The sequence below is a fragment of the Corvus kubaryi genome, unplaced genomic scaffold (genome assembly GCF_017639235.1).
Source record: "Corvus kubaryi isolate FWS band 111438036 unplaced genomic scaffold, C.kubaryi_AGA036_p1.0 137, whole genome shotgun sequence".
NCBI lineage: Eukaryota > Metazoa > Chordata > Aves > Passeriformes > Corvidae > Corvus > Corvus kubaryi.
The window spans coordinates 6500028-6571399 of NW_024580671.1; the positions used below are offsets into that span (position 1 = coordinate 6500028).

A 71372-nucleotide genomic window follows, 5' to 3' on the forward strand; every position below is an offset into this window, starting at 1 on the left:
TGTCGTCTGCTCAGCCCCTCTTGGGATTTTAACATCTGCTGGTAGGTCCTACATTAATCAGGCAGGAGATAGTGCCTGATAATGTTAATTGCAGTCATTAAATAAAACTTGAGAGAAGAGGTAAGGCCTAAGGCTGTGAGCTGCTGAAGGTAGTTTTTGACAAAAATGTTAATAGTTTTTTAGCAGCCTTCCTGCTGTGCCCGTTTTACAATGTACTCTTTAAAGAATGAGAGAAGCACTGTACTTTGAAGCAGGCTGAGTGGCTTCCAGTCTCTTGTAAGTCCAGAAGTTATATTAATCCTTAGTGGAAGATAGAATTTAAAATCTACATACATGGAAATTTACATGACTTGGATGCTTCTGTACCAGACAAAAGTTGAGGCCTCTCAGGCTTTGGATACCTGAACCATTTATATAAGTGCTTAGAACAGGCCGTGATACCTAAGCTTGTGTTTGTGTGTCCCACTTAGTCCTGTGAGGGTGATACATGTTAGCAGTCTTACTGCCCTCCACTTTTTCTGTGTTTTGTCACAAGTCTTGGATATCACGGACTCTTGGTTTCGTAGGACAGAGTTGTAGAATGTTGGTTGTGTGCACAGGTGGTAGATTGGTGTTTTTCAGAGCTCCTAGTCTTTCTCTGACTTTGACAAGACTAGGAAGTGAGTGTTGGAAATACGTAGAAGTACTGTGCTGCATCTGTGCTGCCAGCCCAGTGTTGCCAGAAGTGCCAGATCTGCTGCAGTGCTGTCTGTTTATGAACAGCACAGTAATGCTCCTGCCATCCTTGTGCATCGTCTAGCGCCTGCCTCACTCAGAAACTATTCTTGGAAGCAGGTGGGGGTCTTGTTATGGTGACCTGCTTACTGAGCACCCTGGAAATGGGTGGTGTGGTTTTTTCTTAGCTTTGAGCATGTGTGCACAAGCAAAACTGAAACCAAGGCGCTGTGGACATGGTGTTATGAACCTTTGTTAACAGAGTTTTCACAACCCTGAGTGAGACCTGGATCTTCTAGGCTGAAGCTGTGTTCCCTAATACAGAACTCCGCATCTACGAGAAACCTTTGGCTTACCCTGTACACTTGATAAAAAATTGTTTATTCACTTGGCTCCTAAAAGTTGAAGCAACTGTAACACGAAGAGCTTGACTCATCGTGGCAGAAATTGTGTTCCTTCAGGGAGTAAAATAGCTTGAGGATATTTATTTCAATAGTGAAAAGTCTTGGGAGGGGAAGAGGACAAGAATCTTGTATTTTGAATTTTGGTTCAATCCTTTGGTGAAAGCCAGCTTATTCCAGTAGAGCAACGGGTATAATGAACATGTCTCTGGTATCTTCACCTTTTTGCTAATGTAGTTATAACCCAGTTCATCTTAGGGTTCTTGTAAAACAGCTGCAAACATGGCATATCTCAAACTAAGGATCTGATTCTAAAGGAAACTGCAGGAATTGGACAGGTTACAGAAAATGGAGATGCAGGTGTTCTTTCAATGCCTGTTTGTTTTTCTGCATTTGTATATGCATTCAGGGGAACTTCAGCTCTGTGACTTTCCATGAACTGGGAGTGCTTTGGTATTTGTGAGGTACTAATAGCCATTTACGCAGAAGACAGTGCTTTGCAGACCGAAATGAGACTTTTTAATGCTGGTTTTATTTTAGTACAGCTGAGGAGTCTTCTCAACTGGTCTGGGAAACTGCATTCCATCGAGCTTCTCCTTAGGGAAGTGGCTAGTAAATAATAGAGTGGAACTTCATAGTACAAATTGTGTCTAATCTGAAGAAGGGTTGTGATGATAGGTTTAATGCTTATATGTCAGTTTTCATTTGGAAATTTCTTAGCGTTCAAAAGTGCTTATAATTAAAGCTAATTCAATCTATCTGAGTCTCACTCAGCTCAGAGGTTAGTGCATTTCCTCATCACCCAACATTGTTAATTTGGAGAGTAGGTCTGGTGTCATAATGTATTTGTCTAGAAAACCAGACATGCCCAGAAGGCATCACAGAAGTTGCTTGGGGATTTATTTGATGACCTTCTGAGAAATTAAGCTATTTAGAAGCTTTGTATGAGGGCTTTGAGGGCTTCCTACACTAAATGATTCTATGATTTTCTGAATCAGCAAAGTTAATGCAGAAAGAAAAAAATCTTAATTACTGATGTGGCCTTGTGTATTTAGTCGTAACTTTTGATCTTAAGTTCTCAGGAAGACTTCACATACTACAGATTAAAACTTCAGTTGCATTCAAAAGAAGAAAAAAAGAGTTCACTAATTTACCTTTGATACTCTAGGGTTACTTATAAATAACTTAAGATATGAAGTAACTTATATTTTCCTGAAAGATGAATATTTTAAATGAATTTGCATAATCTGCTTAAAGGAAGACATCATCTGCATCTTAACTATTTGTCAGAGGTTAAACTGCAGGTCTTTCCTAGATGGAAAGCTGTTTAGATTTTAGTACTGGAAAATACAGATGCATTTGGGGGCTGTGTGCTTAAATGTGCATCTGCACAGACATGACTTGCAGTGGTGATGTCTCAGTTTAAATCTTAACTTGCCATAATGAATAGACAGTTTGCACATCAACTGTTTCACCTGGTCTTTGAGGACTTTAGAACAAAGTACTACCAGTTTATCTGTAGTAGGTTTTTATTTCAAAAGGTGAAAGCAAATTTCAGATATAAAAACTGTGGGGTTTGGATATACCTGTAGCTTTGAAGTATTCAATCGATGATTTTACATTTATTCTTAAAAAAACTACCACTACCACCCCCCAAATAACAAACAAATAATGAAGAAACCTTTGCCCAAAACATCAGAGATACTAGAATTAGCCAAGTATTGAAAATTCGTAAGGTATTTGACAAAGTGGATGCCTGGAAATCTGGAATGGACAAACCCCTAGACTTCTAAGACCCAGGTTAGAATCATAAATGCTTGTTATCTTTTCTGACCATTTGCACTGTGATTAGTTCAGTCCACTACTTTATTTAGGTATTGTTTAATATGCAGTGTTTCAAAGGAAGGAGAAGCAGTTCTTTCAGATTTCTTGCCCATGAGGGAAAGTTTTGGTTTAGTTCAGGCCCGAGTGAAAAACCTGACAGGCATTGAAAGGTCAAGTTGAGAAACACAGGGTGGGCACATAAAAGAAAGTTTGTTCATACTGAAACCAAGTTTGAATCAGTTCCTTTTGAACTTCTTGTTAACATAGGTATTTTTGTGTCATTTCTTGTTGCTCTCCTCTCAAATACTGTTAATTTAAAATGTGAACCTCTTCTGTTGCTCAGGTATTCACGTTGCTAGGCCCTTAACTGAGCTGGTTCCTCTCTTCAGTGTTGAGCAGTGAATACAGTATTTTCATTCAGGGTACATGACTGAAATGCACGATGATCATATTTTGTGTTGTGTGTTTTAGTCACCATGCTTTCATTTCAGACCTTCCCACTTACGCATGTTGAGTAGAAGTCTTCAGTGGGCTGCATGCCATCGTGTGTGTTTTTACATAGCAGGTTTTTGACCTTTTGAATTCTAAATTAGTAGGAATTGCATCTTTTTATTTGTTGCTTTAGATTTTAATACTATTTATTTTGCCTCACTTGGGTCACCCTTTTAAGCAGTTGCTAATTTGTGATACCACAGTTTTGGAAATTACTAATCTTCAAATGTTTAAGTGTGAGCTGGTATACTGCTTTATGCTGTTTCTTGTATGTGCAGGGTGGCACCATCAGAAATGTGCTTGCTATGTTTGAACAGGTGAGATCTTCATGACGCAGCCTCTTGATTCTTTTGCCACCTTCAGTGTTTTGGAGGCATCACGTACTTCTATAGTGGCACCAGAAGCGCGATGGAGTGAAATTCACAAGAGAATTATTCTGAAGATAACTTTGCAAACAGTGCTCAAGTTCCACGGTTCAAGTTCTCTGTAGCCCTAGTACATGTTTACAGTTGCTTTTTAAACTGCACCTGTATTTATTAGAAAGTGACTTGCTGGAACCATAACTGTGGGCATTCTTCTGTTGGGTCTTAACTGCCAGTTGTTACATCTCATCCCAACAGCCTCCAAAATGTGTTAAACTTGTGGTTGTGTTCTTTTTTTGGTGCACACTAATTTGTTAGTTGAAAACTGGGTATTTTAAAGTTGATAGTTTAGTTAGAAGCTTGGCTTCCACGGAAAAAACACTGAATGGAAGCTAACAAAGAAGTTGCGAAATACATTTTAGGAATTTCACACATTTTCCACGTTTCAACTTTATAGTGCTCTTTAAAGTTTGTTGGTTAGTGAATGAATTTAAAATTGCATTCATCACATATTCTAGCAAAAAGCACACTTCTGAAACCTGTACATATTTTTCAGTGGTTTTTAACTTTCCTTTCACATAAGGATGCTTAGATGTTTTTGAAGTCAAATTGGATAAAAACTTTAATGCTGCAGCGTGTGAGTTTTGCAGATAGCAATGTAATTGCCAATATGGTTGTGTTTGATTATGTGGCGATATAGGTAGCCAACTAATGCTCTCCTTCCCATTGTTTGATGTTGTGGCATGGACAAGTTGTTTTTCTTTTTAAACTGTTAGAGTGCACTTTGCTACGTGAAGAACTTTGTTAAAACACAATTATTTTTTTATTACTTTGCCACTTTTTAACGAACTGAATACCTATACCAACATGGACCGTATCAAGAAGTACTCTTTTAGGAAATTTCAAATATTTCTTTATACATAAAGACTTTGATTTCAACCCTCTAGGATGGCTGCTGTTCTTCCCATTATCCATGAGGGAAAGTAAAACCTGTAGAAAGCTATACTGAGGAGTTTGTTTTAAAAGAAAATAAATAAAGATCTTGTTAATTTTTTCCAGGTTTAAATCTAAAACTTGTTACATTTCTAGTAATGAAAGATTGTTCTAAATAAAAATTGTTAGGTTTTCTGCTACAGAATCTTGGCATTCAGAACAAAGGCAACATTGTGTGTTAATTACCCTATTTTTAGAACATGATCAGGGAGCTCAGGTCAGTAGCATAGACAAGCATGCAGATATAATTTAGTCCTGTTTTTAAATTGTAATTTTGTAGTCCATCTACTTCTCAGTGTGTGGAGGTTCTTTCTGGTGAGAAACAGGCACTATCTACAATGCAGTAAAAATGCTACAAAGATAGGAGTTCAGTATTTGTTGATTGAATCCTCATTTCCTGATTGAAAAATTGTTTCAAGGAAAGCTTAGAATGGGTTTCCACATGAATGAAAACAAATCCTGCAGTTACTGATACCAGGTACTTATATGTATTATCCCTCTGTTTTGTTTTGCAGATTTTGACTTTTTCCCATCAAGTAACTGGTATTCTCATGCAGCTGTAGAGCACTTTAAAGTTGAAATGTGGAGAATGAGTTTTCATGCTGTAACATGTATACATGTATTGTGCAGAGGCCTGTAAGCACTAGTGAAATAGTTGCATTGGCAAATGGCTGAAGTTGATGCCTCTACCTCAGGAGTTATTAGAGAGTGCAAAAGAAAAAACACTTGAAGGGGAGAGAGCAGACAGTTTCAGTTAATTGTGTTGTGTTACTTGGTTCAGCATTATCATGTTTTAGTGATTTTTTTTTTTTTGTTCTCTACAGCCAGATTCTGAATTTTGCCATATTACCGTAAGCTGAGATGTAGCAGTACGGTTTCACAGTAACTTCAAACTTGCTTAACCCTTTTCGTGAGTTGTTATAAAAGGTACGTGCTTGTGGCAGCCTCTGTCTCTTGACCTGCTGTTACTTGTGCGACTGAAGGTCTAACACTGTACAAAGAAATGCTTAAAACGTTTTTTAAATTAACAGTCATTCAGACTGGAAGATCGTTTAGAAGAGAAACTGGGTGTTCCCTTTATGAAAGGAATGTATCTAGCCCTTGGTGGTATGAGTGCTTCCCATCTTGGATATTGTCCTGGGTTGCAGTGTATTCTATTACCATCCCCATCAGCTGTTGAAATCAGGTGGGGCAGTGTTTCCTTGCCTCCTCCCCCCAGACTATCTTACTGTTAATTGCCCATCATTGTCCTGCCGCCTGACTCAGAGATAACTCCCTCCGAACTATCTTCTGTTAATGAGCCTAATCAACACTTTGCCTCATGACTCGTTACCCCATTGTGAGATGCTCCACCCAGAGGGAGGAACCAAGCATCCTATCGTGGATATAATCTGAGGCTGAACACCAGAGACACCGGCTTCCCACTGGATTTCCAGAGGACAGGAGCTACACAGCCACCATTGGACTTCCTGAGGAAGAGCAGACTGTTTTACTACAGGATCACCGCTTCAGAGGACTGCAGCCACCATTCTACCAGACTGCTACCACCACCCTGCCTAACAGGGTGTCAGGTTGTACCTTGACTCTGTCAGTTTGACAGTGTTTTCTTTTACCTTTTTTTTTCCCTTTTCTTTAATTTCCATTAAATTGTTATTCTGACTTGGTGCCTCCCACTGGTTTGTTTTCAAACTAGTACATAATTTGGCGCCCAATGTGTGGGGCTTGCTCTGAGAAAAAGTCAGAATTACAATTTTGTATAAACAGAAATCTATTCACCGTGGTGCTCAGCTGGTCTGCATGGGTACTGTATCTTGCTCTTTATATTTTTCCTCACATGGGGAACTGCCTGCCTGTTGTATTACTCCTGCTAAAACCAGGGAATGGTATGAGAATTGCTTTATTGGTTTATTATGTCTATAGCATAATAACCTGCGAGGCGATGAATACCATTCGGAATATATACTCAGTTTTGTTTGGCTGTCCTATCTGGGCTCCTATGTCTGGGACCTCTTCAACAATCACAGCCAGCCCCTGGTGGGAGGAGTAGAGAGTGGTTTCTTCCAGCCTTTCAGGCCAGGCACAGCAGTTTTTGAAAAAATTGAGTTCCCTCTGGATGTTAAGGATGGTATAATCTTCTTGTCAGTTCTCTTCTCTTTTTTCTCTATGGCCTGCATTGTGTACACCATGCTTAGAAACAAAACACTACTTAGTGTGGTGCAACGTCTGCTTGAGGAGGAGGTAAAAAGGAGCAAAGCAGCAAATACCATGTCTACACAGACTGTCACACAGAAAGGTACCAAAAGCAAAGCAACTGCATCCATTTCTACGCAGACCGTCACAGAGGAGAAAGGAACCAAGAGCAAAGCAACCGCATCCATCTCTACACAGACTGTCACAGAGGAGAAAGGAACCAAATGTAAAACAACAGCGTCCATGTCTACACAGACTGACTCAGAGGAGAAAGGAACCAAAAGCACTGTCAGCATCCCCATGCAAACCATCACTGAACCAGAACAGCCTAAACCAATTGCAGTTGCCCCCATGCAGAAGAAGAAATCAAAAAGCAAATCAGTCCGCATAGTGACTGACGAGGATGCAGCAGGACCTTCGCACCCAGCAGAAGAGGCAGAGCCAGAGATCATCACTCGGTCGCTATCCCTGGGTGAGCTGCGTGACCTGCGGAGGGAATTCACCCGCCAGACGAACGAGTCTATCCTGACCTGGCTGCTCCGCATCTGGGACGCTGCAGCCAATGACACCATTCTGGACGGAAGTGAGGCCAGGCAACTGGGATCTCTGTCCCGGGATGTGGTCATTGACCAGGGGATCGGGAGAACCCAAGAAACCCTCAGCCTCTGGCGGCGACTGCTTACAAGTGTAAGGGACAGGTATCTCTGTAAAGAAGACCTCCAGGTGCACCAAGGAAAATGGAACACAATGGAACAAGGTATCCGGTGCCTGAGGGAATTGGCTGTGCTGGAGATCATTTTCTCAGAAGATGAGAGATTTCCTAAGAGCCCAGATGGCGTCCAGTGCACGTCACAGATGTGGTTGAGGTTCGCACGCCTTGGACCAGAGATATACTCCCGTTACCTGGCAACGCTGCAATGGAGGGAAGGCGAGGACAGGGTGGGCGTCTTGGTGAACAAACTGAGGATTTACGAGGACACCGTCACAGCCCCGTTTCGCACCCATGTCTCATCCGTGGAAACAAGTCTTTTGGCTGGGCAAGTCCGGAGCTTGATTGAAGAAGGCCATCAGAAATTGAAAAAGGAACTTAAGGAAGAGATTTACCAGATCTCACCAGAACCAACAAGAGTCTCTGCCATTAGGAGCTGGCGACCCCCAACCAGGGAGAGAGGATACACCCCACGAGGTAACCTCCGGTTTTTCCTTCAGGAACATGGAGAAGACATGAGTAAGTGGGATGGAAAACCCACCTCCTCCTTAGCAGCTCGGGTACGTGAACTAAAAAGAGGGACAACTACCACAAGAAGCGCATCTAGAGTCAACCTTGCTCCGGTCTCCCGCACACAGAACTCCAGACGATACCGGAATGATAATATGACCGATCCTCTTGAAGGGACCTCAGGAACGTATTCACCGGAAGGGAGCAACATGCAACATGACCAGGAATAGAGGGGCCCTGCCTCTAGCCAGGTAGAGGAAAGGGAGAATCGGGTCTTTTGGACTGTGTGGGTCCGATGGCCTGGCACATCTGACCCACAAAGATACACGGCTTTGGTTGACACCGGTGCTCAATGTACTCTGATGCCATCAAGGTATGTGGGAGCAGAACCCATTTCTATTTCTGGGGTGACAGGAGGATCCCAGCAGCTGACTATACTGGAAGCTGAAGTGAGTTTAACTGGGAACGAGTGGCAGAAACACCCCATCGTGACTGGCCCGGAGGCCCCGTGCATTCTCGGCATAGACTATCTCAGAAATGGGTATTTCAAGGACCCAAAAGGACATCGTTGGGCTTTTGGGATAGCTGCTGTGGAGACAGAAGATATCAGACAACTGAGTACATTGCCTGGCCTCTCAGATGACCCCTCTGCCGTGGGACTGCTAAGAGTTGCAGAACAACAGGTGCCAATCGCCACAGCAACAGTGCACCGCCGGCAATACTGCACCGACAGAGACTCTGTGGTTCCCATCCATGAGATGATTCGCAAACTGGAGAGCCAAGGGGTGGTCAGCAAGGCCCATTTACCTTTCAACAGCCCTATATGGCCAGTGTGTAAGTCCAGTGGAGAATGGAGGCTGACGGTGGACTACCGTGGCCTGAATGAGGTCACGCCACCATTGAGTGCCACTGTGCCGGACATGTTGGAACTTCAGTACGAGCTGGAGTCCAAAGCAGCGAAGTGGTACGCCACTATTGACATTGCCAATGCCGCCTTCTCCATTCCTTTGGCAGCAGAATGCAGGCCCCAGTTTGCTTTTACCTGGAAGGGTGTGCAATACACCTGGAACCGACTGCCCCAGGGGTGGAAGCACAGTCCCACCATTTGCCACGGACTGATCCAGACTGCATTGGAAAAGGGTGAGGCTCCAGAACATCTGCAATACATCGATGACATCATCGTGTGGGGAAACACAGCAAAGGAAGTGTTTGAGAAAGGAGAGAAAATCATCCAGATTCTCCTGGAAGCTGGCTTTGCCATCAAAAGGAGCAAAGTCAAGGGACCTGCCCAAGAGATCCAGTTCCTGGGAGTGAAATGGCAAGATGGACGACGTCAGATTCCCACCGAGGTCATCAATAAGATCACTGCGATGTCTCCACCGACCAGCAAGAAGGAAACACAAGCTTTCCTAGGCGCCATAGGTTTCTGGAGGATGCACATTCCCGAGTACAGCCAGATCGTGAGCCCTCTCTACCTGGTTACCCGCAAGAAGAATGATTTCCACTGGGGCCCCGAACAGCAGCAAGCCTTTGCCCAGATCAAGCAGCAAATCGCTCATGCAGTAGCCCTTGGCCCAGTCAGGACAGGACCAGAGGTGAAGAATGTGCTCTACTCTGCAGCCGGGAACAATGGTCTGTCCTGGAGCCTCTGGCAGAAGGTGCCTGGTGAGACTCGTGGCCGACCACTGGGATTCTGGAGCCGAAGCTACAGAGGGTCTGAAGCCAACTACACTCCCACAGAGAAGGAAATCTTGGCAGCCTATGAAGGAGTCCAAGCTGCCTCAGAGGTAATTGGCACTGAAGCACAGTTGCTTCTGGCACCCCGACTACCGGTGCTGGATTGGATGTTCAAGGGAAAGGTTCCTTCCACGCATCATGCCACCGACACCATATGGAGTAAGTGGATCGCCCTCATCACACAGCGTGCCCGTATTGGAAACCCGAATCGCCCTGGGATTCTAGAAATTATAACAAACTGGCCTGAAGGTGAGACTTTTGGATTATCCTCTGAAGAAGAGGAAGAGCAAGTGACTCGTGCTGAGGAAGCCCCACCATATAATGAGCTACCGGAGACTGAAAGACGTTTTGCCCTCTTCACTGATGGTTCCTGCCAAATTGTAGGCGCTAATCGAAAGTGGAAAGCTGCAGTATGGAGCCCCACACGATGAGTTGCACAAGCTGCTGAGGGACAAGGTGGATCGAGTCAGATTGCAGAGCTTAAAGCCGTCCAGCTGGCTTTGGATATTGCTGAACGAGAGAAGTGGCCGAGGCTCTATCTCTACACCGACTCATGGATGGTAGCTAATGCTCTGTGGGGATGGCTGGATCGCTGGAGAAAGGCCAGCTGGCAGCACAGAGGGAAACCCATCTGGGCTGCTGAGATTTGGCAGGACATCGCTGCCCGAGTAGAGAAGCTGACCGTGAAGGTTCGACACGTGGATGCGCACGTACCCAAGAGTCGGGCTAATGAAGAGCATCGCAACAATGAGTAGGTGGACCGAGCTGCCAAGGTGAAAGTATCACAGGTGGATCTGGACTGGCAGCACAAGGGAGAATTATTCCTAGCTCGTTGGGCCCATGATGCCTCTGGTCATCAGGGGAGAGATGCAACATACCGATGGGCCCGTGACCGAGGGGTGGACCTTTCCATGGACAGCATCTCACAGGTCATCCACAGTTGTGAGACCTGTGCTGCAATCAAACAGGCCAAGCGGGTGAAGCCTCTGTGGTACGGTGGACGATGGTCAAAGTACAGGTATGGTGAAGCCTGGCAAGTTGACTACATCACCCTTCCCCAAACCCGCCAAGGCAAGCACTATGTGTTGACCATGGTTGAAGCAACCACTGGATGGCTGGAGACCTACCCTGTGCCTCATGCTACAGCCCGGAACACCATCCTGGGCCTGGAAAAGCAAGTCCTGTGGAGACATGGCACCCCTGATAGGATCGAGTCAGACAACGGGACTCATTTTAAGAACAGCCTCATCAACACCTGGGCCAGAGAACACGGTATTGAATGGATATATCATATTCCTTATCATGCACCAGCTGCTGGAAAAGTTGAACGCTGCAATGGACTACTTAAAACTACCCTAAAGGCACTTGGTGGGGGGACCTTCAAAAATTGGGAAGTGAACTTAGCAAAGGCCACCTGGATAGTCAATACCCGAGGGTCCATCAATCGAGCTGGTCCTGCCGAGTCTGAACCCTTGCACACAGTGGATGGAGATAGAGTCCCTGCGGTACACCTGAGAGGTATTTTAGGAAAGACTGTTTGGATTAATCCCACCTCAGGCAAAGACAAACCCATCCGTGGGATTGTCTTTGCTCAAGGACCTGGTTGCACTTGGTGGGTAATGCAGAAAGATGGGGAAACCCGTTGTGTACCACAAGGAGACCTAATCTTAGGTGAGAGCGGTGTGTAGGTTTCACTGTGTATATATATATATCTATATGTATGTGTGTTTTAGAGTTTAAGAAGGTATTGATTTGGGATAATGTAGATGGTAATAGAATAAGGGGTGGATAATGTCCTGGGTTGCAGTGTATTCTATTACCATCCCCATCAGCTGTTGAAATCAGGTGGGGCAGTGTTTCCTTGCCTCCTCCCCCCAGACTATCTTTCTGTTAATTGCCCATCATTGTCCTGCCGCCTGACTCAGAGATAACTCCCTCCGGACTATCTTCTGTTAATGAGCCTAATCAACACTTTGCCTCATGACTCGTTACCCCATTGTGAGATGCTCCACCCAGAGGGAGGAACCAAGCATCCCATCGTGGATATAATCTGAGGCTGAACACTAGAGACACCGGCTTCCCACTGGATTTCCAGAGGACAGGAGCTACACAGCCACCATTGGACTTCCTGAGGAAGAGCAGACTGTTTTACTACAGGATCACTGCTTCAGAGGACTGCAGCCACCATTCTACCAGACTGCTACCACCACCCTGCCTAACAGGGTGTCAGGTTGTACCTTGACTCTGTCAGTTTGACAGTGTTTTCTTTTACCTTTTTTTTTCCCTTTTCTTTAATTTCCATTAAATTGTTATTCTGACTTGGTGCCTCCCACTGGTTTGTTTTCAAACTAGTACAGATATTTAAGCACATGCACATAGCTAGAAGTTCGGAGTGTGTTTTGTGAAATGCCGCTTCTCTTCTGAATTTCTTACCCTTTTCTGCTTGGTCAGGAGACCTTACTTCAGCTTCTGCTAAGGATTCCCATATGTTGCCATGCCAGTTAGCATTTCTGTTGTTAACTGTGCATGTCTTTTGCACATAGTGGATGAGTTGGTGCTAGCACAGTAAGTTGTGTCAAAATGAAGGGATTTGAATTACTGCAAGGGTCCGGTGTCACCTTCTTGTTACTGTATTGAGGCACCTGATGCTTCCACTGACCATTAGCTCCTTAGTCTCTCTATCCAGAACTTAGTAGCTTCTATATTAGTACTGTCGTCTTTATTGTATCACACTCCTGTTTTCTGTGCTTGTATTTGGGCAGACAGTTTTAATTATCTACTCTAGATTTGAAAATTTAAATAAATTTTGTCAAATTTGCTCCTACATTAACAGTTAGAAATCTTTTGTTAACATAATAATTTTGATGCACTAATAAAGGAATTGTCTCTGGGGAGTTTGGTGGTTGATAATGTCTTTCATCACATAGATATGGTATCTTGATGTTGTAGCACTTCACTGCTCTGCTCATTTAATTGACATTGATTTTTTTTTTTTTTTTTGGGACCTTCAGCTTTCCTGAGAAGGCATATTTTTTCCCCAAGATGAATGATATAATCTGTTTAACATGTTTATCTGCCATGTTAAATCATAGAAACATAGAATTGTTTAGGTTGAAAAAGGCCTCTCCTCTAAGATTGAGTCCAGCTGTTAACCCAGCACTGCTGTGTTCACTGCTTAACTGTATCCTCGAGTGCCACATTACATATCTTTTGAATGCTTCCAGGGATGGTGATTGCAGCACTTCCCTAGGCTGCTTGTTTCAATGCCTGACAACCTTTTCAGTGAAGAAAGTTTTCCTAATATACAATCTAAACATGCCCTGGCATAACTTGCGGGCATTTCCTCTCATCCTGTTACTTGTTAACCTGGGAGAGGAGACCACTTCCCACTCAGCTACAGCCTCCTTTCTGGTAGTAGTAGAGAGTGATGAGATCTCCCCTCAGGATAATAATAGATACACTCTCCCCTTGTTTTATGACCAGTTTTCATGCTAATGGTAATAGATGCATGAATTTGATCTCACACGTATAAAGGAAACACTCGGTCTTCTACTTTATTCCCTTTTTAAAATGGCATTTTCAGCCTGATGTATTATTCGATTGGCTCTTTTTGAAGAAGAGCTAAATGTTCTCCTGGTTTCTTCTTTTCTCTCGTAACGATTTCCCTACCCAGTGATATAGTAGAAGTGGGATAGCTTCTACTAACAGTTTTGGAATGATAGGTGCATTTTTTGGGTTGTAGTACCAAGACATTTGAAGTGTGAAGCTCTATACCGTGTACTGTGCACTTTTTAAGCAGTTCACTCAGTTCTCACAGAATTGTTTAGGTTGGAAAAGACCTTTAAGATCACTATGCAGAGCATCTGAGGTCTTCAAAGTTACAAACCTCTGTTAGAGGTTTTGAGGAAACTACTCCAGACAATTATTTTGAACATTTCCAGTCAAAGAGTGCTTTCTAATGGATCTCTACACTGTTTTAATTTTTGTTTTCTGTATTTAATGATGATTATGTAAGGAGAAATCTTACAAGTTGTCCTGGAATTCTAGGCAAGAACATCAGTTTGAAGTAACTTGTAGTGAATGTATTGCTCTTGAGTTTCCCAGTCTTTAGTGAGAGTTGAACTTGGCTGGTATGATGTCATTTGTCTGGCACCTTTGGTTTCTGCACACATTGCAAATAGTTTACCAGACTTAATCCTGATGATTTTTTTAATACAACTAGCTGTCCTCCAGCTGGACCTCCCATTTCTTCGCTGGCATCTGACTTAGTCCACTGCTTAGTTTGTTATGTTACATTGCGGCTTCTGAATGCCCTATAGGGCTCATTTGTTTTAGGTATTTTCTGTTAATGTATTGCTTTCAGTTGCCCAAAGGCTTGCCAGGGACAGGAAGAGGCTGATATGCTAGTCTGTGGACAAGCTGACTTGTATTTGTAGTGCTCTGAATTAGTGACTTCTGAGGAAATCAGTTTATGCAAAATGAGTATTTCTTTTAAAAGTGTGGCTTAACAAGGCTTGGCTGTAGTTGGCGTCTCATGGCCTCAAAAAGCCCATTTGTGACTCTTGAACAACTTGAAAAATTTCTTTTAATTGCTATTCCAAGGTAATTGTGTGAGCAGTTTGTCTAGAGAAGGGTAAGAGGTGTTTCCTGAAAAGGAGGATATGGGTACTGTTTGTGGCATGTTATGCTCAGAGATGCTGAGCAGCTGAGATGTGTTGTGAGCCTGCCAGCCTTAGGGCTTGTGCAAAAATGCTGTTGTTTTGCTGGAGGAACTGTGTCTCAGGAATGTCTTGCTGCCTCAGCTGACTTGTCGTTCACCTTGCTGTGACCTGTCTTCCTGAGGGAGAGCGGATGTCCGGGTAATCTAATAGTGGCCTGCTTACTTGGGACATGTAAAGCTGGTCTGAAAAAAAAAAGCTTTCTTACCAAAGCCTGTGTCCTAGCTGTAACATGGCTGGTGCCTCTGCAAATTCAGATTAGTTTCTGTGTGGATAAAGGAAAGATTAGGAAGTGCTGAACACTTAAAGTTTGTATTTCTATCTTCACTTGTGCAAAATCACTTAGTGAAGAAACAATAACCCTTGAAAACTGAAAGCTCACTTATGACTAACTTGAGGATGAATACATGAACATTCTGCATGTATCAAACTCCATTTCTTGAAAAACATGGCAGATTAACAAGATCAAGTGATCTTTATGCCTAATGAAAATAGCAAATTGTCATACGGTTTTGATAAGTTTTAAATTTTAGGGGGATTTTTCTAATTTTTAATAATTCTGCAGGATGTGCTCAAAACTGTGGGTAAGCTAGTGCTAGTCTTCTAACCTTTCCATTTTGATAAAGAACATGCTTTCTTGTGATGGCAGGCAGGCTTAAGATACCTGTATGAAAGAGGTTTTAAATTTGAACCTTTAGGAAACTTACACAGTAGCTTGCTTTTCTGTACTTTTGCTTTCTTTTTGTAGCACAGACTTCCTACACTTTCTCTTTAAAGCACTGCAAAGATAATGTAACTGTTTCTTTTCTTCTGCATATTTTTACAATGAGCAGCAAAACATTGTAAGCAAAGCCTGTGGGCACCTTTGTATTTGACCATAATGCAGTCTACTGCATTCAAACAGCTAGTGGCTGTAGCTGTTCAAGTAACAGGGAAATAAAATATTTTACTAATAAGGTTTTTTGCATGCTGGCTTTATACAGGGGTGGAGACTACCCTTTATTTGTGCTCATAAGCCTTTTCTTGCAGTGAGGAGGCTTAGATTCCAAGCAGTATCTCAGTCCAAAACAATCACCTAGACACTGAGGCTTGAAGTAATACACCAGGAGTAGCCAGGTTTGTTATAATCCTGCATTGACAACTGGTGAACTGATATCTCCCTGGAACTACTTCAGGGAGTGATGGAAGTGGTTCTTGTTGCTCACATGCCAAGGTACAGCTGCTGTCTACAAACCTAAATGCACCTATGAATGAACTGGGAAGGACAGCTGTGTCTTATGGAAAGTGGAGTGAGTGATAAGAGTTCTATATTTAAATATTTAGTGTTGGGGAGATAGTGCAAAATAAATACTGCAGTGATGTATTCTAACGTTACTGATTGTGGTATGTAGTATATTTGAAGACTAGATCAGGACCTTGTACTGGGTACTGCATGATGATAGTGGAGTTTGTTTGCTCTTAAGGAATGCATTTTCTCAGTGCATTTCTGCAGTGGTTTTGTTTCTGTTTGGCTTTTTTTAGCCAGTAGAGCTGTGTTTGCAGAGAAGCTTATGGTTGTTTAAGTAAATGACAGTAAACAAAATGGAATGCAACTACATCTCTTCCATGCTAGTGGGTTGCACAGATTAGCCTAAATGTCTGCCAGCATAGTTTTCTTGGCAGTGCCTTATAGTCTCCTTACTCAAGAACAGTTGTCTAGAGCTGGCACATAATTGTCGTGACAGACACTAGTATCTCCTCAGTTTTCAGAAGATCTCTTCCAACTGTATGCATTCTGATACTGAGTTGTGTAAAAAGTGGAGGGAAGATTAAAGGATGGGACATGAAAAAAAGACTGATGCAAGGAGAATAGGAAAAATTGGATATGAGAAACACTAGAGGGAGGCTCTGAAGTTGACAGCTGCTTGATACAGTCTATTTTAATTTCAAAAAAAATCTTTGAAGAACGTTTTTCAAAATCTTTGAGTGAACTGGGCCATAATTTGAAAACATAGTGCTTGCATGGATTGTTTAAGAGCTAGAAAGCAGACGGTGATAACTGCCCATTGCTATGAGGAGAGAGGCAGATGCTGGAGTCCCACAGGGTGCTGTAGCAAGATGAATGCTTTTAGCAGGGTCAGAAGTGATCTTGGAAAGAGGATGAACAGTGAAAGGATGGATGAAAGTTTATGATGACAAGTAGTTGTTCAGAGGGTGAAAACAAGGGCCCAGGGAGAAATTCAGTAACACCAGACTGCTGGTGAAACTTCCTCTGCTACACAGTTGTGTAGTGTAGAAAAATCTTAGTTCTGAGCTGAATATTGCAACTCAGAAACTTGAGTGATATCATCAGCTTACCTGCATGGTTTGGGGGAAAATGAGGACTCCCTTCTGAAATAAAAATTTATGACATTGTCGAATACCTGCACTTCTGAGCCAGTGTGTTTTTTCTGAATGTGATTGAAAGGTAGAAGTGTTTCTGGGGGAATTCTTACCATGTCATTGCTTTTTTCCAAGGCATTGGCCAATGGCTGTTGTTGGAGATGGGATGGCTGTTTCTTAAAGTTTTTAGACATCATTTGTTCATAGACAGCCTTATTTTCATTTAGGAAAAAAAAAGTTTAACTGTAGAAGTCGGTCTCTTTCAGAAAACCTCTAAGGTGTTTCAGCTGCTGTTTCATCTAGCCCACTGGCTAAGAGAGACCACAGGGTTTGTGCTGCCACTGGTCATACGTTTGTTGAAAGAACTGCCTTTCATTTTATGGATGTTGAAGCTTTATTTGATAGGGAGAACAGAGAGAGGAAATGCTGGTCGCTGCAAGGAGCATCGCTGTGTTCCATTTGCAGAAAAATGTGGGGAAGGGCAAGTGAGCTGTGCATCATCTTGTGTTCTTTTGCACAGCAATACTGTCAGCCTCCGTGAAATGGTCCTGCATTAAAAACAAGTTAAGAGGAAGTGTGTAAGGAAAAAGTTGACTATTTTGCATGGATACAATGTTCTGTAAATCAAAACTAATGCTAATTATGTTGCTCAAGAAAAACAGGGACCTGTATATGAGAGTTGTAATTGTAGTATGCTTTCAGTTTCTGTAGGTGTGCAATCCATGCTATCTTTGAGAATGGTATTTGAAGGAGAGCCATTGAAATTGTTACATGGACAGCCTGCATCCATGTGTAAAACTAAAATCACAAGACAGGCAAATGTGATCTGAATAAAATGAGTCAAGGGCATTGTTGTAGTTCCTGTTACTGAACTGTCAGATGTACTTTGGTTTATAGCAGTGCTGCCATTCTATTTATTAGCAAATACTATATTATTTTTCTGATACAGATGGACAAGTACTTGATTCTTTCATTTCTCTGCATATTAGGGAATTGAATCTTTTGGATTACATTCTAGGTCTTTAATTTGCACTATGAAGTTTTGGTCCTAAATGAGGCCATCAGATACTTTCTTTCTATGTAATTGTTGGGAAGTAGTTATGATGGCAGGAAAAATATCTTTAGATTATATTTACATACATGTAGGTGTTTAATTCTGAAGCTTAGATTCTAACATGATTCTTCATATTGACTGTTAATATCCTGATCTTACTGGGATTGTGTTTTTGTGTTACATTTTGGACAGATCAAATGCAGTTTTCACTTTTTCTGGACCACATCCCTCCAATACTTTGCTAAAATTCCCATTGGAATGCATTATAAGAAGTTGAAATTCCTGAAGGAAACTTGAATTTTTTTAGGTTTTTTTAGTTTGCAGGACAGCAGGTAAAATAGAGACTCTAAAGCATTGGTTTCCATGCTTTGTGAGCCAGTGAATTACTCCTGGTGGTTGGAGCCTCCTGAATTACTGGAAGATGGCAGTAACAGGACAGTGTTTTCTTGTGCTTGGTATTGTCTTAGACTTCAAGTTACCTGAAACATCTTTTTGGAAACTAGACTCCCAAGTACTGTTTTGCTGGTAGAAAATGTTACTCATTTTATAATATGTTTGGGAACATAGGTGCTTCATGGTATGCAAGATTTGCAATAGTCTCAATATTAAATGTTTCTAGTTACTATGTATGGAATATGTTTATGATAATACTGAGATATTTTAAGAAATTAATGATCATTCAGGACATGGGAATTAGTCATGTTCAATAGCCTGGCACCAATTTTTTTTGTAAAATGTTGCAATATTGTGAATATTCTGATGAGCTACTTGGATTGGTTTTATAAAGTTGGGATTAAAAGTAAAGCCGCAGAAAGGCATCTTCATTCTTAAATTGATTTAGCTGTTAAGTATCCCCTGTCTGCAATTACATGCTGGAAATGAGTAAATAGTTACCAGCACACTTTTTGCTTCAGTTTTTCTCAGGTTATATTCCAATTTTGTACTTAGGACTAGTTTTCAGTCAGTGATAATAATACAGTCCTAAGATCCAAAACTCAACATGGCATTTTGCTGATACTTGGTACTTCAATTTGTGAGTGGATCTATAGGTTCTAAACCAGAACAAAGTTTTTCAGTATTTCTGTGTGTTTTAGACTGAGAGCTCAAAATGTGCATAAGAGATGTATCACTCATGTTTCGTAAAGCTGACATGGTTTGTGTTTTTTAGTGGCAAGTGACCACAGAGTTTATAACTGAAATCTAGTGCTGCTGTTCTTACGTGTTGATTTTTTTTTTTTTCCCTTAGGGTTTGAAATCTAGCAGAATGGCAGACATAGACAAGTAAGTAAAATCTGTAGGTTACTGAGGCTCTGAGTGTGTCCTGTGCTGTACTTTACATGGCTGGGCTCTCCAGATACTGGATAGGCAGGGTCTAGATACTGCCCTTGAGCACTGTGGCAAGACCTGTGGTTTATAGCATGTGGGAGAAAAGCTTATGTTGCTCATGATAAATGGGTTTGTGATCTTAATTATAAGTAATATAAAAGTGGAAGAAGGCACGAGTCAACTTCCTATGTTAGTTGGAATTCCAGAGGGGAAAAACAGATAGTATTGCCCATTCCTATTGTTTCACTCTCTGTAGGGTTTTTCTGTACTTTGAGTGCTCTTATTTTGTGGCATTTGAAGTATAGATTAGGTGAACCTACCCACAGTTCTCAAGGCGTGCACGTCTTAAGGAAGATGATATGTAGAGCAGAAGGAGGCTTTGACTTGTTGATGAGAACATGAGATGAAGGACTTCTGCAGAAAGGAAACTTTGTAATTCTGGAAAGTTGCTAATGCTTTAAACTGTTCTGGGTTTGTCAAATGTGAAACTTCTATGAAGGCAAATTTGGCTTTTTTTGGCTATTAAGACTTGTTTGTCATAGAACAAAAGATGCAACAGTTTGCTTCTACCCATGCAATCTCTAGTTTGGTGTCTTTAAACTCATTATAGTGTTTTATAAAATTAACCTATTGATGCTGTTTTTGAATATTTCTAATAGCAAAGAACAGTCTGAACTTGATCAACAGGATATGGAAGATGTTGAAGAAGTAGAAGAAGAAGAAACTGGTGAAGATGCCAACAGCAAAGGTAATGTTGAAACAAAGAGTTTCTAAACATCTAAGCATATGTGGTTTCTAGTTAGTGTTAAAAGGATTTTACTGCAAAAAATAATAGGAAATGGTAAAAGAATTTCAGAAGTACAATTGTCTTTGAGTTCTGAAGCAAGGACTCCATTTTTTTTAAATTGTGAGATTTTTATTTGTTGTCTGCAGTTACTCATTTTAGTCATGGTTAATACCAGGTCAGGCAGTGCTGGCCATCTGTATAATTGGGAAAGACAGGATTGTTGTGGATATGTGACTGGATTATTTGAAAGCTGTAAACAGTTAAAAACTTCACAAATCTGAAGCTTTGGGTATAAAAAATTAATGTACATATATGTGTATGTGTATCTTACTTTTTGATTAGTACTTTGCTGCTGAGTTGACTGTGAACAGAACAAATTATGCTTAATGTTACCACTCTTAAAATTAATAAATCGTTTTTTTTCCCCTCAAGAAAAAACATGAATGCATATCATAATGCTTGTTTTGTCAGTGCTGAACAGTCTTACTCATGCTTTGTATTTAAGGTCTGGGGGCACAGGTAGAATCTAAAGAGCAATTAGCCAGAAGAGAAATAACTAATAAACTGCAAAAAAATTACTTGGACTGCTAATAGTGCCATGTTATGTGATTGCTTGAAAAGAATAATAACATGAAAGTAGAACATTTTGCTCAAGATGTTATGCTTTGCTAACCTATTCAAAGAAGTGTTTTCAAAACTGGATTGCAAAATTTTGGGGAACACATTCACTAGCTGAAGTAATTAAATGGCGTACAGTAATTAAATGGTAAGTGTCCCACAGCAACCTAGGGATGAATAATGTGTATTTTCAGTGATTTCCTAGCTATTATAGGTGAGAATCAGAGGGGAAATTATACTGTAGGAATTCTGGAGGGAAATTGGATTTTATAAATCAGAAACATGTTTTGGTAGTAGGGAAACTTGACACAGTTTTCAGCAGTTCTTCTGCATCTGTAATTCTTGTCTAATTTTCTTTTTTTATATACACAATTCTTTCTTTCAAGATTAGTCCAAAAGATGCACTTTTTGCTTACATAATTTTCTTTTTTAATTAGCTCGGCAGTTGACTGTGCAGATGATGCAAAATCCTCAGATTCTTGCAGCCCTTCAGGAAAGACTTGATGGTCTCGTAGGAACATCTGCAGGATATGTAGAAAGGTACAGCATTTGTTTAGCATGAGCAGAGTGTTATAAATAGTTCTTTTGCTTTCTGAACAGTATTGTCTATGGCATTAGTGGTCATAAACCACCGTGCTGCTCAGATAGTAGAAAAACGAATACAGTCTGTCTGTAATGCATCTCAGAATTGAAGAGTTTTTAGTTGAGTTTTTATGAAGAAAGGAATGCTAATATTTACAGTGGCTGATCTTTTCCCCTGCAGTTGCAATATGGCACACTTAAAACACTTTTCTGCTCCTTGGAATCTCTTTTTTAACTTTGACTTAGTCATGAAACATCAGTTATTTAAACTATAGAGAGATACTTGGAGGCCTAGTGTCTCTAATATAGTCATTTTATGCTTTGAGTGTAGCCACTAGCTGATAGAGGAAACCACTTCATGTGGTTTTTTCATGTATCAAAACTTGCTATAAATTCTTGACAAAATTTTCCATAGTTGATCTGCATTTATGAGGAGTGCAATAATTGCTTTCCTTTTACACATTTGTAATGGTGGCTCATTTAGCAAACCAGTTCTGGCTCACTTTGGTACAGACAGTGTGTTTCAAGACAGTGCTGCCATATGCTTTGCTCAGTGAAACAAAGCAGCAAATTTTGAAGATTAAATTTCTTAAAGAATAACTCAACTGTCTTAACTTTTTCGTAAAACCAAGCAAAGTAACGGTGAGTCCTTTCTTAGTTGTACTCAATACTATGAATTTACTTTGTTACTCATTGGTAATTTAGAACTTGTTTTAGAATGAAGATTTATTGCACAAGTTTCTCTCATGATTTACCCAGGTGTTTGTAATACTCTGGTTCTAACTGTGGTTGAGCCTCAGTTTAAGAGCTTGTGCTAAGGATTTCAAACTCAGTGGTGAAATTTGGTTGTAGTTTTGATTTAAGATTTCTAAATCTTGAAATAGTGTGTAAAATGTGTTGTGGTACGAGTTGGTTAACTTGCAAGGGGTCTGGTTAAGGAGGGATCAATATGTGCTTAAAATGCAGTGTTAGTAACAGTTCTGCCACTGAATTTTTCAGCTTGCCTAAAGTTGTTAAAAGACGTGTGAATGCTCTCAAGAACCTTCAAGTTCAATGCGCACAGATAGAAGCGAAGTTCTATGAGGAAGTTCATGAGCTGGAAAGAAAGTATGCTGCTCTCTATCAGCCCTTATTTGACAAGGTATTTTAATGCTACTCTGATTTGTACTGTAAAGCTTCATCTAAAATACAAAGGAATATAAAAACCAGAAAACATATTCATGTTCCTAATTACTTTGGTCTCATATGTGCCCCTTCAATTCAATTGATACAATTTTGCCATTCAAGGGAATATCAACTAAGATTAAGAGAGCGAAAGGTTAAGTCTGTTTCATGGTTACCAAAATGACTTCAATATATCAGCCTTCATTTTAGTTGGGCAGATGTCAGATGATACTGTATCTTTTCTGGGACTTCAGTGTTTATTTTAGTGTGTTGAAAACCTCCTAACTGCTGAATCTATCCTCTAGAGCCAGAAGAAAAAGTTTTGATAAGTAGTTAATATATTACTAATTGTGTAATTTAGGATTAGGAATTTATTGGTTAGGGCATTGCTGATTGCAATGACTAGGAAATTTGAAAATATTCTTGGTTTAATCTTCCAGCGAAGTGAAATCATCAATGCGATTTATGAACCTACAGAAGAAGAATGTGAATGGAAAGCAGATGCTGATGAAGAAATTTCAGTGAGTATCTTAATTGGTTCTCATCAATATCTCGAGCTTTAGCATGAAACAAGATTCAATAACCTGAAATTTTTTTACAAAATCAGGTTTGTAATGATTACTTGCTGTTAATAACAATATTAATTCTTAATGGTTGCTTAAAGCATCCACATGAAACCTAATCCATACTGCTATCGACAAAGAACTGATGAACCTTTTGGACACTCTTAAAATTAAGGAAACATAATATTTTTATTTTCTCAAGGAGGAAATGAAAGAGAAAGCTAAGCTTGAAGAAGAAAAAAAAGATGAAGAAAAAGAAGACCCTAAAGGAATCCCTGAGTTTTGGCTGACAGTATTCAAGAATGTGGACTTGCTCAGTGATATGGTTCAGGTAGGTGGTGGTCTAGGCTTGTTTAAAGTTGCATTGGTAATTAATCCTTGTGTCTTTAAGAAAGCAGTGGATACACTATGATGCTTGATATGTCTGTTGGAGAGCAATAATGGAACTGTTAGTTGGATGTCATCTCTGGTAACTTTCCAAGTGAGAGTATAAAGCACTGAAATACTTCCCTACTGTTTTATTTTTTGAACCTATTCTATGATCCTAATACATTTTCGGTGCTTATAAAGTGTGTGTGAAACGTGTGTTAGATGTTACCAGAAACTATACTTGGTGTTTGCATGGGTTTTGGTTGTGTGCTGTGTTGGAGACTCTGTACACAGCCGTTGTTGCCATCTGCTGGTCATGTTCATGGAAGTATTTCAGTGTTTTAACAAGGTTTTTGTTCTGAGGGAAACTTGTTCTAAACGTGGCTTTTTATCTCTGCAAGGCCTTAAATCTGTGTATAATTTAATGTTATGAAAATTAAATACACTGTGTTTTCTCTACAGGAGCATGATGAACCTATCCTGAAATATTTAAAAGATATAAAAGTGAAATTTTCAGAAGTTGGACAGCCTATGGTTAGTTTAACTTACTAAACAAGATTACTTTTGTGTTATCTTAAGAATTATTTGTATTTTAGCAACATGGTCTGTGATTGCCAATTGTCTTGTGGAAGTCATGAGAAAATATACAGCTGCTGCTTCTGAGAAAGGAGTACAAGGACTAGTGGTAGTTTGCACCACCCTGTGAATAAACATGTACTAGATTCAACCTTCAGCTTCTGACAAGATTGGCCTTAATATCTGGTGACTTAAGTTTCACCATCTCATTTTGATACTTTTGGGTACTTTTTGTGTAACTGATGTAATTTCATAGATTTCCCTGGCAGAAATCAGACAGTTTTCTAAGTTCTAATATTTTTAAATTTAGAAGTTCTCCCTGTACATCAGCAGCAGGAAAGCTGTGTGCTTGGGAGATCTGTCATTACTGCAAGCAGTATAACAACTAGTAAGTGCAAGATCAAGTAAATGAAAGGATTTGAAGATTTATGTAGAACTTGGGTAGCAAATAGAATAACCTGTGGATGTATTGGAGAGAAGGTGTATTCTGTTGCATGGGTATTTTTTGGGTTTGGCTTTTAGGTGTTAAAGGTGTTCGTAAATAACTAAAGTTACTGCTCTGCAATTTTTTTCAAGAGTTTCACATTAGAATTTCATTTCGAACCAAATGACTACTTCACAAACGAAGTGTTGACAAAGACGTATAGAATGAGGTCAGAGCCAGATGATTCTGATCCCTTCTCCTTTGATGGACCAGAAATCATGGGTTGTACAGGGTAAGTGCTAATAGATAGCTTTAAGGCAATATAACAGTTTCTTCCTTAGCATTATCCAACTATAGACTTATGCAGCATCTTGGGGAGGTGCTGGAAAAGATAATTCCCCTAGTAACTTGTGAACAACTAGGTTTGACTTGAGTGTTTTAGTTGTTATCCATAACACCAATACAATATAGAAAAAACATATGATTTATATTGCATAGTTTATAATCATATATATTATATAGGCATATAAATTAAAAATTTAGTCAGTATTGTATTTTTTTCGTAATACTGTTCTGCAATCACAAAAGGTGAATTGAAAGGTGGATGGTGGTATCTTTTAGTAGGCCTGGAAAGCTTTTGCTAGAATTTGTTTGATCGCTTCTTTTAATCTTTTTGTATTTCTGACATACAGCATTTTGGGGAATTTATTACAGATTTACTTTTAATGTTGCAGTTATGCATTTTTTTTTGTGTTGACTGTTTGCCTCTGAATATCTATCCATTTGTGAAATGGGGAAATAGTCATCAGTTAATTCCAGGTTACTCATTTTTAAAAAGCTGTCATATTCCTTTCTTAGTGAAATCTTCTGTTTTAAATTAGCTAAGTAATTTTTTCTCTACATGCCCCTTTTTTGTGAACAGAGGGATGAGAGAAAACTGTTGTACATAATTACCTTATGAGTATACTTGGGCCTGTTCAGTAGCTTTTGTGTTCACGTCTCCAATGTTCTGACTGCTCTTCTGAGTAGTGATGTAGTGATACGGCCTATCACTGCATAGTCAGTGTTGGTTTTATTCTTACATTCATCTCCAGTTGCTCATACTGACTTATTTACCACTTTATTTCCCAGTCACTTCACATATTTTGCAAAGTCCTGTAAGTTTTAAATGCTTGGGTAGCTTTGATAAACTGTTTTGTCTTCCCCAGTTTGGACTGTTTTTGAAAAGCATGAATCCTGGCAGAGTTTGGTGTGAGATGCCACCACTTCTGTAAAAATGATTAACTCCTAGTCCTTGTTGTGTCTTTTAGCTAAGATAGCCCCTTCTTGTCCCAAAGCAACTCACTCCATTTTTTTGAGTCTTTAAAAGAATCTAATCAGGTACTTTAGCAAATGCAGTTAGTTTCACTGATGTAACTTTTTCATTTGTGGTGCCAGAATGCTTTGGCTGTTAGAGAAGCCTGTAGACATGATTTTGCTCTGTAAGCAGCGTGGAGTTAAAAAACCCCAAAACAGTAAAACCCAAACAAACGAATAAAACACAAGAAGACAAAACCCTCACAAACAACTCAAAATCAGCCAAAAAATACATGCCTGCTTGATGCATTACTTTAAGGACTTACTGGTTATAATGATAGGTGCAGTGAACTTTGGCATATTACTAACAGGCCCAAATATGACATTACTTTATAGTGGATGGGTGGCTCTAAAAATGGTGCAGTACTAGTGGTTGATAGGAAGCTAGGCAGTACTTGGTAGCTAATGAAAATTAGCATTTCAGAGATTGAGTGGAGAAGGAAAAACTTCTGGATGGAAATAATCCTAAAATGAACCCGTTACTTTTGTTCTCAACGTATAAACTAATGAAAAGATAGCAATGAATAAATACAACCTTAAAATTTTCTCTTCCCTGTGTCTCTTGCAGTTGTGATAGTCTCAGTAGATACTTGTAACAAGGCGAATGGTATGAAGCTGCAGCTGGTTGTGGGGGTTTTTGTGTCATTTGTTTTTTATTTACTCTTTAGTTGCCAAATAGACTGGAAAAAAGGAAAGAACGTTACTCTGAAAACCATTAAGAAGAAGCAGAAACATAAGGGCCGTGGAACAGTTAGGACGGTGACAAAAACTGTTTCCAATGACTCTTTCTTCAACTTCTTTAGTCCTCCGGAGGGTAAGCTGAACACTAGTTTATGTGCATTAACTTTAAATGTAGAATGTACCTCACTCACTTGTTTCTTCTGTTCTTTTTTCTACAGTTCCTGAAAGTGGAGACCTGGTAAGTTGACTTATTTAAAAAATGATGGTGGAGTGTTTATGAAATTTTAGAATTTGTTAAACAGCCTCAACTTAAAGACAAATTCTGTCTTTAACTGAGAATACCTATGAAGACTAGTATGTATTTGAGTTTTCTTCTTTAGAAGGAGTGTTTGTTGAGTTGGATGGTAGAGTTTCATTTAGTCAACTTTAACAGTTTATGCTTCCTGAAAGCTACCTTGTGAATTGTTAACAGTTGTAGAAATGTAGTGATCCACATTGTCAGTCTTTGATTTAATGGGTGGTGTAAGTCTCTCCCTTCAGGCATTCTTTGGATGATTTTATCTAATGGCTGAATGTATCCAGTTTGTATTTTATTTTGTTAAAAATTTCTCAAGCTGTTACATCGTGAAGAAAGTAATAAAACAAGAATGGAAAACTGCAAGAGCCCGCTTTTCTGTGTGCTCACTATGGCAATAAGCCATGTTTTTGTAAGGAGAAAAACTACCAAAAATACTTAACAGTAGGGAATATGTTACACAGTTTGAGTGAGAAATACGAAATTTAAGCTTCCAGAAGCATGCTGTTAGAACCCTAGTTGGTGTGGACACCAAAAGCTGTATGTTCATGTTTAGGAAAAAAAAACAACCCAACCCAAAAAGAAGTCTTTTGAATTGAAAATAATTGCTCAGATGGGAGACAGCAGAACACTTGGGATTGGATCAGGGAACATTTTTAGGTGTTCAGGTGCTTCAATAGTTGCCTGTCTAATGGGAATCAAGAAGGAGATGTGCTGTAGGAATCAGAAGTAGGTTGTAAAATCTTTAATGTGATCAGCTCACCTGGCTATTGTTCAGTTCTTAAAGAACATTGTGCATATGAACTGAAAAGTCTATGAGAGATACTAAATAATCTTTCTACTTGGAACAAAAGGAACTCCAGAATTGTATATAATTAGGCTTACTGAAGCAGCAGCTCCTGACTGTATAATGTGGATGGGCTGTTGAAAGTGTCAAAGTTGGCTCCTCAGTTTCAGTTTGGTTAAGCGGGTCTTGGAACAAAAAAGCCAGTAATGGGATTTGTGTAAATCTGGCCACATCAAAATCCATGTAACTTGTGTGTATGTGTAAAGTAGTTACCACCTTATAGTTCAGGAAATAATATTGTTTTATACAGGATGATGATTCCGAGGCAATCCTTGCTGCAGACTTTGAAATTGGTCATTTCTTGCGTGAACGCATAGTCCCCCGGTCAGTATTGTACTTCACTGGAGAAGCTATTGAAGATGATGACGATGATGTAAGTGTAATAGTTCATTCAGAACACTATAAACCTTGAAATAGTGCTGCTTAAAGACCTTGGGTAATTTCTTACATTGGTATCTTTAGAATGGGATGTACCAACGTTAGTTGCAGCAGAGCTTCCTTGATTGTTCAAGAAAGCATGAAAATAATTCATCTTTGAAGTAGTGACTTCAGAGTTTTGTGGCAAAAGCAGTGGTAGAAGCTGAGCATCTAGAGGATGTCATAGTAGCATTTTGTGTGTAAGGCATTCCTAGAGAGGTGTACCCAATACTTTGTAGAACTGTAATGAGCTGCCAGAGAACAAATGAGAACTGTATCTAGCTGCTCAGCCTGTTCTTTGTGCTTGCAGTGATATTGGGCTATGAAATTTCATAAGATTCAAGCCTCTTCCATTCAAAAGTACTCTCTTAAAAAAAAGCTAGATAAGCACATTCAAAGCATGCCAAGATAATCACAGCAAGTTCTGCAAAAGCTTAAGTATTTTAAAAGAGCTAAACTAAACTTGAAATTGACAAACCATGAAGCCTCAAATTTATACAGGTGTAAAACATTTTTCTGTCTCCTGCCTCCGCTCAAACAAGGACAGTTTGATAGTTAAAATGGCTTACGTAAGTCCTGTCTTAAAATTAGTTCTTAGAATCCAAACTGTTGGCCCTTGTTGCAAAGGCTCGGCTGCCTGCGGCTTAGGAGGAGGGAGGTACTGACAGGTCTGGTTGCCTTGGGCTCTGCTGTCCCCTGCCGTCCCCAAGTGGTACCGCAGTGTAATCAGCTCCTCTCGGGCTGCATGGAAGGGTGGAACAGTCTGCTCTGCCAGAGCTTGGCAGGGGAAGTTGAACATCGCTCGTGCTGATGCAAAAAGCATTTTTAAATCTGACAGACACAGGAGCTTCTGGGCTCAAATTGAAAGAGCGTAGGTTTAGATTAGATATTAGGAAAAAAGTCTTTACTGTGAGGGTTGTGAGACGCTGGAACAGGTTGACCAGATAAACTGTGGATGTCCCATCCCTGCAGATGTTCAAGGCCAGGTTGGATGGGACTCCAAGCAATCTGATCTAGTGGAAGGTTTCCCTGCCCGTGGCAGGGTGCTTGGAGCTAGATTACCCTCAAGGGCCCTTCCAACCCAAACCAGTCTATGATTCTCTTAAGAGCACAATACAGAGTGCTCTCTGACATCTACTTGAGCTATAAATGACTGCATTTATGGTGCTATCAAAACTATTTATTTTCTTTTCTAGTATGATGAAGAAGGTGAAGAGGCAGATGATGAGGTAAGATAAGATTCCTTTGACTCAAATAGTTTACCTGTTGTAGTTTATTTTCTGGAATAAGAGTTCCTTTAGTTTTTGAGTGCTCTGGACACTAAGTTTAAGAATTACTTCTGAAGTAAGATAGAACACATTGTTTTGTGGATCTCAGGTGAATAATTTTAAAAAAATCCAAAAAACTAGCAAGATGACAACAAAAAAAAAACCAACCCAAACCAAACTAAGACAATGCTTAAGGTATCCTAAAAATTAAGCTACAACTCATGTCAAAAGATGCACTTTATGGAGAATAAACTAATACAATATGTATAACATAAAGTGGTAATATTGTATTTCTGAGTACAATTTAATGTTAATTTTCATTAAAATGGCTCAGAAACCTGGATGTGGATAAGCTAGAGAAATATTAACAAGTTTTCTTTCAGGAGGGAGAAGAAGAAGCAGATGAAGAAAATGATCCTGATTATGACCCAAAAGTAAGGAATTAAAATGAATGTTTGAAGTTTGTGTATGCAACAGACATTTAAAATTTTATGTATGTTGAATCTTGATTTTAATTTAAGTATTAAATCAATAGTTCCTATGGTGAGCATGTGTTGTTTTGAGGCTGTTTCAGGCCTAGTTCTGACAGACTAGTATTGGTAGAGAAACTTCTACAAAGTTCTTTCTCCAGGAGTCATTTTGTAAAAGTAACTTTGGCTTTGAGCACTGAGGTTACTCAGGCTTGGTTTTCTATGAACTTGTCTTGCAGCAAGTTGCTGCCTAATGATGAAAATTGCAAAATGGTTGTAAGGACGTGGAGAGAACTGTGTAATCCAGGTTCAGTTTTTGGGAACTTGCTACAAGCTGGCTCTGGCACAGGTTTTCATAGCAAAATACAAAATAGGCCCTTTCAGGTTAGATAAGTGGCAAGTTTTTTATTGTTTGAGGTAGCAAAAGTCAAGGTTCAGGAACACATCTACAGCCAAGTGCTAAAATGAGAACAGCCAAGAGCAGCTGGGAGCTTTCTTACACATGGGAAGGGCAGATCACTAATCAGGCTGGAAAAACAATTGTGAGCCACTCAATTCATAGCTTTTTAATAGCTGAGGGAGAGGTACATCTGGCCACCTGAAAGCATCTGATGGTGGTAGGTGAAAGTTGCAGTCATGAGGTCTGCTCCAAAATGCCTGCTGTTAAAAGGGCTTGTCATTTCAAATGAGTGCTTTTCAGTAGGAATGGTTTGAGCTACTATTAAAGTACTGTTGAAAAAATTACATAATCTTAGCATTGTACATAGAAAGACAGGGTACAAACTTGTAATCAAAATGTACAGCCCTCTCGGTGATGTTTCATCTGCTATAGTGTATTCAAATTGCTTCCTAGTCAAGAAAGCTTTGGAATCAAAATGAAACAGCTGCAAGTTGGACTTACTCCCACCATTTCAGATTGCTTTTCTGTTTCACTTTTCTCAGTGAAACAGAACTGAGAAAGGGCAAAGACTATGGTCTGTTTGAGAGCTGCTCAAGGGCTGGAGATAGTAGTGGTAGTATAGTGTTGTAAGCTGATTTCAGGCTGTAAGCCAGCTAAATGTATTAAAGCACTGTGGTCCTAGAATAGCTGTCCAGACCAAGGAAGGTAGTGGAGTAAAACCTGCAACTGAACTCTGCCCCCCAAAACACTTTCTTAAATTCCCATATTTCTGTGACAGATTACTGGCTGTCTGTTTCAAGAACAGAAGACATTTTCTGTGTTAGAATTTTTTAATAACTGGAATTTATTGCAAAAGATGTTTCCAGAGCATTAGGAACTGTGTTTTGACATTTCATTGCTTTGCTCTACAGCGTCTTTTGGCGTAAGGCCATGCTCTTGTTACTGCCCATAGGAAGTTTCTTTTGTCTCAAACTGTGAAGAGGGTCTGCATGCTTTTTCTGAGCTGGGTTGTTTGTTACTGCACATCACTCTTCTCCTTTCTCCAGTTACAGTGTCTTTTAGAGTATTTCACCACACTTAGTTCTGAACAGATTTTTGTTCTGGATTTGTATCCTGATGGGCTGACAAAGCCAAAATGAATGCAATGTGGATGTTGCTGCATGTAAAGACAGCAGTGTTGCTAATGCTAGACAATTAGTGCAAGGAAAAGATGGAAGAACTTGAATATTGCAGCTTGAGAAAGCATGCTTAGCAATATTGATAGTTCTTTTAAAATACTGATTTCTGTAAACTGGTATTTCCTTTTTTCTCAACAGAAGGATCAAAACCCAGCAGAATGCAAGCAGCAGTGAAGCAGTGTGTCTGTGGCCTTGAGGATTACCTGCACTGTAATAGCCTAAACACAACTATTAGTTACTTACAGCCTTATGTTTTGTATCTTGGTAGAATTAAGTAACCAATTTGTTAAAAAAAGAAATCGAACACTTAAGAACCAGTTTAAAATGTAGGTTCAATCTACCTAGCATTTTAACAGTATAATTTTCTGCCAATATGTAGAATGCAGTAAATCCCCTAAAGCATGAATGTTAATTCATTGCTACATAGTTTGGTTCTTGTGAAGTCTTTGTCATGTAGCTATTAGACTGCAGCTGTGAAGATGATCAGAACTGTTAACTGAGACCAATATTTGTTTAGAGAAAACTCTCTCCTGAAGAACCAACCAAAGTATTTTTTCAGCCCAGTAGTCTGAACGGGTTTAAGTCTGCTTGCACTAGCTGTGCCTTTATTACTTTGTTATAGAAATGGCAGTGACCTGTACTAACTAGGAGATGATGATGCATTTTGAATTTGACTACTTGAGAAGACTAGTATAACTTGTTTAATTTCCCAATGAGACCACATTAAACATTCATAACTGTCAGCTTGTTTATGCTATGGGTTTTGTATTTTATGTGACATAGTGATCTACAAAAGAAACCTAGTCATCATATTAAGGTTATTGTTTACCACAGGGGTGTGAATAAAACCTAGTATTTTCAGAAGCTAGTCTTGTTTTATTACGTGTGTATCTGCATGTATAAACTGGTAATGCATATCTTACATGCTGCAGTTTGTTTTACTAGAAACAAAAGCTGGTAATTACTGAAAAGTAAATTATATAGCATTTGAAGAACAAACACAATAGTTTGGAAAGTTCGATGCATACTTTCCACTTGCAGTGTGATACTTGTGAATCTGAGCTTGATGTTTCAGTGATTGGTCCACACTGCCATTTTAGAGAAGACAAGTTCTTAGAAGTGGGGCTAGATCTGATAAAGGACTTCTGTATTGCTGTGCCTGACTCTAAGGCATTGCCTGTTAGTATGAGATCTGGAGCAAAGTGCCTTGGATTTTCAGTCTGTGTAGGTGAAACTAGGTGGTCCTGAACAAAACATGCCCTGCAGCCAAAGGGAGTGCTGGAACACTTGGCTGTATTCTAGTTTGTCCTCACTGTATCAAGCATTATGAGGAAACAAACCCAAAGAAATTCCACTTTCTTCACCTAATGTCTGTTCACTGTGCTTGTGTTTGTGCATTCTGGTTCATACTTTGTCCATATTGGATATTTTTGTCAGTTGAAACACATGGGCTAGAAGATCTTTCTCTTTCTGACCTTGCCCCTAGCCTAGCAGTGGAGGTGCTTGATGAGATGTGGATTTAAACATATTCAGCTGAAAGAGACTATGAACTGATGTATTCTGAGTTTTTCCAGTCAGTAGCATGCTACTGTACTCTGTGCTGTCTTGTCTTTCACACAACAGTATAAGTTCTCATCTTCTAAGCAAGTAGGTAGTTCTGATCTTCTAAGCAAGTAGGTAGCTTTTTCAGGGATGGAAGGGTCCTTGTAGTGTTAAAAAGAAATATCCAGCTAGCCATGGATCAATTTCTGCAGTAGCTACTTTTTTTTTGTGACGCTTATACACTTAGCCATAAAGATTTGAAAAGAGCAGGGCAAGCAGGAGGTAACAACCACATTAGGATGGGGCTGGTGGAAAAGTTTCTCTAGCATGTCTCTTGCCTGGAGGGTAAGTAATACAGAATGAAGCTTATCCCAAGTGCCCTTCTGAATCCTCAGCCCCCCCCAAGAAAAGAAGGATGGGTCTAGTGTCCTCTGAGTAAACTGTTTTAGTTTTGTTACTGATTTTTCTTTTTAATTCCTTGAAGGCTTAAATATCACAGTGCTTCTTTTCAGAATCCCTGTCAGGCTTCATCTCTCTCCTCTCCAGATATCCATGGATTTGGGAGAAGGAGCTTGTTATCTGTAGCTGTATATAAAGCAGGACCATTGAAGCTGTGATCTTGGGTGGTTTTTAGGTAACACAGATCATAGCATAGAAAAAGCAGTTATAAAAGTTTAACAACCACTCTCAGTAGCTATGTGTTAAAGGAGATGTGGTTGGTTTTGTGGTATCAGAATATGCTTATCCTTTGAGGCACTGACCCTGCCAGGTGTTTGGGTTTCACATGGTCTCTTCTCTAAACATCTCCCAGGGTTAAGTTTAAACTTCAGGACATGTAGAGACCAAACTGTGATGGTATGTTCTGAGCTTGAGAAGTCATTAAGATGGGGCTTTGGAGTTCATACTTCTGGACACGGGAAGGCTCTGAAGTCCTTACTTAGATCTAGCCCATTTTTGCTAACAGCATCTGGTAACTGTATTTTAAAAAGAAAATGAACTTTTAAAAGTTGTAAGTTTCAAAATCCACTACTTAACAAATTCGGCTTGCTCTTTGATTACTTTCTCATTTAACACCTTCATAACATACAGTGGGATACAATATTTATAAAGGGGAATTGTTAGATGTCAAAGCACACCTGCAGCCTGCAAGATTCAGGGTTATGAATATATCCTGTTGGCGGATTTTGGTAAGCTTCTCTCCAGATTGACATGCTAGTTCTAAATCAGCAGTTCTTGTGCTCTCCAGACTGCAGCAAAAAGAAGAAGAATATAAATGAGGTGCCAGTTCTTATGGCATTGGTTAAATTAAAACTGTTCTGGTGCTTACTGTAGTTTTGTTACCAATGACACTCTTGTTTAGCAGTTCTGAAAGGCAGTATGTAGCAGGAACATTAAACTTTCAACATTGATTGGAGTGTTGTGACTCATTCTTTTCACTTTTCATTTGTACCAGGTGTAGAGAATCCCATTTAGTGTTTGAGGAGGGTAAGTTACCTTGTTAACAGGTTCAGGCTAGGAAAATGTGTCACTGAAATAAAATGTCCTTGGCAGCAGTTGCAGGAATGCACCATAATTTAACATCTCTAAATGGTGTCTTCTGTCCAGTTTTGGTTGCTGTATTGAAGGGAGAATTATTTTTTGGGGAAAAGTGGTAGGTTGGTGAGGAAAGAGAATTAAGTGAGACTGGATGACAGGGAAGGGTGCTTGGGGCTTATGCTTGATAGAGAGGGAGGCTCCTTTGCAATCCTTTCATAGTTGCTTTTAGCAATCTAGGTTAGATTAGATTAGCACTGAAGAGTTTGCCTGTCTTATACAACTTTGTTCATGTTAAAAAAAAAAAAAAATTAACAGCATTGTGAAGTAAAGGAGCCCAGATTTAAGTTTAGCATTCTGAAGTTTACTTTTTGGAGAGGAGTAATGTCAGGTGCAGTTAGAAGTGTTACCTTGGATTATTTGAACACTGGGCATAGCAACACTGCTTACCAGCATCTCATAGCTTCATAAGGTTAGATTGTGTTCTGCGTTCTTAAAATTGATGTTTCTGAAACTAATAGCAGATACTGTAATTTTGACTTCTTTTGCTTTTTAAGTGAAAAAGCCAGCAGAATATAGAAAAATGCAGAAAATGAATGTGTTCATCTTCGTTTTCAAGCTGATACTCAAACTTTCCCTGTGTTTCAGGGCCCATTGTTGCCGACCTGATTTGGAAATTGATAGGAAACTTACATAGAGATGAATGACTAACCTTTCTGCTAAAGGTTTCCTATTTCCAAAGGTGTCTCTGCAGCAGTTGTTTATCAAATGCCTTCTTTTGGGCAGAGGATTGTGTTGTGACACTGAGCATCTTAAGGAAGCACAATGCTACACCACTCAGTACAAACAGGGCAGCCTGATAATGAAAGCATGAACAGCCTTGATGGTCTGTTAGGTTGGGGCTAGAGCTACATGGATGTTGGAGTAGATAGACTCAGCTCTACAGCGCTTTCTCCTTTGTTCTGTGCAGTTTTGGTCTTCTCCAATCCAAGACTTTTCTTTTACAGAGAGAAGTTAGAGAAGTTGCAACCACATCTCTTCATTTTCATTTCTTAATAGCTGCTCAGTAACCTGTTTGAGGTTCCCCACAAGTTTTCAAGACTGTTGAAATGATGACTTTTAACTGCTAGTGCTTGCCTAAAGTGAACATAAATTATTTGCTGAAAATACTAAGTCTTACTTCTATACACCAGCGAGAGGAGGTAGAAGTTTGTCCACATGCCATTTGTCTCATTGCTCTTTAAATCCTCTTGTCAGATCTTTGCTCAGGCCAGGTAGTCTTCCACATGTGGCCTGTGTCTCATATTTTGTAGGAAAATCAGGGTGAGTAAAGCAGACAAGACAGGGTACACCAAGCAGATAAGTTATTCCATATTTGCCTCTGCCTGGTGTATATCAGGGATGGGCAGACAAGGCATAAGAGGCTATGGCAGAAGGGCTCTTGTGTTCACAAGTGTCTAACTAAAGCTTGTGAGTTGATTGACAACACAAGTTTCCTCTGCAGCTGCAGGAGGGGCTTAAGTCCTGAGCTTGCTGTTAGGAGCTTTGCTTCTGTGTGCTCAAGTGTTGGCCAGAAATGCTCAGATTTACATTTGCCCTGCAGTGGAGAAACTTCTGAACTCATAGCATGTTTTATTGCAGTGGTCAAATCTGAGAAGCTTAAAAGCCCCTTTACAGCCCAGCTTTTCTCTCCAATGTGTGTGCTTAAGTTGGAATATTTTTGGAAAAAAACTACCATGGAAATGCAGAGGACTTTGAAAAAGCCAGGCTGGAGAAGCTGCTGTGCCAATAGTTGGTGGATTGCCCACAGTTTCTTTATTTGGTACTGCCATGGGTTTTAAGGAATGCTAAGGCCTGGGGCAGTGTGGTTGTTGGTTATGGTAAATTTTTTGTCTATTTATGCTTGGCTTACTGAGGGGTATACACAGGTATATGTGAGATGGAGTTCCTGAAAGGAAAAGTCTGCTCCCAGGTCACATTTTCAGTGCTCCAGTGTTCTTTCAGTAGAAAGTTCCAGTGAAATTACTGGGAGATGGCAATGGTCAAGAAAATTCTTTAAGGTTTAGCCACTTACTGTCTACTTACTTTAATCACATGTTGCAACACATCTATTTGTCATGTATTTCTCATGAAATTTCCCCTGACTTTTTTTTTCCTCATTTTCCTTCTGTCTAGCAATGACCAGCTCATAATTAATTTAAGTTTCCCTTTTAAACCCTTTTCTGTTTTAGCCACTTCTCAGTAATAGAAGAAATGATGCTGAGGGGTTGTCAGTTGGGATGGGCTTAGCATCCCTTTGACACTAAAAGTTGATTGTCAAGCTGCTGGCTGCAAATTCATTACCTGGGAGAGCTAGTAAAATCATGGGCTTTTTAGTTTTTCACAATGGCTTCCCAAAATAATGTTTAACTTGCCTCAGGGCTTAGAAAGAACACTTTAAATACTCTTGCTATAATTACCCTTTAATTAAAGTTGCACATACAAAATTTCAACCACTTGAGTCTAAGTTATGGAGTTTATGATACAGGAGACCAGAGTACTTAACAAGCAGACGTTTCTGCAAGTATCAACTTCTAACATAGAAAAGGAAAAATTCAATAAAAGAAGAAATAAGCAATACTCGTATCTGAGAAGTAGAGACGTCCATGGATCAGTGTTTTTTTCAGACTGTAGTATTTCAGGAGTGACAGTAGGAGGCATCTTCACACCAGCTATTTCTGGAGGAATGGCTGCAGAACCTGCCTAGTACTTAGTGAAACTTTGATAAAGGTAGCTGATGTGAAGCATTTAATATTAATGCAGTGGTTTAAATGTATATTTCAAGAAAAGTAACCTCTCAGTGGGATATTGTAGTGTGTCTGACTGTGTTGAATGTGGTTTTTCAAAATAGTAATGTAAGAAACATTACAGAAGTTCAGTTTTGACTTGCATCTAGGAAAAAGGAAGTTATCATTTACTGGCAAATTCTGCACAATATTTTGTTCTTTTATCACGGAACTGTCAGTATTTCATCTTACACTAGTCTTGTAGCTTTTGACTGATCTGGTGGTTTTGGTCAAACAGTGTATTTTAAATGGCTGTTAATATTTGTTGGCTTATAGAATACAAATGTTTTGCATGTTTGCTTCTGACCACATGCTTAGGTGAATTTCACCAGGAATAAACAGTGCTGTGAGTCTGTATATTAGCAGAGTATGTCCATCAGTGTTTGGAATTGCGTTAAAAATCTCACATTCAATGCTTTGTCATGGAAGGGCAAAGTGGAATGAATTTAGTCTCTTTCTCCGGTACGTTTGATGGAATATTTGGCCTTCCACACTAGTCTCCCTTTTTTCATTTGATTAATTGCAGTTTACTGTCAGTACTGAGAACAAGTAAAAAAGCTCACATTAAATTATACAGATACAGGTTGTGTGTTAATGTCCTTAAGTGCTACAGTGCAGCGTTGCGGGGTGAAGGGGAGAGTTTTTTGAATGCTGTTGCAGTGTAACATGTGGCACTCTCAAATCTAATGCAAGTTTCCGCACTACTGGTTAGTGCATTTACCTGGAATCAAATGACTGTTCGCTTACAGCAGTAGAGCAGCAACCAAAACTGAACAGGTGAATTGCTAGAAATTGGTCTTCTGTAGGTTTAGTCTAGTGTCCTATGCCTTACATAAACTCAGTATTTTAATTAAGCTGCTCTGCATAGAAGAGTGTATTTTAACCAGTTTGCTTTAGTAGAAGAGTTTCAAAATCGTATGTCACATGCACAGAGACTTAATAAGGAGCAAAGAAATAGGTGCAAAACACATCAGGTGAAAAGGCAGGAGTTCTCTTATGTTGCTCAAGCCATTTTTGAGATACCTTGTATATGCACCAGCAGCTGGAGATGCAGATATTTGTGCTGGGAAATTTAGGTTCAAATGGCAGTCAACTGCTGTTTGAGGCAATTGTGAATGGTGTTCAGATCTTTTGAAAATTAGCATGTGCCTCTGTTAAAATAGGTGTAAGATGGTTGTGAGAATGACTTACATCTTACAGCGTATCTATTCAGCTTTAGGGAGAAGGGACTATTCTTTATATAAATGGATGTTTTAGGATATTAATTTCCTTTTTTGTTTTAATTTATGGCTAGTCAAGTTGCTTTTGTTGCTGAGTGTTTTCCAGTTACCGCAGGAAGGGTAAACCGGCTATATTTTTATTTGCTTTTATTGCCTTAATTGTTTACCCCTCAACAATTAATCAAAATTAACTTTGAACTTCAAGGGGAAAAGATTGTGAGAGGAAATCCTTTAAAAAATGTTATCAGAGATAAACTCCATTGAAGCTATCATTAATGTTGATTTTTTTTTTTCTCTAATCTGTTGGAACACAGTACATGCTGCAGCATGATCTGCTTCCTAGCTGCCAAGATTGATGTGAGGAGGGTTTTTTTACGGCCATGATAAATGCATGTTTAAAAACAGTGCTCTCAGACATAGCATGTAACTTACAGCATTCAGTTTACATTGGCTTTGTCAGCCAAATTCAGCTACGTGGGATTTTGATTTACATCTAATACATCAAAGGATTAAAAATTAAGTAGTTTCATGTTAACCTTAGGTCACTGTACTTTTCTACTCAAGTTTATTCAAAAGCTAACCTCGGGGTAACCAAACAATAAGCAAATGTGTGGCAACAAAGCAGAATAATAAAAACCCTCCTAGCGGTTTGCCAGTTGGGTTTTGTTTGTTTGTTTGTTTGTTTTCCCCTAGTCTGCTTTTGCAATTTCCATGTACTGAGGTTCTACTGTTTCCTTAAGGAAGTGGTACAGATCCATGCTTTCTTTAGACATTACTCAAACTGCTGCAGAAAGTAAATATTTATTTTATATATACAGTTGAAGCTGCTTCTCCCCAGCCCAGCGTAGGCATCAAGCTCTTGTACCAGGTTCTTTCAGGCTCTTTTCCTTTCTTTAATGAAGCGACGATCGCTTAACTATCAGGGTGTCGCTGAAAACTGGCACCGGGTTTACTGGGCTTGAATCAAAAACACGCAGAAGCGGGCTCTTTGCTGCTCTTGCTCAAGGAGGCAGGCTGAGGAAATGTGTTTCAACTAAATAGTGCGGGAACACCCCGAGGAAAGCAAACGAGCGGTGTATTAGCCTAGGGGGGGTTAACTACGGCACGGAAGCCCTTCCTTGCGCAGCCCCGCCGTGCTCTGCCGTAGCCTCGGGCGAGGGGCGGGGAGCCGGGCCGGGCCCGCTGCCGCCGGGGAGCGCAGCCCCCGCCCCGCCTGCCGGGCGGCCCCGCCGCGCCTCCCGGCTCCGCTCCCTCACCGCGCTGGGCTTCCCCGCGGCCGGGAGGAGCCGCCGTTTCCGCTGGGTGTCACTCTGGGGTGGGAGAGGCGCGTTCAAAAGCGGAGGGGAGGGAAAGCCCGCCGACAACCCCGGCCGCCCGCTCTGGCAGCGCTCGCCGCTCGCCACGCCGCGGCACGGGCGGCAGCCGCTCCGCTTCCTGCGGGCTGGGGCACTCCCGGCCCTCCGCCTCGGAGCCGGCGCCCGGCGGAGAGTGCTCGGCTGGTGCCGGCTGCCCCCCGAGCCCAGCCCCTGCGGGCGGAGGCCGTCTAACCCTGCCAGAAGGATGCTGGAGAGCGGCTGTAAGGCGGTGAAGGAGGGCATGCTGGAGAAGAGGAGCGACGGGCTGCTGCAGCTCTGGAAGAAGAAGCGCTGTATCCTCACCGAGGAGGGGCTGCTCCTCATTCCCCCCAAGCACCCCCCGCCGCCACAGCAGCAGCAGCCGGCGCCGCCGGCCGAGCCGGCCGCCAAAATCAAGGAGCTTCACTTCTCCAACATGAAGACGGTGGACTGCGTGGAGCGGAAGGGCAAGTACGTGTACTTCACGGTGGTGATGGCCGAGGGGAAGGAGATCGACTTTCGGTGCGCGCAGGAGCAGGGCTGGAACGCGGCGATCACGCTGCAGATGGTGCAGTACAAGAACCGCCAGGCCATCCTGGCCGTGCGCTCCACCCGGCAGAAGCAGCAGCACCTGGCGGCGCCCCACGGCCCGCGCCTCCGCGGCGCCTCCAACTCCGCCTAGCGCAGGTACGGACCCGGCACCGCGCCCGCCGCACCGCACCTGCGGGGCTGCCGGCCCCGGCCGCCGCCTTTCGCCTGACGGGCCGCCCTCTGTGCTCTCTGTCTCACTGCAGGTTACGCTCACGGAGCGCTTCGGGGAAGAGGGACAGAGCGCGTTCGTGGCGGACCTGCTTCAGGGGCTCAGAAAATGGGCAAGCGCCGGAGGTGCAGGTGGACCGGAGAGAAGCGGCTCAATAGCCTGAACCTCGGCCAGCTGCTGCTGCTGCTTTGCCGCCCTCGGTGCCGAGAAGCATTTCAAATCCATTATTTATGAACCTTGGAAAAGATCCTTTGGTGCGATGGGACTTCTAGGAGACATGATGTACTGTAACTTTATTTTAATGTATTTTATTTTATTTATTAGGGTTGTTTTCTTTTGTTTTCCTTTTTTTTTAAGGCTTATTTGCAAGAAATTTCTGGATGTAGGCCGTATCAAAAAAGTAAAGGAAAAAACGATATGCATGTTAGCTCCTAAAAAGAACTAAAAAGTTCTGGGTACTTCAACTGTGTGCAATTTGACAAAAAAGTTACTCGTTTTTTACCCAAAATACACTATATTCCACCAGCATGGAAAATGTGATGTGTGCTTCAAAATTTGGCTGAAACCTATACTGCATATGAAATCTGTTTTCTCTAATGAGAACAACAATTAGAGTCTGGGATTTAAGTTTTTTTTTTTTTAATATTAAGCATGGTGGAAGATGATAAGTTATTCATGCTCAGCTATTCAAAAAAGCAATGTGGCTTGTCATTCTGAGATTAAAACCAATCTGTTTAGTGTACGAGTGGAAGGAATCCGACTAACTTCTTTTGTGATACAGGAATCTGAGTTGGATTTCTGCTCTCTGTGTGATGTGTTTGCTCCTAGGCTGCTGGGCTGGAGCTGGGAAGTGTTCATGAACGTTTCTTATTGTCCAAGTTCAGGGCTCCCTCTGCATGCCCAGTTTTTAAGTGATCTGGACTCTCAACCTGTGTTGCATTTTCATGGCAGTTTTTAAATGCCTTGCATTAAAGCAGTTCATAGTTTAAAATCCATTTTATGTATGTCTTAGTGTACAAATGGATTATTTTGGTCACAGTTTTCATAAGCTGAAAGTTGCTCTCTAGCTGAGATGAACTAGATTAATTTTGGTGTTTAGCACTGTCAGATGTTGAGAGAGGCGTGCTATCTTGCCTCTAAAAACGTTGATGAAGCCATAAAGTTGGAAAACAAAGGGCTAATTGCACAGCTGGTGTGTGTTTCTCTGCCTCTTAAAAGTCAGTGGGAGTTTGGCTGCCGATGCTGGCGGGAGCAGGTCGGAGCTCTTTGCCCAGTGCAGAGGAGGGAGTCGGGCACGGGCTGGTGAGCTTTCTAGGACAGGGCCCTTCTGACTATGGATGGCTTCACGTTGGGCACTGCTACCACCCTGGTTCTCTGGTTTAAATGAAGTGGGGAGGCTGCAAGTGGGACAGAGTAGTGTGGTCCATTATCTCTGGTCCAAGGTAAAATGTCAAAGCCATGGAGATACTTATTTTGACTAGTGTGATGAGGAAAATGGCTTTTGGACCCTTTGCAATTTACATTAATATAAACAAAATCTTTTAAGACTACATATCCAAGGCTTTTCTTTTTGTGTAAATGAGGTGTAATTTTACAGCAAGAGCCTCATATTCTCAGTGCAAGCTCATTTCTGTAAGTGTTTAAAGCAAAAGGCTGAAGTGATACTCAAAGGAAGATTTTAGAATTCGCTACTGTGTATGTTGGCACCTTCCTCTGCACTCTAAGATTAAGCTCAGTCCTGTAAGGAGTAAGTTGAGGTCTGTGTTAGCCCTCCTCTTTTGTTCCTTCCCGCAGGTGTCAGGGTCACATACCTAGACAAGCAGAGCATGTCATGGTGCAGAATCAAAGCCCTGACGATTCTCTGTAGTTACTCCTGAGTGCTTGTCTCCCACCTGGCCCTTGACAAGGCTGCGTGATGAGCTCGGGGTGGTAGATTACAGCTGTCCTAACAAAGTCATTATTTTGCAATTAATTGAAATCGAAGGTGCCCTGCATCTTCCAGGATTAGGTTCGCTGGCTTGGCAATCATAATACTCAATTTCCACGTCTCTGTACATCTGCCATTATCATTCTGCTAACGCTTGGATGTTAGAGCTGCAAGGGGATTCTTTAATGTACTAGTCAAAGACTCACAAAATAGACTGTAATTTGTAATTTGGCTCCTCTCTTTAGAGTGATTAATTACAGTTTACTGAGTAACTAATCCACCTTTTCAGGTGTACAGATGTATTGCTGGTCTGACCTACTAAAATACATTTTAGCCTACTGAAGGATAAATGTAACTGATGAGAATTAATTCCTGTTTGATCAGAGACACATGTATTTCTCTGAGAGAGGCAGTTATTCTTGTCCTCAGTGGATGCAAGCCTCTGAATGCCACAAAAGTCTATGGATGTAGTCTAAAGCTGAAATTTTACTGTTCTTCTGGCAGTACTTGTACTTTGAAAGCTAAAGGTGACGATTTTAGTGAGAAAATTGACATGAAGGTATGAGGAAACAACTTTTGTTTTGAATTTGCTGTTCTTTTTCACTGGTTCATGGTCAATACCCCACTTTTATCTTATGTTTCTTGTTTTAAGTTGTTCTGAAGGATGATCTGAAAACCTCTTGGACTGATGTAGTTCAACAAATTTTTGCTGGTTGTCATTGCCTGCTGTGTTACCTGTCTGAAACCCTTGGTGTCAGCCAGCCTCCTAGTGTGAGAGGTGGTCACATCACAAAATCTACCTTGATACCTCCAGCCTGAGTTGGTTGGATGGGTGTAAGGATCAAACCTTTCCCTTGTGTCTCCAAACTGTCTCCTGGAAACTGAGTGGGAACAAATTGGCTGGGGTCCCCTGGGGACAACTGGACTGTGTGGCTCATGCCCTGTCAGTATAAATAAGGCTAAATTGTCTGATGGGGACAGTCTGACAACTTTCTCACGCTCTGAATTCCACGGCGTGTGGGGTTTTTTTTGGTTTTTGGCCTATTTTTGGTTTTTGGGATTTTTTTGGATTTTTTTTTTTGTTGGGTTTTTTTTTTTTTTGCCTGATAGTAATTTTAGACCAAGAACTTGTTTGATGTTGTAAAAAGTACTTCTGGGTTTTTTTTTATCTTGCCCCTCTATTACTGCATAGTCTTCATTTGAACTTCTGGATTTAATACTGTCTGTTACTGCCTTGTAAGCAATGGCTATGAAAATAGGTTCAGCACATCATGCTCCATCTTATTGGAGCTTTGCAAGTAAATAAGTCAAGTTGTCCTTCCTCTTCCAGAAAAACAAAAAGAAAAAAAAAAGAAAAGAAATTTGACAGCATATGGCTGAAGTAAATTCATTAGGGAATAAACAAAAATGCCAGTAAAACACAGGCAAATGCTTGGTATAGATAGCAAAAGTGGGGACAGTCCATTCATAAAGAGGTCAAAATTACTTGTAATCAAAAAAAAAAAAGTAATCAAGGGGCAGATTCAGCAAGAAAATCTAAGCTGTGGTGACCAAGACAATTTAGGAACTGGGGGGAAAAGGAAGATCAAGTGGATGTTGTTTCTGTGACATCCTGAAGTAATTCTTCTTTTTTAAGGTTCATGATATGCAAATGCCAGCTTCTGAATTATAGCTGCAGTGATGTACCAAATGTTTTCTAGCATATCCTCTTGTGAGCAGAAATACCAGTGTTGTCAAAAAAATTTGTGTGTAAATATGACTCATAAATGATTTCTGAGAGATGTGATTTATTTTTCATATTTTTCAAGATACATTCCATTTCAAATAAAGAGGTATCTATTGAAGAGCTCTCAATATGTTGGAAGAATGGTTGTTTGGTGGGCTATTCGTGATGATTAAAGCCTGGTCTAAACTTTTCCAATGTTTTAGGCTCAATCTAAGTGCCTAAGAGGAACACTTTGAGCCTGTGTAGAAGAAAAGACCCACTCAGATGCTCCCATTAATCTTCATATATATAGCACAGTTATGAGACTCGGAGTCCTCAGTTTTGCTTCTTGCAGTTTGTGATGTGTGAGCACCCACACCAAGTGTAGCTGATTTCTGTAATACTCAGTGTCACAGTTCATGTACAGCAGGTCTTTGGGACACAGAATTCAGGCTCATCACCTTTACCTGTAAATGCCTTGCTCTGTGTGACATTAGGAATCTAAACTGAAGCATTAAATGTGCCTTGTTTCTCTTTTTCACATATCTTAAACACTATGATTGAATTTCAAATAACCTGAAATTGATCCAGAAAAAACGCTTCCACCATTTGGCATTAACTCCAACCTGTTCTTTTCTGGCTTCATGGGAAAAGAAATGGGGTATGACAAGAAAAATGTGCTGCTTTGGAGTCTCCATAGAGCTGCAGCTGCTGAGATGTCTTGAACTCCCCTGACATGTATTTGTATTGCAGCAGGTCCTCATTTTCAAGCATCTCCCGAAGGCGTATTACTTTCAGTGACACAGTGTGCATTGACCTAGACTTGTTGGTGCTGTTTGCCTTCACTGGGGAGATGTCAGTAACCTCATCCATAAGAAGGTTTTTGCTGTAACAAGTTCTCTTTTCAATAGTAAACACACAAAATGTAGGCATTTGAACTTAATATTGATATGCAAATGATGGCTTAAAGATCTGATCTCTCACAAGCGCTGGTGCTCAGCAGCTTTGAAAAGTCAATTAAGCATCTCTAAATTTATTGTCTATTCAAGGACCCACTGTTGCTTACAGCTGTTAGAGGTATCTCTTATGAGCTTTTAATAACAGTGGTGTCTCTGAAAGGACATAAATATAGTAGAACAAAAGTTTTATAATTCATGGTTGTTTCTGCCCCAGCATCAATGGTGATATATTTACAAAAGTGCATCAAATACATGCTTCTCTGCTTTAACTTTGGATTAAGAGGATGTAAAATAAGACTGCTTGTATATTTATGGTACATATGAAATGGTCCTAGAAATAGGGCCATTATTTTCCTAATGGAGAATATTGTCTTACTAGGGTTTTCTCTTAAGTTTTCTCTCATCTGCAGTACAATGTGGGATACAGAGAGAAAATCTGGATCTGATTCAAAGTTCATTGAAATCAACCAGAATTTTTCCCGACTGGGACAGATGTTGACCTTTTTCACAAACGATGGCTGCTTTTCTTTTGATGTAGAAAACCCAGGAATGAAACCCCAGAAGCAAGACCTTTGCCCGTGATCTATGCCAGTATTGATGATGTGTGATTAGGGTAACACTGACATTCTGGCCTTTCATATTTTCCAATTAAATGAGGGAGAGAGGAAGATGAAATAATGCCTATGCTTTTTGAGCAAAACAAAATACAAAAGAAGACCAATCTAAATGTGTGTGTTCTCCTTTCCCCAAATGAAATGTAGACCAGAATGCAATTTCACTGAATTCACAACACAGCTGAAACGGAACAATTTTCTTTGTAATTGAACCCAAACCAGAACAAAATGAAAGCCTTTACTCCTTTGACTGCTTGTTTCTAGCAGGAACATCTCAGTCCTTTTTAGAAAGTGCCAAATTATTTTCCACACCTATCCATATTTTTTTTTTGTAAAATCAACCATCAACTTTCAGTCTTTTATAAATTTGAAATAAGCTTTTTTTTTAAAAAAAAAAAAGTTATAAATAGTATTATGGGTGTTTGGGAAAAGATTTTTTTTCTGTCTTTCCAGTGTGGGAGTTTTGATGTGTAAGGTAAGGACCCTGGTACACGCTTCTCAGAGCACTGCTTTGTGCCTTCTGTGCTGAAGATGAGCAGAGCAAAGGTGCCTTTGAGCCTGCTAAGAGCTGAACCATCCTCAAGGTGTCCTGACACCCAAAGGACCTGGGAGCTGCTTGGGACCTCAGCATGGGGCACAATTACTTGTAGAGTCTTGGCCTAATGGTACACACTGAATTTATGCAGAAAGGGACATCAGCTCCTGGGTGAAGCACTGGGAAGTGAGGCTTTACTGCCAGCTGGCATCTGCATGAAGCTCATGCTGTGCCTCAACAGCCTGGTTGGATTGCAGCACCTACAAGTTTTCCTTAGGAGACTTGTAGAAAAAGCAGAGGGGAGGTTTCTGTGCTTAAGTGCTTGGGATGTTTTTTGGTTTTGCTTAGGCTTTTAGAAAAATATCAAAGCAGAGATATGTATCCCAGCACAGACTCAACACGGGAACTTTAAATTAGCCACTTCTACAGCCTTTCCTGGTCTTCTCGTAGATGTCTCTGACTATGCCAGCCACCAGTGCAGGGGAAATTGTTGTTTGAATAGGGGTTTGATTTACCTTTTGTTTTGTATTGTGCTATGACCACAGTGGATTTTGCATAAACAAAATTTCTAATGACCCTGCTTCCTAATCTTTGCCTTGCAATAGTTTGTGAGCAGCCGTAGTAGATTAACTGAACCAGTAAATATGTATAGAATGACTAACCATTACAATGAAGCATACAGCCCTCTGTGGTCAGCAGAATATTTCAATTGAGACAATTTACCCCATGTTTTGTAAGGCTTCCAGTGAGATGAAGAAATCACTGCTTTTGTTTTTAGATCTTGTCTGTGTTTTGTAAATATTTCTGATATTTATGACTGTACATATGGCTTTGATTGTAACTCACAGGAGGCTCAAGAACTGGGTTATATACCATCTAGGAGGAGATTATTTCATTATTGGTAATTTTTGTTGGGTTTTGAGGCTCAGCCTTTAGGATCTCTTGCACCTAGTGCTGTTTACAAATGTAAAAGTATAGCAGTGAACCTGCAGCTCAGAGAACACATACAGCCTGTTCTTGGCTTGGGTGCCAGAGCCAGGGTCCTTTGAGGGAATGGCTCTCCATGTTGCTGTGCGCTTTGGACCTGGGCCTGGGGATGATAATTCCCTGTACCAGCGATAGCACCTCTCTGCAAGGCTCTCAGCCCACTTGTTTATCATATCTCTCTTTTGGAGAAGAGGAAACTCGGGACCAGAGAGCCCCTGCTGCCTGCCCAAGGTCACGCCTTGGGAGCCAGAGGGCAGCGTTCCATCCATGGCCAGGGTCCCTGTCCCTGTGTGAGAAGTGCTGCCTCTCACAGCAGAGGCTGCTTCATTTTCTGTGCTTGGTGGAGACCTTCCTTACAACCACCTGCACGTGCAGTGTCCAATCCCCCTGCCAGTGCCACGGGTCCTTGGATGGAGACCTAAATGAGTGACTGCCTTGCCATTTGACTTCCAGCCTTAAAAATTCATCCTTGCAGACAAGAGCAAGGCACAAACAGCTCGGCTTCACTTGGGATTTAGCAGAGTCTTGGAGGACTTCAGATTATTAGATCAGCTTCTAGTTATTCCCAGCACTAGGCATTGTGCAAACAGTGTACTAGGAATGAAGGGATCTGCGAGTTGTTCCTTATTTCCTAAGTGATTAAGCTCCTCTATTTACTGTGGATTACAAGGACGAAGAGAGGTTATCAGCCCCATAACAACTTGAAAGGACTCTGTAGATACGAATCCAGTGTTAACGAAGCTTTTCCAGCCTGATACCTACTTTGACTAAAACACACAAAGAAATAAAAGGGGGGGAATAATTTTCTTTACTACTCTGCTATCATTTAACCATTTCACTCAGAAACAAGGTGCTTTGAGAGAAATCCTTTTAGGCAAAGACACTTATCCCAATCTTGTTTTTCTAGCAGAAAAAACCAAAACCTGACTGGTGCACAAAGCTGTAGTAGCCAACCCCGCTTATCCTAACTTGCGGCTGGAGGGTGATGGGGCTGTCTATCTTTGTGGGCTTTCACAACAGCTCCTTCAACCATCTGTGGAGCTGAAAGCTCCATGTCCTTTCCTGTGCTGCAATATACAGATGACTTTGCTTAGGGGCTTTTCTTGTACACAGATGAACACATGAAAAATTACTGTTCTTTTGAAAGTTAGTCTTGAACTGGAAAAGCTATTTCTTTATTGTTTTTTTTCGGAGGCTGTTGCTACTCGCAGCCAGTCATGGAGCTGTGCCTCCAGCTGAGTTAGATGTGTACTGGCTGCTTTTTTCATTTTTATCACAGATTGTTGATATTTCCTGTTCCACTAAGCCACGTTTCCCTGGTACTCTTTCCTAGTGCTTGGCTCCTAAACAAAGTCACAGCTCTTGTCACAAGGCAGCAGGCTGCATACTTATCCTTTGTGTGAGTGATGACTGAGGGCTCAGCAGTAGGGAAGTAACGCTGACAGCTCTGCTCCAGGACGGCAGATTGTCAGCATTCCTCACCGGGGCACCCAGCTGGCCTGGGAAAAGGCTGCTGTTTTGGGGAGTGGGGGTTGGGCCTCTAAAATAAACTGGCTGTCCTTCCAGAGCTGCGGAAGATGGAGAGGGGTGGTCGGATGACCTCTTTCTGATCAGAGGCAGAGTCAGAGTTATGCATCTGCAGAGCCCAGAGCGAATGCTCCGATTCTGCAGGCACAAGCTGAGTTGTTGAGTGAGAAGAGAGAGGGGTATCTGAAGGCTGAGATGGCAGTAAGACATCATAACATGATGATAAATACAAACAATTAGCCATTTCCCCCTTCTCCCCCCTCCTCCTCATTAAGAGAAAAGAGTAGCTTGCATAAAAGGGGAGGATGACAGGTGGGCCTGTTCCTGTGCTGAAGATTTAGCCCAGAGAGTTGAGAGCAGCAGCTGCAAAGGAGCACTTAGCTTCTGCTGCCGCAGGGAAGCTGCTACAATCACTCCCAAACAATTTGGAAAGCGTTCCTATGTGTTTTCCTGAGGGCTTGAGAAGCTTGCAGTCCTGGCCCACAGATGGCTACAGTTGTGAAACTGCAGCCATGGGGCAATCAGCTGCCTGCCAGCCTCACCGTCATCCTTAGTCATCTGGGAGGGAGGCTGAGGAGGGGCTCCCCAGGCAGGAGCTGCCTCCCAGAGCGACTCGGGGCAGCCAGATGGGTGGGCTCTGCACTCACCTCTGTCCTTCTGCTAGGTACACCTGATCAGAGAAGTCTTCCTGGGCCACTCACTCCAAAGGCTTCTGTATCATGAAAGAGGGACAAGCTTTGTCGTAAATGACATTGAAGGCACTCACTAGCCCCCCAGGGCTGTGTCATGCCGCTGCCTTGCTGGCAGCTTCACCAGCACTGCTGTTCCTCACCAGGGTTCTGTGAGCTCCAACACTGCAATGAGCAGCTGAATGGGTTTACAGAGCTCTGCAGAACACCTTCAGCCCTGCAGTTCTGCTGCTAATTCGCTCAGAAACAGCTCCAGTGACCTGTCTTGAAATGGCCTGGGTGGAAATTGGTGCTCTGAGCTGAAGGCATGAGGTAAACATACCTGGAAGACAGAGGTCCCCTTGCCCGGTGGGCTTGGTGCTGGTCATCCCAGGAGTGGGACTGGAGCATCCTTGCTTGGTGGCACCTGCACTTGCAGGATTGGGGTCTTTCTTTCTAGTTTTTCCCTAATTCTGCTGGTTTCAGCTATAGAGCTACCCACCAAAGGGTATTTTCTTCTCAAAGGTAATTCTAAATAATTTCGTCAATTTTCCTGGCGGTAGAAAATCCTCAGCAATCTCTTTTCCTGCTGAAACAGTGCAAAAGCATGAGTGCTTATGCAGGTAATCTTAATGTAGTATTTCATTTTTGGCCTGGACAATGGTAGAGATCTAATACAATGCAAAGCTTGCAAAAAAGTAAAGATTATATATATTTGCAAATCTGTTATGGCTACAAAGATCATTTGGCTGCCTTTGATTTCCTAATGTTTAATTTAACTGAATCTGAGCAGATTTAATGGTTAATTTTCAGAGTATTCACTTAACAATTTTTTTCACTCAAAGTTGAAACCTTAAATCAAGCTGAGTTTGAGAGAAGTAATTTACTTTTGCTGAGCTCTGGATATGCTTAGTCTTTCTTCAGCCCTCTTTTTTCCTTTTTCTCATCTCTGAGTTGAGCATGCAGCATTTAGTGGGACCCATGATGACAGCAGCTGCTCCACCACCCACTCTGTGTGCCTTACTGATGAGGTTAGTGTCTCCTAAAGGTATGGTAGCCCTGGAGCAGCCACAGCTATGTCCTCTGCTCAGTCTGTATGCAGCCATCCTCTATTAGATTTGCCCTTGTAAAATGAAATTCCAGCACAGCTGGAGCTTGCTCTTAATTCAGCTGTCACAGTCTGCACTGAACTGGCCCAGGGGTACTTGGTAGGCAAAGCCCTACAATAGCAGTGCTGCACCAGTGTCCTTCAGGAGGGTCTTTTTTATTGCCACACCTTTGTTGCAGTCACTGAAAAGCATTCACAGAAGTCAAGATGGGATGGTGCTCCCCCTCTCACAGCTGCTAACATTGCTTTCCTCATGTGATTGATTAAGGTGAAATCTGGTTTGCCTTTGCCGCCATCATTGCTGTCTTTCTGCTGAAGGCAAGACTTAAGGTGCACTGAAAGGCAAGAATGGTCTAAAAGCTCAGGGAATTTATGTGGTACTCTTAACAGGTCTTCCAATACTGTGTGTGTGGCCTTTCTTCAGCCTAGATTTCACAGAACTGCTGTAAAATCCAGCATCTCACTGACCTGTAGCCTGGGAGAGGTCAGGGTGGCAAGGTTTGTATGTACCACTTGGAAAAGAAAAATGCTTTTATAACAAAGACTTTCCGGTTTGTGATGCAGTGCAAGCCAGGTCTCGTTCAGTATAATTCTTATAGAGGTACCTAACTCCTAATAGCAAAACATTCTGTGGGTTAGCCCACATTTAGGGCCACTCATGAGCGCCACCCCTGTTCCTGTGCACAAAGGCATACCAGGATACAGCTGTTTTCAGCTCCCAGATGTTGACTACATGACACTAGAAAGCTGTATCTGAAATTTACTATTGCTGGTCTGTTTAGCAGTGTTGCTATAGATGCTACAATGTCAGTGGGCTAAAAAGCTCAGAACCACAGTGAACTATATTAATTGCTGCCCACTCTCAACCCATAAAAATCCTCAGCTTTTATAAACTCTGTCTCCTTTTCTCCAGCCCTTTACATCCTCTTCTGGCTTTTTGAAGAGGAAAGCTCAGTTTTTGTATACTTCACCTCTCCAAGAAACCTTGCTCTTAAGTTTGTCAGCAGTTTCAAAGAGATCTCCAGCCCCCAGGTTTGCACACCACCTACTCAGGGTGTTCAGTTCCTTCATGTTCACAGAACACGTGCAAGTGAGGTGCTAGGAATGAGGAAAAATTAGTATATTCAGCAGCCAGAGATGTTCAGTAGCTGCCCATCCTTGACAAGCTGTCATATTCCTCCATCTTGCAACTCAGGACATAGGGAGTGTTTGAATTTTTCATACTGGATGATTTCAAAACTCTTGGGTCTACTCTGCTGAAGAAATTAATGCCTGTACTTCAGTGTGCGTGGAGGCATGTACAGGAGCAGAAATGCACACATCCCCAGGGTTGCTCATGGGAGTGATGGAACACAGAGGGCTCCGTGGCAGGAGCCAGAGCCCAGGTGCCCACAATGGAGGTGAGTCCCAGGTAGAGACATCTAGATTGCTCCTCTCTGGTCTATGGCACTCTGCAAGGCTATTCTGCCTTGGATTTGCTGCTGGCATGTTGATGGAAAGTGGATGGTGGAGGGGGCTGCATAACTCACCCCCCTCCCTCTGACTTACAGCTTGGTCTCCTTGGCAATTTGATCTGAGGCCGGCCCAGAGGAAAGGACACACCATACTTTAACATTCGCCCTTCGGCCTAAGCGTTACCCAGGGGCCCAGGGAGAGCCTTAGTCCTTTGGTGGGAGCAACACATTGGTGAAATGGCCTAAGAAACAGTGACCTCAAAACGAGCAGCTCCATGAAAGGTCTTGAGGATATGGGACACCAAGGCCTCTCCCTGCCCCTCCCTGGCCTTGTAATCAGATAGTGCCCATATGTGAGGGAGTCTTTCTAAGAGATTTCAAAACATGCTGGTGGAAGCTTTAGCGAAGACCAGACCTGGCTTTCCTCAGACAGGCACCACCCATGGAGACCCCTTCGACCCCCAGGTGAACATGTTTCTGGTGCAGCCACCTTTGCCATGCTAACAGCACTGATTAAACCTTTCCAGAAATTTAGAACAGAAATTTCCAGAAATTAAAGTGAATGGGGCATTCAGGAAAATAAAGAATAAAGCTCTAGAGGTGTAATTATGGCACTGCTGAAATCTGTGACAGAATTTTGCTGACTTCAGTGAAGGGCTTGCTGCTTTAGGAAGTCTGTGATCAAAATGGGAAGCTTGGGATCCATATCCATATTGGGATTCATATTCAATTTATATTCAATATGAAAAAGACATTAAGAAACAAAATCAGTTGCATTTGTCATAATTTGCTTTAGCTACCCAGTTATTGGGAGGAGAGGTAGGCACCAAAAGGAAAAAAAGTACCAGATATTCAGGTATTCACCCTCTGATAGGGTTATTTCTGAGAAACTACTCCTGTTGGTCCCAGGAGAAACTCCAGTGATTGCTTAGATGATAAAGAAAGAGCTTCATTGGCACATGGTGCCCAGTTGTGCACCTTTGAAGGGACAACTGACATGGGTCCAAGTCTGTAGCAGCCATTTCAACACAGTTCCACTTTCCCAATTTTCTCTGGGAATTCAAAATCTGTCAGTGGTAACAAAATAGGTATTGTTCATTAATGATGGAATTTTGCTATCTTTCTCTTTACTTACATTTCTCTGCAGGATGCTGCAGTTGGGAACGTGCTTTGAGGACAGCAGAGAGAAAGGTAAACCTCTGTCATACTGGCAGGGATGGGTCTATATGGCACCAAGCAGCTGAAATGCTGCTCTTGGTCACTGGTTCCCCAGAACTCTTAAACCACGAAGCCTGGCTCATCTTGGTACCTCTGCCTGCTTGCCAACAGCTGCCTAATAATTCTTTTCTCTGTGCAGCATAAATAATTACTGAGCTGTCCTGTCCGCTGTTGCTCACCCTGCCTCTGAGCCAGCCCTTGCAACCACAGTTGTATTTATGCTGTCGCTGAGCCTGCCTGCAAGCCCTGACACGCTGTCCCATGCAGCCTGCAAGGAGAGCTGTGCAGGGCAGGTGCTTCCCACGGAGGAGGGCCAAGGAGGAGGTGGCACTGTCCCACCTGCATGGCTGCCCCGAGGATGCTCTGCCAGACAGCTGCCTTCTCCTGGGCAGCTGGAACCCTGTGCACCCCCCATTTGGATTCACAGCTGCTGCCTCCTTTGCAGAAACACTGTCACTGCTGGGAGGAAAAAAGTGGAAGTCCAAATTCATCACAGGGCACTGGGAGCAGGAGCAGGAGCAGGTGCTTAATCTGCCTTTGCATGGTCCTACATGCCCTACCCTGGCTGCAAGTCCATGTCCTCATGCTGTCGTCTGTAGGACTGGTTGGTCAGGCAGCCAGCTGCCTGGGGGCAAGCCAGGGCAATTCTGAGGGGCTGCCGCCCCAAACTCCAGCACAGCAGTGCCCATGGCAGCCTGCCACACTGGGGACTGCCTGCCCAACCCACTGCAGGCTGGCCACAGCTATGTGCTGCAGCTGGGGCCACCCCAATGTTTCAACTTGAGGAAAATTCCCACCTCTAAAGACTTATGCTTTCCCTGCGAGTACACGTTGGCTGTTATACCCCCCATCCACGTTCACTGTGTCCAAAGGTGGAGGTTCTGCTATATCTGGTACATGAAGAGCAACTTGTACCTAGAGGCAACTCTCACTAAAGGAGAGTGAACCGTTTGCCATTCTGTCTTCCTCTGTGGCAACTCCTCACAGAAGTATGGAGTTAAAACTAAGGAGCAAGTCTCTTTTGCCAGGTCCTGGTGACATTCCTGCTAGTTTAGGCATTTCTGGTGATAGCTGTATGAGGCATGCTGCAAGACTTGGGAATACTGCTCTGCTGAACGAAGTTGAAGCCCAAAATTGTGTGATAAAGAAATGAAAAGCGTTGGTCCTTTTGGTTGTCTTTGTATTTGGACTGAAACAAATTCTGGGATGCTTAAACTGGGAAGTTTCAATGAGAGATCTGCCTAGAAGTGGGGAGGACCTCCTAGGTCATGAGGATGGTTCACAAGGGAGACAAAGAGGAATCCATCCTTCCCTCTTGCGTTTGCCTACCATCTGCTGTACCCACTCCTGAGACAGAGCTTTGGGTCCCAACCCCTCATCACCTCTTACTTGTGCAGCATGTTGATGACAGGCTGCAAACCTAAGGCTGGGCATCCTATGTCCTGAGGAAGTTGCAAATGATACCAAAGCGATATTATTCTTTAATGACTGCTGACCTGACACTGTGAATCCCACAGACTGTGTGTGGCATGAAGGATATTGGTTTTATTAACTCTGTCTATTTTTTTTATGAGACATTGACTTAACGTATCTGCAAAGAGGAGACCAAGGGATTTCATCCAGCTCTGACCCTTCCCTTTCAACCTCCCCTGACTCACCTCCTCCTTGCCTAATTCATCTGTTTTGCCCCAGTTATGTTCTCCTATGAGTGTGCCTGGCTCACAGCAAACATCTCCACCATTAGCACAGGCAAGGAAGTGGTTGCGTGATGTTGCCGTCAGTGGATGGTTTATCTAGTTGTAATTCCCATGGCTCCAGCTCTGTGAGTGCTTATACACAGACCTCATTTTGCAGGGGTGGCAAGGGGAAAGGTCAGTATTTATGAATCATTTCCTCCTGGCTGTGGCAATGAGGTTGATTTGCGGAGTGAGTCATGGAAGAGCAGCCTGGAGAGGCAACGATGTCCGAGCAAAAGACCTTCAGGTTCTTAGTGACCCTTGGACATTGCAGCCAAGTTACCATCATCATTTCACATCCCCAGTCACAAATGTCTTCAGTTACTTAAAATTGTAGGCTCTGTAGGTATCATATACATGTCTGTGAGAAATCTTGCTTCTTCTAGAAGTATTGCAAGGACTCAAATATACGACTGCCCGATGGCAAATCAATTATCACATGGCAAAAAGACAGAGGGAAACCTATCATGCCTTCCTCTGTTATGTAGATGGACTTGTGTTTGAAATGCCTATTTGTTATGGAAGAGGAGAGGTTTCCCAAAGGGAAGTGACCTGATAAAACAGAGTAGTTGAGGCTGGGTTGATTACCCCTTGGAATGAAGTTTCCATGTTAGTACAGAAGTGATTCTGCTGCAGGGTTTTGTCTTTGTATTAACACTGAGAAGCCAGTGTAGTACTGCTGTGTTATGAGCTGCAAAAACTTGGAACAAGCCCATCCCCACAATGCAGAGCATAAAAACTAAAATGACTGAGATGCTGAGAGAAGTTGTATATGATCCACCTCAACACTTTTGAAGTAGCATCAGAAAATTAAGAAAAAAAATTTTCCATCATCAAGCAAAAAAAAGCATCTGCCCAAAGGATGCATCCTCTCACTCAAGAGATCCAGTTTTAGTGCAGACTTCCAGGGGAAACATTTAGTTCCCTGTATTAAAATGTTTTCCAGAAGAGCTGCCCAGCTGCAAGCTCTAAAATGTTCAGAACTTCCTCCAGAGTAGAGCTATTTATTTTCGCTGCCCTCTTTCCCCCATGCTCTCTGTTGCTGCCATTAGGACCATAAGGAGCTGCGGTGGTGAGTCAGGCTCCTTCTTCACCGGATCATTTAGAGTTTTCCAGCCTTTTGTCTTGTCACGTGTTAGCCTGGCAGTGCCAGGACAGGTGGAGAGAGCAGGGCTGAGTTTTCTCCAGTGTTTGGCAGCATCCAGACACATTTGGTGGAACAGAGCCTGACCAGTCCTAGAACTGTCCCTGCTGCAGATGGTCCCTCTTGGCTGTCGGACGTCTGAGAGGGAAGCATGCCCATCCCATCCCCACCCTGGTGTGGGAGTGCTCCTGCAGAAGCTGGAGTCAATATCTCCCTGTTTGTCCAGTCAGAGGGCAGAGGTTTGAGGGGCTAAAAGTAGAAGGGGAGCACGTCAGCTGGTGGTGGTTCTTGGGTGACCCACTTCCAAATAATATTCCCAGCTGTTTCTCTGACAGGGCATCCACCTGAACATCATCCTGGAGCCACACGGGGCTTTCACACTGCCACCATAAGGCCATGGCCCTACTGCACTAATTGTTAGCTGAAGACAGGAAAGCTAATTAAAAGGGAGATGAGCTACAAGGGGATAACATATGGTGTGCTCCCTCTCCATAGGCAGGAAAGGCAGGCAAGGGGAGGGCTCACTGTGAGGCATGGAAGGGTTGGGAAGCTCAGACCAAGATGCTTCAAGTGCTTGCTGCACTAAGGGAAACCTCTGGCACCTCTAGCTGCCCTTGCACTGTGCAGGAATACATTCCTTGCAGGAATAATTTATCTTTGGCCAAAGAGCTTCCATTTACAGTGACCTTGAGGGCTCTCAGGCAGGGGGACGACCCTGGCAGCTGAGGGTCTGTACTGCTACCAATGGGATGCCATGAGCTGAGCGTGCCTGGGCATCCCACCTGCCTTGTCAGCCAGCAGTGCTGGAGGCTGCTGGGAAAGACTTGTGCTTATGCATTACAGCCTTCCCACTGCAGCAGGGTTTAGCTGGGCATCTTCTGCAGCACATCCCTGGGCAGGGACAGTGCCCACTGACCCAGCATGGCCACAGGAGGAGCGTGGCTGCTGGCAGCCTTGGCTGGGTGATGGGCTGTTGGCACTGAAACCCTGCCTGTGGCAGCCTCCAGAGAGTCTGACCACGTAGTGGGAAAGCAGGCTTTATTTAAGAACAGAAAGCACAAAATGAAGTACCCACCTGTGACCTCCTGCAAGCAATGACACTGTGGCTTGGGCAGCTGAGCTGGTCTTGCTGCCACCATGCTGGTTGTGACTGACACTGGCAGCATGAAGTCTCAGCATTCCACACACCTGAAGGCCCGATCATTTCCTCTGAAAGCAATCCATAGCCACCTCTGATCACCACAGAAACACAAAGGTTGTCTTAATATTGCAACATCCAGTGCTGAATGCTTTTAGTGCTGATGGCTGCACTGTGATTAGCGAAGAGGCACCCCAAATCGCAGCAGTGATTGTCACATATGCACGGAGGTATTGTTCATCCTCAGGGATTCAGAGCACTGTGGAACAGTATTAACAAATATAATCGCTCCATTCAGTTTAGGACTTGAAGTCTTTCTCATATATCTTCAGTACCCTCAGAACAGCTAGCTAATTCACAGGAAAAGCCTGAATGTGAAACACGTTTCAGCAGAGTTTTAAATCCTCATAGTCAACATTTGGCTAGCTCTTTTTATTTCCCTCAGGAGTTTACTGATACTGTTGTTCAGGTGCACAGTAACCCTTGGAGGTTTTTGCTTCCTTTGTGCCTACTGAAAGGCAATGGGTTTGTCTTGCTGAGTGATCAGCAGTAATCAAGAAAGGGATATGAGATAATTTTAAAGTTGCACAGTGCTTTTCCAGGTTGGACTGTGCTCAGTTTCTTGGCACTACAGTCTTCCCCTGGGTATCCACAAGACAGTAACATGAAGCACCTGTACTTCAAAAATCCTTCCTTCATTTTTTCTCTAGTCACAACTATTTGGCTCATTTTTCTTTACATGCCTCAATAGTGAATCCTCTGATTTAAACAAAATATTCAAGACTTTGTACTTCAAATATGTTACTAACATTGAGGAGACACGTTTATGGTCATGATCAGCGCTGTTGTGCCTATTCTGTATCATCACTGTGCCTATTCTGAATCAACTGTGTGTGTAAGCCAGTGACAGGGGTTTTTTTCAGCTTTCCTTTTTGGCTTATCTTCTTTCTTTGCTTGAATTCTCTTGTCATAAACCTATTTAGAGGAGGCAGGATGACATGCTCCACCTGTCTTTAAAACCACACAGCTCTCAGGGGTGTGTGTGGTCTTACTCCTGAGTGTGAATTAAGGCCATTCAAGCGCTTGGCACTGACCTTGGGGAGAGGCAGGAGATGGGTAGATGTGCCCAGACTGAAAGTCCTCTTTGCAAAGAGTTTTGAGCTATCAAATCTTTCTTTTAGATGTGAGGAGGAGGATCCCACTCCCAGAACTCGGCTACCATTTTCCGTACTGTGTATTTCCCCTGTGGAATGGTTGCTTTTCTTGCTGTCCCCACTTTCTGCCTCCCAACACATTGTCAGAAGAAAGCATGCAGATAAGTGCTCAAGCATTTCCTGAGCTCATAACTCTGTCTCCTGAGGGACAGTTAATCTGATCCATTCAAAAGCTTGAGTACCAAGTGTCATTCTGCCTCTTACATACATACTGAATGAAATTTTGAAGGCTTTTTTACAGCACTGAATAAAACACTTGAAGTGTTCCTGTCTCTGCAACCGCCTGGCAGCAAGGGCATTTTTGCTATAATAGTATGTATCACATATCTAAATATAATGACATTCTTTGTTATATATAGACTCCATATATATACATATACTGTATACACACAGCATATATTTTAAACTATTAGTAGATGTTTTCATCTTTTTGGGGATGTGAGGAGCTTCTATCAGCCATGAGGCTTGTTTGATTCAAGCAATGATCTTAAACTCGTGGTCTGTGGGTAACTGAAGGATCTTCAAAATGGGACTACAAGAAAAAAGCAAAAGCCACCAGACTTCAAAATTTCTACCCAGGGCTCTACATATCATGGACTGGAAAAATCTTAATGGGACTGAAAGTTGCAAGAGGTTGAAATGCATTGGTCTGTGGTCTTGTTTCTGTTGCTTGGTAAGTGTACCTGGACTATTCAGTGAAATGGCATTGGGGCAACAGATATGCATATATTTAAAAGAAGATTCTTCCCAATTATCCTCCTGCTACTAAGCCTTGTCCCAGGGTTGTCAATCCTTTACTTATATTCTACCTGCTTAATTTCACCCATCCACTTATATGGAAGCTATTTAGTTTTCCTGTAAGACAAAAATAAAAGCCCAGCTCTTAGGCTGAAGTTGCTCCAAGTCTAGTTTCCCATCAGCAAATCTTTTCCTCTTTTATTTTGATTTATTTTTTTATCCCAACTCAGTATATTGTTTCATTGCATGGAGAAAATGTTATCACAGTGGGTTGGTAGAACACCTGTTGCATAAATCTTGGTGATTTTTAGAATGTGAACTCCTGCTGGCAGAGACAGCTGTGTCTCACATTAAAAACAGAGTATAAGGTATCCAAGGAGGAAGGAGAGAAAAAAAAGGCTTAGGATAAGAAAACAGTACATGAGTGGCCAGAATCTGTTGTCAAGATTTATAAGCTAAATGAGTTACAGTTGAAGGGGATATTAAAAGAAAGCCATTCTATTCCTAGAATACAAAGTGTGTTTTCTCATAGGGATTCCCAGAGGACTTTTCATGTCTGACAGCAGACAGAGTAGACAGCTGGTCCACATAAAAATGTTTGTGCTAATTAACCTATCCCTCTCATTACACCCAGAAAATATTTAACAAGCAGAGACATTGCTGAGGAATACTGGCAAAATTTGAGGGGCTTCCTTGCACAGTGCCAAATTCTTCTAACTTTTTATTCAAGGTCCTAAGTCTTGTTGGTTCAGCAACAAGCACAAGGAAGGAATACAAGGACTGTTGCCTTCATCAGCAGAACTTTGCAAATCTTGGGGTATGTTTTTTTCATTGCAGTTCAGTCTCCTCCTCCTCTCCACCATTGCCTGGTGACAGCAGTAGGGCCACAAAGTCAGGTGGCTGCTAGCCCTCCAGACAGCCCCGTTCTGTGTGAGTTATTCCCCTGAGGAGGTTGCTCAAGCCCCGGCAGTGGTGGCCTGGAGATGCCAGAGCTGGTGTTCTCTGGCAGAAGTGAGATGTAAAGGCTCTCTCCACCCACATTTTGGTTCATACCTTGCGAGGCCATGGGGCTGCTCCTCACCTGGACTCTGGGTTGGAGATAAGGACAAGACTCCCCAGCCCTGCTAAGGAGTTGATATTTTCAGCAGCGTCCACAGCAGTACGGTGTGAACCCCATGGGGCATCTAAAACCAAGGAACCAAATCTAAGTTGAAAGAGTTAACTCAGCACAAGGAGCTGCTGTCAGAAATAAACACATTATAGTAAAAACCAACTCTCAGAGGCAGCAGTGGAAATTTTGTCTACACACAAAGGAGAATTAGGTCTTCAGGGAACAGCCTTAGAAGCAAATTAGAATAACACTGTAGGAAGGGTGATGGTATGAGAGAGGTCAATGCTTGCAACCAGATCAGAGTGGACTTTTTCCTTCAGTGTTTGATTATTTGTGCTATTACTTAGATCACGTCAAGTTGACTCAAGCATAGTCGTATAGTGTTCTCCAAAAGCTTATCCCAAATATTTTAATTCACTTATTTCTCTCATCCGCTTCCCTTTCCTCTTCCACTTCACTATTACAGATGTCAGATCAACAAATAAAGTATGTGGGCAGAACAATGAAACTATTCTCTTGTAAAAAAAGAAGAGATTATTTCATTCTCCTGTCATTAACTTTAAAAGAAAAGGCCTTTTGTACCTTTTATACAAGCGTGTGCAATGATACGATTGTGTACCTCATTTCCTTAACCTCAGAGGAAATGATTCATGAAGAACAGTATATGGTTGTAAAGGCTGTGGGTATACCCTGAAATTCCTTTTACCTAGTAACTGTTTTCAAGTAGGAAATAATAATTCCCGAGCATAATGTGACACAAGTAACCTGGGCTGAGCTACTTCCATCCTCTTCCACCCTACTCCAAAATCCTGACTGGGCTGTGGAAGAGTCTGAGCAGTTCTCCGTCTATTTAGATACGTTATCTGATTTTCCTTACTTTCCACATTTTTTTTTGTTATGAGGGCAGGGGAATGAGAGGGAAATGGGAGAAGAAAAGGCTAGGATTGGGTGAGGAAAAAATTGGTGTTTTTAGAAAAAAGGTGTTGATGTTTTGCCTGATGTGTATTATCAATCCAGAGAAATTAATAAGAAAATAAATAACTATTTTGATGTAAACTATTAATTTTTTTTTTGTGCCAGAAATTTTGCTATTGGTACTGTAAACTTTGACAATAAGAACATGTATACCGTGGCACTGTCTTTCTAATCAGAAGATGCCATGATTTTTCTCATATCTTGAATTATTATCTTTCCACTCGTGGCATGGGATGTGGGTTACTATGAGTATTTGAGCATCACTCTGCCTTCCATGAAGACACATTTCATGTGAGGCCAGCTGGATTTGGTGCCAGACCTTTCAGGCAGTTTATCAGTGCAAGGGCAACAAAATCCTGCTGCATATGGCTTCCACCCTTCCAGCAGCGCTCCTCTTCTCCACGGGCCTCTGGTCTGTGACTTCTCTCTCTGCAGCAATTCGTACTATGTGCTTGGCCAGCCTGGAAATGGGGAAGAGCTGGTATGTCTCCAGAGGAAGAGGATTTTAAATTAGCACAAGAATGCCGTCCTGGGTTCTGTGCTGGTACCAGCAATAGCTGTGCTGTGAGGATACAGCCCTCTGGAGGGACACAGCTCTGGTGCTGGGGGGGCCATGAAGGGCTGCCAGTGCTGCTCCATGTAATGGGGCGGGCACGGCTCCGCTGGCTGGCATTTGGGCCCTGCGTGGCTCCTGGGCATGAATCACACGGCGCCTTGATAAGGACGGACATTACTCATCAGAATACCATGGACCCGATGCGGCAAAAGTGTCACGGTCTATTTTGAAAATATTATCTCATGCTCATTTCCTTGTACATCAGGCATTAGTCTCAACAATGGCCCACTAAAATAGTGTGTTATTTGTTTCCAGGAATGATCTTCTGCTACTTGCTGTCTTTCAGCTGGGCTTTATTTGTGCACAACCACCCATAGTAGGGATTGAATTTGGTTCAGGGATTCAGCAGGGATTGAATGAAGCCGATGGGTAGCCAGCCTCTGAACGCAGAGCTGCTTAACCAAGTCCGGTGCCAAGAACTTAGCTTGTCCTGCCAGCATGCCTGGGTGCTCTCTCCTGCACCCAGCTTTCAGTGGGGGTTACCATTTCTGCCCACATTTCATTCAGAGGATGGTCTAATTCACTACACTTCATTTATTCTCTTGTTTCAGATTTTGATGCCATTCAGGTCATGACCAATATTCATATTAGCTCAGTACTGGGGTTTTAATTAAGTACTGTGTGATTGATAAAAGGTTTGCAAATAATCTCAGGAATAAGGGGAAGGAATGAAACCGACTTTACTAGAGACCAGATTTGGACATCCTTCTGGTGAAAAATAGTGAAGCCTTTGAATAGTCCTGTTACTTTAATTTATTTCTGTGGGTCTTCTTCCAGGGCAAGACTTTGTGCAGCATAATCTGGACCTTTATGATTTAATATCTTCTGCTGACAGGGAAGCTTTACTGCTCAAATCCTCCAAGTATTTTGAATATTTCATAGCTTGTCTCAGGTCTGATATCTCTATCTTCCCTTAAAATGTGACTGGAATTTGGCTGCTAGATCACAAAGCTAGATCTATCATCTTTTAAGCTTTTCCTGAGTTCTTGAAGAGGTCACTGATTGCGTGTCACATCTTCCACAGAAAACTAGTTTTCTGACAACTATTTTACACCAATATTTAAGCATATATATATACAACTGCATTGCAGACCAATAGGGTGCCCCCCCAGCACCAGTGCTTAGTTTAGAGTTATGATAATATTTTAATTTATTCTGGCCTTTTTGTACTCAGGAAAACACTATCAGCCCACTAAACAAGACACCTGCACACAAACACAGATGTATAGAGAGGCCTACTAACACCTATATGAACACACTCTGCTGGACATTTTACCAATGTTTTACCTCACACCTTATGAAGAAGAATTTCCTCAGCTTTTCAAATTTGATTTCTTTGAGAATGATAGAAAATTCTTGATAGAAAGTCTTGAAATAAAATGCATTGCTGTAAAAGAAGGTTTGAGCCAAGCCATAGAGGAAACATAATTCTATATTGACATATAAAACAGCTGAGAAGCTCTAGTGTTAAGAGCTGACCTAAAAAATGATGTGTAGATGTTTGAAGACAAGTACTGACTCAATCCTTGCTAGCAGAGAGTTTGCAGGAGAAACTCTTGGCTGTGCTCTGGGCTGTTCTGTGTGTTTAGGAACCTGTCTCATCTGCTGCCTGTAAGTAAATTCCTCCTTCCTTGCTTCCTTATAGGAAGAGGACAAAGCCAAGGAAGAGCCTGTTTGAAGCCTTGGCTAAGGGTTGTGGAGGTGGTGGTGCAGGTGGTGCTGTTTCTATTAATCTGTGGAAATAGTACGAATTGAGGTTAAAATAGAATCCTTTAAATCAATGGTCTTTACTTTTCAGATTTAATTTTCAGTCTTTTCTTTGAACTTACTTCCCTATTAATTTTCATGGCACAGTAGAGGTGGGAGGAAGTTATCTGTCTGAAGGAGTAGAGGGAAGTATTTTTTCACCCATGTTTATCAAAAATAAGTTTGCTGTTCTAAATTCTCTTCACCTTAAACAAGGCCATTCTGACCATATTCTTTTGAGGCAGTGTGGTCAACCTTTCAAGGCTGGGTTTGGTTCAAAGTAGGTATATAAAGGAAACTTCTGGGTTTTATTTCTTTCTTTCTCTCTAGAGAATCGGTCTTTTTTAGTGTTTCTTGACATCTTTTCATCCCTGTTCTCTCAGATACACCCTGCTTCTTTTCCTCTCCTGCTCTGGTTTCACATTTATGCCCATAGCAGAAGCACTCGGCAGGCTGCAGAGCGTTCAGAAGACGTGAGCAGACTTGATGTTTTCTCAGCCCAAAGAGACATATTCACCCTTGACTGAATCCCATTAGCTTAATGTATTATGCACATTAACTTTTGCTATGCTGTCTTGGGTACTTGACACAGTCCATGACACCTAATCCTTTTTCTAGAGCTGTAAATGTAAATCAGTGTTCCTGATGGTCACGTCCCAGTGACATTTGTATAGATGAACACTACGGTCTGATTTGTGTATCTCCTATTGTAAGCCTTTAAATTTTCTAACACAATAGCTTGCAGGGCCTGAAAAGGAGACTTACTGGGAATTTAAGACAACAGGAAAATTTTAGAATTGAAATATGAAGGAATTAATGTGGTTAATTTTATTCTATAATTGCATGAATTGTTATTTTTCTACATATTTTTCTGCTCTCCTATGAAACATAAAAGCCCTGTATTAATTACATTTGCTGTGATCTCAGCAGCAACCATTTTGATCGTCACAGGAAGATGGTATCTAACTGTCAGCTCACAGCCTGCTTTTGCTTGCATATAAAAACCAGTATTTCAGATTTTTAGCAGTATAAAAATTAGGTCAGGCTATGTGAATCGATAAACCACGCCATCACTTGGTCTTGGTGACAGGGCAAAGCTGAGTTCCAAAGCAGTAACTGTCATGTGCTCTCAGGGGGAAGTCCAGCCTTGTTTCTTTGCCCATCTTCCCGGCTGTGGGAGTCCTTCCTTGCCCTATCCCACCAGTGACCATTGCCATGCCTTTTCACTCCAGCCTCTCTCTTCTGCTGGATTCCCCTATGACTGCACTTCTCTCTTTTCAAAGTGAAATAATATTTTTCAAATTTTAAGCTGTCCCCATTGCTGGAGGTGCATTTATCAAGCAGGTCTTTAACCAAGGATGAGAAGGCACTGTAGGATGCCGTGGATGAAAGCAGGAGGTAGACCCCTTCAAAGCAGAAATATGGCACACCTGTAACTTTTACAGCCCAGGGAGGAGCGAGGCTTGGGAGGGCAGGGCTGCAGGTTGCTGTGCCTGTAGTCTGCACTGGTGGCCCTGAGGCACATGGCATGGCCAGGGATGCACTGTAGAGCCGCTGCTCAGGTCAGCAGGGAGCACAGGAGCTCCCTCTCTCCTGCTACCTGTCTTCATGTTGTTACTGAATGTACTGCTGGTCATCTCCCAGCCCGCCCATGAGCTACCCCGTGTAAAGCTAAAACGTGTTCACTGCCTTGTGCTGAGGAGCAGTAGTGAATTGCTGAGCACTGCCCTGATTCTGCAGGAGGAACAGGCAGGATCTCACAGGTTTTGGCACTTTCCTTGGTGGAAGCAATAGAGCCTGCAGTGGAATGCTCACGTTCCAAAAAACTGTGCTCTTGTGCTATGTGCCAGGAGGCTCAGGACTTCAGCTCCATCCAGGGAAGTGATCCAAAATGCACAGAATAGACTGCAGCCCCTATCATAAATTCCTGGCAATTAAAAAAAAAGTTCCTAATTTGGGAACTTGGTATTATTATTATTCATCTCAGCACAAAAGTAATTTTTATGGGGAAATATTGGAGTTGAGTCCCTTCTCTTTGTTACTAAATAAGCAATATCAAAGAAGAGGAAGCACGTAGCAGGTTGCACAAGCAGTTTGTGCCGCAGGCAGATACCCCTGTACGAGAACGCCGTACTGCTCTCTCATACACACACACACACAGACATTCATCGACAAAGTCATTCCTAACAGATTACAGAATGTGTTTCTGTGTCAGCTCTTGTATTTTTAGCATTTATGTTTGTGATACTGATTTTCTATCCCGCTGTGAAGAGGAGACATTATAAAAGCAGCAGCCTTTTGGGAATGCAGAAGTAATTCCCCGTCTTTCTTCTCATACAATACTCTGTTTTCAAAATAATAATAAACATGTATTTCTTATCTCTCAAACCTACTGTTTGGGTTTTACTGCAAATAGGTAACTTTCAGGGAAAGCTAGGACTCTGTATCCTTCTCCAGACTGCAATTATTTCTTTATAATTAAAAAAAATTAACTCCCTTGCTGTTTCTCTCCTTCAGGATAATTATTTAATGTAAATGAGCTGTTCTTGCACAGACACTGCCTCTCTTTCTCGGGCTTTTCATCTCTGCCAGAGCTGATTAAAAAGCCCGTCTATGACTGAGAGCTCAGCTCATGTTTGGGAATAAAACTGAAATCTAATGTTGCAATTGCAGCAGCATAAAGGGCTTCTTTGTGCTTCTCCTCACATGTCTGAATGCTGAAACCTGGCTGCCCTGGAGGCTTACCCCCTCGTGGGTCAGGAGGCCAGGATGTGCCCCTCTCCTGTGTCAGAGTCGCTGTTGGGCACATGTCCTACCCCACAGCACTGAGAGGGAAACCTGGTCCAGCCTGGAGCATCTGCCTAGGCCCACCAATATGTCTCTTACCTAGTTTTCCCATTTGAACAGGAGGCTGGGGGAGCTGTTACCTGCTTAAATGTGAGATCTGGTTTATTTGTTTTCCTTGTCTTGATAGCAGATTAGTGTTACAAGGCAAACTGGAGAGCTGCCCTCAGGCTACATTTGGTAGACAGTTTCCAGTTTCAGGACATTTTAAACAAGTATTGTTTAGCAGTGTTTGTTAAATAGCAGAGCACAGTTTCACAACACCCATCTGTATTCTCTCACCGTGTTCCCTCCTGCATATTATCCTCACTCTCACAGGACCTCTGGGTTGCCTGTCTTGCAGGCAAGGAGCTTTCTGATTCCCACTCTCCTTTCACAGGTCTACCGAGTTTCCTGAAGATGGTAGCAATATTGCCAGGAGCTTGTGAGTGCTGCTTTCCTTGCCTGCCTCGATCTCCATTTTGAACCTCTCCACAGAGGACAGTGCCCATTGGAAATCAGATCCCCATGAATGGGTGTGAGGAAGAGATGTAAGGGACCATTAAATGATGAAGATTCCTCTGAATCAAGTTCCCACAGATTTGGAGAATACCCCTCCAAGCCACTTACTTCAGAAAGCTCATCACTTAGATGTCAAAAGATTATATTAACAAAGGACTTTGTCCTGCTCTCACAAGCGGAGTCCTGATAATTCCACTAGGAAAAGGGTGGACCTTAATGATATCCATTGAATCATCATAGAATGGTTTGGGTTGGAAGGGACCTTAAAGACCTTAAGTTCCAGCCCCTCTGCTATAAAGTGCAAGGACACTTTCTACTGGACCAGGTTGCTCAGAGACCCATCCAACCTGGCCTTGAACACTTCCAGAGATGGGGCATCCACATCTACTCTGGGCAACCTGTTCTGGTGTCTCACCACCCTCATATAAAAAATTTCTTCCTTATATCTAATCTATCTAATCTAATCTGCCCACTTTCAATTTAAGGCCATCCTCCTTGTCCTCTTTCATTACAGGCCCTTTCAAAAAGTCCCTCTTCAACTCTCTGTAGCACCCTTCAGGTTCTGGAAGGTGCAAAAAGATGTCCTCAAAACCTTCTTTTCTCCAGGCTGAACAGCCCCAACTCTCTCAGCCTGTCCTCATAAGGGAGGTGTTCAGCCCTTTGATCAACAAATCAAATAATCAATTCTGATCATCATGTTGTGAGACCCAGTGTGGCAGGAACGCAGAGGCAGAGAGAGGTAAAGGAACTTTGCCCTTGACGCAACAGGAGTCAAGCCTGGGTTCATATTTTGGGATGTTTTACTTAGAGCAGGACTCTAGTGTTCACAGGTGACTTGTCCCATTCACCCTGCTGTCCTCAGTCACGGACCAGGTCTCCAGTGGACACCGCGAATGGTTGTCTGCGTACATCAATCTCATGTGGGAAAGCAGCCTTGTAAAACAGAGGAACAAAAGAACAGTATTTCCATTTCCAAATGCTCATATGGTGGTTACTATGTAGTAACTATTAGATTTTGAAAGCAAAAAAAAAAAAAAAAATCAACAATATAAGAGCTTTTCCTTTTTTTCCCAGATTTCCTTGTCATGAAACCTTCTCACTAGGAAATGAAGAGATTTTAATTCTCTTGTCTTGGATAAGGGCTTCTAAGGGAGGCTGTAACTGGAGATTTCTTTTGTGAGCAAATGGATGCATTTGGGGAACATGAACAATCCTTATGTCAGGACACTTTTACCACGGAGATGAAATTTCTGACATTATTGAATTTATTATGTGGCATACATGTGTAATTCAGTAAGCATTTGAACAAAAATTAATTGTCCAGGGATCATTTGTAACCCAGTTCATCTTTGTAAGTCTCTCATGTTTTACGTAGCCTGTACTCAGGATGAACACTAATTTGAATAAATGAAGGTGAAACTACATTAATTACTTCAAATTGGGCCACAGATATTAAGTAATTAGTTGCTATGATGGTTCAAATTCCAAGGCCTTTAAGGACTATGGAGTTTGGAAGGGGCTTTAGTCAAAATTAGCCATGTGTTAAGTGCTCAAAGAATGAAGTTCTCTCTTTGTAATGTTGCAAGGAACATTTTCCCAAATAATTAGGCCATAGGCAGATAAATGAACAGGAACCATCCCAGTACCACTGTAGGAACATCAGCTGAAAAATGCAATTTTGTAAACCCCTTGCTAAAAGGCTAAGTGGTCTTAAATGTGACTAAAATCAAGACCCTCAGCAGAGTGCCTGCTTGGACGTGTGCCAATAGTGACATGTCCCTGGCAGCTGGACCCAAGCCAGCTCTGACCCTTGGCTCACCCAGCTATACCAGCATGATCCTGCGCTGGAGCCACTGAGGCTTCTGGTGTCCTTGTGTAACAGCAGCTGGTGCTGCTCCCTGGAGCAGCTGGGGAGAAGGGCTATCCATTGTTGGGCCAGGGTCTTGCTGGAGAGTCTGGCCTGTGCTGGCTTTTCTCATCCTAGGCATTTCTCCAACTAAGTATTCATTGAAGATCCTGCTCGCTGATTAGGCTTATGATGTCACCTGGCCAAATGGACACGTTCAAGTTATGGAATGTATCAGTCTTCCTGGAAAGCTTTTTGTACCCATTCAAATTGGTGATGTTACTCTTTATCCCTGGGCATCTCAGCTGTGTTCCACTTCATCAGTGAGTATGTGTGACACACAGTGACTTCTGACTGGCAAGGTGTAGGCTGCATATGCCAACATCGGTGGTGGCATAATCGAGACCTGCTTTTTATAGATATTCTGTGAGAGTTTCATAGAATATGAATGTCTAGTGAATATCCCTGTCAGAAAGCAAATTCACCAAATGTTTGGGGAAGAGGAGACAAAAGGAGACATAACAGAAAAATATACTTCAGCTGCTTGCCTAAGTGAAAAATTTTGCATTTTAAAACATCTTGTGTTTCAATTATCTGCCTGGCTTTTGGTCTCTTTTCAGGAGATGACTAGAATTGTAGGCACACTAGCAGATGGGGATTAACTGATCCTGTACACAGAAGAGAGTGTCACCTTCTTGCAACCCAGGCTGTCATGCTGTGAACAGTCAGGGTCCAATTTCTCAAGCTGGTAGACAAGTCAATATGCACATATGCTATTGAGTGAGTTTCCAAAGCACCTTGGTAGGCTCACTGTCTGAATCTTCTTGGATTCAGTAGGAGAAAAATCATATGTTCATGAAAGGACTTGCGTATCTATGACTCTGTTTGCAAGGACTGCCTTCTTTATGTTCTACATACAGTGGTTCTCACTTTACAGAGCCAAGTTATTTTCTAGCTTAGTTTCTGTCTTGCCTCATCACCTTCCCAGACCCATCTGCCCAGAGCTCTTGCCTCACAGGAAGGGATGGGAAGGAGTGTTTTCCCCATAGGGTCTCTCTATGAGTATTCTATATCCAAGGCCAAAAGCTAGGGGTTACCACATCTTTTGACATTGCTCTCTGAGGCAGCAGGGGTTTTTTGTTAGCTGTTTGATCCTACATTTAATTTCCTTAGCCATGCCTTTGTTAACAGACAAAGTATACTGTATAGACTGTGTTAGGAACCTTGTTGAAAAACTGCTGATTTTATTACATTATCATCCTCTTTGTGTTTCTAGCATTCTTTAAATCAACCTGGGTTCAACAAGACTGCTTATGGCGCTGTCTGTGTACAGAGAAAATGAAGAAGTGGCCCTCCATGTGCCAGGGGACAACATGCTCATCTTCAGAAGGGAGGTGTTGCTGTGGCTCAGTGCCTCAGGAGGTGCTATGTCTGAGAAAGCTGCAGGAGCCATCCCTTGCCTTTTAGCATCTTCTCAGGTAGCTACATGGTGTGTGCTCAGGATGCCATTTTGAGATGTGAAACTCTTCTCCTAGGTTACATGTGAGCAGTTACTCTTAACCTTCGTCTGTGAAGTCCCCCACAGAGCTGGTCACTTGCTTGCTAGGCACAGGACTACACCAATAATGTCTTTGAGACTCTGGCAGGAATCTTACTAAGTGAAACTGCTAGGAAAATCCCACAACATTTTTCCATAGCTTTAAGTCCTTACTCACCTAGCAATAGCTGTTCTTCAGGTATCTTCTACAAACTCAGTGCCTCAAGTGCTTAATACAATGCAGCTTCCTAAGTCTTAAGATTTAGAGTATTTCATGCTCTCTCTTTATTTATGGAAGATGATACTTGGCAAATAGGACAGCTGCTGTGTATATTCATTATAGGGTGTGCTGTGGCAGTGCCCTTCATCCATCATCTTTCCTTGATACCTGGAAATAAGATATTTACACTTTATTTTTTTAAATTTCTGAATCATATTAGTTAGAGCAATGGAAAAAATGCACTCTCTGTTGTGATTTCTTAAAGCACTTTCTTAAAGCACTTTCCATTGAAGTAGCTTTTTCTCTTTGGTTGACTGTTTCTATAAAAGTAGATCTGCAGTACAACTGACCAAATGAAAGCTATTGGAAATGAGCCAGTTTGATTAATTAGTTAGCCATTTCCTAGCAATGTTTTTAATCTTACATAGTCAGTGACAGAACAGATTGTGGCATAACTTAATATACGTAATTAGAGTCAGCATAGATTGTGTTTCTTCAAACAGGCTCCTATTTAAAAAGGAAAGCATGTCACAGTTGATCAGGCTTTAATCCTTCTACACTGCGGCCTCATAAATAGACTGTTAGAATACATTTATGAAAACATCTAAGAATACTTCACAAAATCAATTTTAATATTGTTTAGGTGGCTCACTAGAAAGAACCATCCATGCAGAACCATGCAGCCATCGGTTCTGATTGATTCT

General features: G+C 41.9%; 2 protein-coding genes across 4 annotated transcripts; both read left to right on the plus strand.

Moving 5' to 3' along the window:
* The first annotated feature begins 5688 nt into the window (after positions 1-5688).
* On the plus strand, positions 5689-34337 carry NAP1L1 (nucleosome assembly protein 1 like 1). Of its 3 annotated transcripts, none has more exons than XM_042017714.1 (15): positions 5689-5713; positions 19312-19346; positions 20051-20139; positions 21234-21336; positions 22378-22519; positions 22983-23063; positions 23308-23436; positions 23937-24008; positions 24627-24766; positions 26499-26644; positions 26730-26749; positions 27904-28026; positions 29267-29299; positions 29722-29772; positions 31525-34337. In XM_042017714.1, exons 2-15 carry the CDS (start codon positions 19330-19332, stop codon positions 31558-31560), a joined length of 1182 nt encoding a protein of 393 aa, XP_041873648.1. In that variant the 5' UTR covers positions 5689-5713; positions 19312-19329; the 3' UTR covers positions 31561-34337. The 3 variants fall into 3 exon arrangements, with proteins under 3 accessions (XP_041873648.1, XP_041873649.1, XP_041873650.1); XM_042017715.1 differs by having other exon boundaries at positions 23311-23436; XM_042017716.1 differs by lacking the exon at positions 29722-29772.
* Positions 34338-39740: 5403 nt separating this feature from the next.
* On the plus strand, positions 39741-44371 carry PHLDA1 (pleckstrin homology like domain family A member 1). The gene is made up of 2 exons (XM_042017717.1): positions 39741-40527; positions 40635-44371. Exon 1 carries the CDS (start codon positions 40067-40069, stop codon positions 40520-40522), a length of 456 nt encoding a protein of 151 aa, XP_041873651.1. The 5' UTR covers positions 39741-40066; the 3' UTR covers positions 40523-40527; positions 40635-44371.
* The last annotated feature ends 27001 nt before the right edge of the window (positions 44372-71372 follow it).

Coding starts and splice junctions, on each gene's coding strand:
- NAP1L1 (XM_042017714.1), top strand. Junction 23,064..23,307: donor ATGCTGATGAAGAAATTTCA/GTGAGTATCTTA, acceptor TATTTTCTCAAG/GAGGAAATGAAAGAGAAAGC. Junction 28,027..29,266: donor TTGAAGATGATGACGATGAT/GTAAGTGTAATA, acceptor TTTCTTTTCTAG/TATGATGAAGAAGGTGAAGA.
- PHLDA1 (XM_042017717.1), top strand. CDS start 40,067: ATGCTGGAGAGCGGCTGTAAGGCGGTGAAGGAGGGCATGCTGGAGAAG.